Raw genomic sequence first — 68,458 nt, forward strand, 5'->3', positions numbered from 1 at the left:
TCCCTTTCTATTTAAAAAAGAAAATTTAAAAAACAGCTTTTCATGTATTTTTTTATTTTTTTTTTTTGTCAGATTTAGACTTTGTTTATTGCACCAAACACCAAGGCAGATTCTTTGTACGTGTGAGCATACATGGGATTTAAAATAATTCTATTTCTGCTAAATACTCAACATTCTCTGCAGATTCTGGCTTCTCTGCGGTATGTAAAGGCTCTGCAGCCTCTTATCAGACCAGCTTGTGGAGGCAGGTCTACCTCTCTCTTTTTTTTTGGTCATCCACTCTGAAACCACTCCCCAACATAGTGAGGAAACATAAATGTTGAGAGGACATTGCAGGACTGAACGAAGAAGAAGAAAAAAAGCCCAAGAAGGTTTGAAACTTCAAGCTCAGCTTCAAGAGTGATGGAAACAGGTGATGTCGCTTTTTGCGTTGAGCACAGAAATGGATATGGGTAACTAAAATAGATCAAGCAACAAGGGAATAACTTAATTTTGAACTTTTCATTTGGTTTTGAAAAGCAGCATAGCATTCAATGAAATGTGGAAAAACTACACTTTGAACCAGAGAAGCCAAAACTGCACCTCTAATTTAATCCGTGTCCTTTTCTTTACAGTCAAAGAGACGGTTCTGGGGCTGTTCAGCAGGTAGGTTACATGTTGCTTTGTGACTTTACTTGTCTTATTTGCTTTCTCTCGAGCTAAAAGTGCAATTGCTTTCTTTTCTTTTCAGTGATAAAGACACAAAAGGGGGCCTCAAAAGTAACGCAACAGAGGTAACATTACCAGTGACACCGCACACATCAAAATACAGAGAGGGATTTAAGTGCAGTTTTAAAAGATTTGCATGTGTGCTGGAGGACTTTCAACATGTTCAGCTATTAAACAGTAATTTATTCAAACACACATCCCATTGAGATTCAGTCTGAACAGGGACAGAACATTTACAACAGGAATAAGCTGTGCTTCCTGGAGTTTCAGTGTTTTGTGCTGTTTCTGTTTTCCTATTTATGGTCCGAGCCTTAGCCTCAGGCTCAGTAATGTCCCAATCGCAAGCATTTGCATAGTTAGGTGCACTGATCCTTTTAGGACTGAAGGATAGTGCTGTTAGTGTCCATCCTCATATCCTTGATAGTCCAGCTATCTGTATCTCTACCTCTCTCTATCTCTTTATGAAATTAACGTTGCCAGACAGGTGTTGAAAGTGAGTCTAGTATACAGCCACACTGGCAGGTTTCAGTTTACATGAGTACCCAAATGTGGGACATGGGATGCAGGTTTTCAAGTTAAAACAACACAAAAAAAGAACAGCTGATAAAAATCCAAAAAAGGCAGCGCTACATGGGTAGCGTAATCTGCATATACCATATATAACAAAAGAGCAGATGAAATGACAAACACAGGGGAAACTAATGAGGGTGATGGAGATTATTACAAGGCCGTACAAGCAAAGTAAGTGATGTTTAAAAGGCAAACTACCCTCTACCCTCTTATATGCCCTTTCTGTGTGCACAGACAAGTTTAGGGGGGAAAAAAGAGCTGAAAATGTGCTTTTTAGGAGAATATGGAGCCAGATGAGTTAAAAACTGGATTCCCTGTATTGGTTTGTTCAGCAGAAGCAACCAGTCTCCTACTGGATCCTGAAGATCACCGTCGTGAGGGCGAAACTCTCTAAGAGCTATGATTGGGGTAAGAATGGCTTTGACTATCCAATTATTATTATTATTTAAAAAACACATGTTTTTTGCATATATACACACAAAACATCATTGCATCATCATCACCCCCACCCCATTGCAATGGCTGGTCTGGTCAAGGTGGGTGCTACATGTCTAAGTAGCATCCATACCAAAGAATGCCAGGTCCAAAATCTTCCCAGCAGAACATTGTACTATCACAAGATGGTCAATGTTATTTACTTCTCCTGTCAGTGGCTTTAATGCTGTGGTTGATCGGTGTATGCTCAATTTATTGAGCGTTGATGAATGTTCATCTAAAACCTATAAACCTATAATACAAATTATGGTGTTCCTCAAGGCTAAGTTTTAGGTCCTGCACCTTTTAACCTTCATATGCTGCCAATTGGAATTAATCGCAAGGCCACCAATCAACTTTAAATAGACCATATGTGAAGAAAAATGCTAAATAAAACAGAACAAGATGGACCAAGCTACAACTTGAAGAAGCCTGTTTAGTAGCCATTCAGAGCTGGTGGCAAGCACAACTTTTCAATGTTTTCCTGTCCTTGTGTTTCAGGGAGTGACTCTGACTGCTACGTCATCCTTTCCCTTCCCACGGCGGTGGCACGTACGTGGCAAACAAAAACTATCAGCAACACCAACAACCCAACATGGAATGAAACTTTTACTCTCAGGATCCCCAGTCAATTGACAGTGAGTCCATCTCTTGTGGTGTTACTGATGGTTACTATTGGATGAATGAGGTTTGACAGAGTATGGAGAAACATGAAAAAGTAAAAATATAAAAATCCAGAAGCTAAAAAGCAAGTTATGGATGGTAGCAACATTTTCAATAGCCAATGTTCACATTCTTTTATTATTATAGGTTAATTGCACCCAATACTGCCAACTTTCCTTAAACGTTGTGTCTCTTTTTTAATTCAGAATATTCTGGAGATCAGCCTGTACGATGACGACTACTATTACGATGACCTGATTAAAACATTTCACTTTGATGTCAGAAGCCTCCCTTTTGGGAAGAAGGAGGCCGTCGTCTTTACCTTAGATGCCGAGGTAAAAGCAACAGAAAACGACAATATGACAACTGGTGATCAGTCCACTCCTTGACATCCAGCGTCCCACAGATGTACACCGCAGACTAGATGTATTTAAAGACACGCTGAACAAAACAAATCCCTAAATGTCCTTAAAACTTGAAAGATCTCTTCACTCAGAGAACCGAGGTTACAATCTGTAACTTCACAACTCGCGTTTTCTATTTTAACGAGATGGGGAAGACAGGTCCAAGGTATAATATATGAGATATATGTACATTATAAAACATACATGAAGAAAGAAATATAGTCCCAGTACAAGTGGCAAGTGTTGGTGTGTACAGTTGGGCTGTTGAAGCGTAAATCGCACACCCAACTTGTAAATCCAAATAGTATTTTGTCTCAATAAAGCCAAAAAGGTTTTTGTTTTGCCCTCATGACATTGCAGGGTTTTCATGAGAACTGTTCTGTTTATTCTCTAAGACACAACAGCCATATTAGAGTGACGTCTTTTAAAAAATTGTCCAGACTTGTTGCTGCCAGTATTCCAGAAAATGTGCCGCACAGGACTAAATGACTCACATCAGCTACTTGAAAAACTTTGTGGAAGGACCATGACATATTCCTTGAATTTGTGATGTAATGTAACTGCAACTGACACATTTAACTAAGTACCTCACATGTTGTCTCTTGCTCACTTTCTTGCAGACAAAGGATGAACTTGAATTAGAGTTTGAACTACTCCAGAGGTATGTATTTGTCATTTTGTAAAATTTATTTGTCTTCTATCCTGCCAAACATATTTTATTTAGAGAGTGATGTGCTCTGATATCAATGGCTGCATTTAATTTTACCATTTTTTTTTTTTTTTTTCAGTGAAGAGAAGCCTCATGAATATGTCACAAATGGCATCCTCATGGTAAGGTTATAGCAATTACATCTGAATACACTGTCAATACTCATTTAGGAACACTGAGCACATGAACAGTTGCATTAGAAAATCCCTAATCTAAGTATTTTCTGATAATGTGGATGTTTCCACTTAGAAACTGAAGATTAGAGGTGGTGGGGAGCTGTATTATGACTTAATTTTTCATTAGTGGTCAGCTGAGGGGACATAAATCATCATGCGTCTGATCACATATTACATTTTTCAGAAGTTTGATTATTTGTTAACATTTGAACATTAATACAATGCAAAAATTGAAATTGCAGCTGGTATTTCCATAACAGCCTGAACTCAGGCAGACACCTTTAATCCATGCAAATAATAAAATATGAATGTCTAATTCATGTGTAAAAGTTGTTATTTCATACACTCAGCCACTATTCATCCTTTGGAGAGATGACTATAATGTGATTTGGTTTAAATAGGTTGGACATAATGAGTGTCTTTCTTTTTCTCTTGGTGTCCCCCAGGGTGGCCCATTCTCTGCCTTGGATATCAAAGTGGACAAGCCACCAAGCACCAACTGTATGTTGTCTCTGCTAAATGGAAGCAAGTCATACGAATGGAAGTTTTCTCTTGGTCAGTAGATGTAACATGACATTATTTCACCAGGGCTTAGAGGGAACATGCTGAAACTATGCGGCGCTTATCCAGAGAACCAGAGAATCGACTCAGAGGACCAGAAACTGTGCTTCTATATCAACAGAGACTTGGAGACTGAACTTGAACTGGCAGTGAGTTTTAACTGTTTGTACTTTTGTTCTTATTTCAGTCAGAAATAAAGATAAATTGCAGGGATGCCAGGCAGCATATAAGAAGAACGAGGGAAGAAACTGTTACGACTGGCCTAGGGGAAACCAGAACACAACACAAAGTCTAACTTCCCCCCTTTCCCTGCTCCCAAGAAGAACCAGTGCTCAATGAACGTGCAGCCCATAATAATCTTTGTCCCAAGCACACATGAAGCCTAAAAACAACAAGAAGACAACAGCACGGCACCAAACAGGCAGACAACACAAACCATATGACTCCCATTTGTAACCAAACAACCAAAGGAACACATGAAATAAGTTGAGAGATACTTCAAATAATTTGTATTTCATGACCTAGTATCTCTTGTGTTTGTCAGCCCGCTCAGGATGTAGATCCTGTTGCTTCCACCAAGCTCCTTCCAAAACCAGCCAAGTATACAGGCAAGGTGTCCCTCGTTGTTGATGAGGTAAGAACCAAACAGTTGCTTGTTCTCATTTGCAACTAGTTTGCATGTATGGTATGACATTACAATGGTCAGAAGTAAAGTAGAGCATAAACAGTGGAAGAAAACCTAAAGTGAGACTTTATTAGCTCATGTGCCAACAGAGAAATTTCTTAGGAAGGAAATTAATAAAATGCTTGTTTGCTTTTGTTCACAGGACACAGTGGATTTTGGCCTGGAAACACATGAAAGGTGAGATACTTTTTAAATCTTGAGATTTGAGGAACTATGACTTGCTGTTTTTATATTATCACCATTGTTATTTTTATTTGCATTTACGTTTTTGTTTCACAAATCTACAGCATGAAGGAACTTCAGTCTGTTCGCATTGGCTATGACATCCCGACACAAGAAAAAGAGTACCTGAAGAAGAGGAAGGCCGTAGTGGCAGCGGCTTTTGAGAAGCTTTTAGGCCTCAGCTCTCCACTAGAACCCAACAAGGTAGAGCCCTAACCATTCAGTACATTCCCAGTTGAAGGCAGGTTGAAAAAACAATGTGCGTGCTGTGCTCTGTGTCCAGGTGCCAACAGTAGCAGTGGTGGCTTCAGGTGGTGGCTCGAGAGCAATGACGGGCCTGTTTGGAGGCCTGAGGGGCCTGAAGGAACTCGGCGTCCTGGATGCTGTCACGTACATCACTGGAGTGTCCGGATCCACCTGGTCAGACAAATATCTGGGTCCTTACATCTTAATTTAACCAGATTTGTCACTTTTCAAACATGAAATGGACCAATGACTATCCAATGGCCAATGTATTATCTCCCACTGTCAACAGGGCTATGTCTAGTTTGTATCAGGAAGCCAACTGGTCACAGCAGGACATCAACACCTTCATCTCAGCCGTAAGGGAAGAGATCACCAAGAGCCTGCTGAGCCTCCTATCTCCTGACAAACTCAGTTATTACAGCACAGAATCGGCAGAGAAAGGCAAGGAGGGCTACTCCGTGTCCTACATTGATACGTTCGGCCTGTTCTGCGAGCAACTTGTCTTTGGAAAGGTGAGCAGCTGAACACCCGTCTGTAAAAACTTATCAGTTATCCAAGTATTTTAGTCGTTTTGAAGAGTAAAATTAAGGAGCAAGACAATAATCAGAATCATGCGTTTGGAATTGCAGAAACTGACCAGTACCCTGTCAGACCAGCAGATGACAGTGAATGAAGGTCAGAACCCTTTCCCTATATACACTGCTGTCAACATGAAGGACTTAAGGGACTGTGAAACAGAAGCAGGTAAATATTCTGGAGATATTCACCTTGTTTTCCTGTAGATCGAGAGTGTAAAAATAATTACTCGATATTTGATGATTATCAATGTAGTATTGAGTTTAGAAAGGTATTTCATGAAAGGCACTTTCAAAGTTGGATTTGTTAATGAAATCTTTAAGCTTGACTGAATCAGTCACCACTTACCAAGACGTGGTTCAGCGATGATCATACACTGAGTACTGAGCAATTGACCTTTTTCCTCTTTTCAACTGATCCTGTTGACAGAGTGGTGTGAGTTTACCCCCTACGAGGTGGGTTTCCAAAAATATGGGGCTTTTGTCCAAACTGAGGACTTTGGTAGTCAGTTCTTCCTCGGTCGTAAGATCAAGAAACTGCCAGAACTCCGCCTCCCTTTCCTGATGGGTGAGAACGTGACCACGACCCCGGTTAATTTTCCAATGAATCTCAGTCCAGTAGGAAAAAAACAATCTGAGGTAACGATATACTTTTATTTCAACGTTCTCAGGAATATGGAGTAGCGCCTGTTCAGCAAGCATAACCCAGCTGTGGGAGGTTCTTGTAGGACCTTGGAGCTCCTGCTCTGAACAAGATGACAAGACCACAAGTGCAACTCCTTTATTTTGACACTGCGCTGGGACTCTACTCCCACCATGTCAAGTCCAGTGTATACATCGCTCACCACATGCTCTGTTCTCCTCGTAGAACCTGACTCGACATCTCCTCACACAAAGATCATCAACCCGGGGGGCATCTTCAGTGGGTTGACTGAGTACCTAAAGAGTCGTCCAATCCTTTCTGAGGTGTACAACTTCATGCAAGGTTTCTTCCTGTGCTGGAACTACCATGAGAACTGCTACTTCAAGGCTGGCAAAGGTAGGACCCAATAAAGCGTGAGAACAATACAGAGATTTTCTTTTGATTAGAAACAAAAGCGAAGGAATAACTAGATCACAGGTGTCCAAAGTAGTTGAAACAGGGAATGTGGAGTTTGGTATTATTGCATGATAGGCCTCAGTCGTTCTCCACATTACTTCCTGTTAAATTGTTGTTTTGCATTAGTGCTTCCTTTGGATCTTTTTGAATTTGATTTGGGAGGATGTCAAGACAGTGCTTGAGCTTAAGAACCATATGATATCCTCACCCCCTGCACAATGTTCCCTCTCTCTTTTCTGCACAGGCTCTCACCCGGATTCCTTCCCAAACCAGCTGACCCCCGGAGACACCACTCTGCGCCTGGTCGATTCTGGCCACTCCATCAACATCGGCTGTCCACCGGTGCTGCGTCCAGAGAGAGACGTGGACATCATCATATGTCTCAGCTGCTCGTGGGATGAGCACGTCTTTAGAGTAAGCAGCAAGAGATACACTAATGTTTCTAAAGTTGTAAGTTGAGTCCTAAATGTTTCTTTTATGGCAGAGATTACCTTCAGGCAGTTTAAATATTTATTGGTATGATGCCATAATCTGATAAAATACTTTCAAACACTGTGACCTTAAACTCTCAGTTCAAATAAGGCCATGCCTTCAACTAGAGAACCAGATGGAGTAAACCTCGGGAAGATCAAATCTAATTTGTCCGAGGGCGACTAGGGCGTTTACATTTTTGTTGTATAGATGAATGAAAAGCCTACTTTTCCTGGTTGAGTTTTTCAAGCAGTTTCCACTGGATATACTTTTTCCTCATGGCTGTATGTGATTTTGATCCAACAGGTCATAGAGGACACAGCTGCATACTGCAAAGACTGCAACATCCCCTTCCCCAATGCCGACTATAAAAGTCTGCAAAAGGAGCCTCGAAAAGAGGTCTACATTTTGGAGGATAAGGAGAATCCCAAGGCCCCCATAGTGATTCATTTCCCACTCGTCAACGTGACATACAGAGACTACAAAAGTCCTGGTAAGTTTCTGCACATTAGGTGCTGGGACTTTACCCTACATCAGCCAGATGTAACTAGACTGGCATCTGTATTGTATTCTCTCTATCTGCTTGTCATTTCTTGTTAAAAACCAACTGATGTGCAGCCAAATCCTGACACAGTGCACAATTAATACAATGCATTAGTACAAAAACTGGTGACATGGGACAATGTCTTCCTTCTCATAATGTGGTAGAGAACTTATTGGTCTTGGTGCCCTTCATTATGCTCCACATAAGATACCCCTGGAGACATATTGATAACCCTTCTTCAAGTCTAAAATATACTGGATGGACGAGATTGACTGGACATACTTCTATAAAGCTTCCACTTTCAGTGCTTGGTCAAAGAGATGGTCCTCAGTTTCACCACCAGAACAGAATACACATCGCTCTTTGAGAATTGTCTCCTCTACCTCCATTACAAAAGGTTTCTCCTGCATTATTGTTGTAAAACCTGTACCCTAGAAAGCCATTGTTTGGGCGATGTCCCCAACTTCCACAACCATAACAACCCAACCCCATCATGTAAATCTTAGTCAACCCTGACAATGTGGTGTCCTCAAAGACTTCTTCCATCAGCCTCCATCCTCAAGGCAAACCTTCTTGTCATCTTATGCTTTGCCAGAACATGGCAAAACATGACCCTCCACTTTCACATCAATACATTTGTGTTTTTTATGTTTTTCTCATCAGTAAACTGCAAAATTGATGAAACTTTGTCATTAACTTGTGACTTTCTAGGTGTGAAACGAGTGAACAGTGAGGAGATACAAGCTGGGAAGGTGGACGTGCACAGCAAAAAATCTCCATACAGGACCACCAACATGAACTACACAGCAGAGGAGTATGACGCTCTGGTGGACCTCACCACCTACAACATCTTAAACAACAAGGAGAGTCTCCGAGAGGTCCTCCAGAAGGCCCTGCAGAGAAGGGAGTCTAAGATAACAGATTCCTGTTAATGTGGATAACCAACCCATTACATCTGAGCATATTGTGAATATGAGTCTTTTGTACCAAATGTATGTGATTTAAAACAATGCAAAGAAATGACCTGTCCTCACACATTCTGAATCAGTTTATTGATAAATAAAACTCCTGAAAAGCATAGTTTGTTAGCTTCCAAGTTAACAATCCAAAAAAAACTTGCCTAAGTGGGAAGGTAATTCCTAATCTCTGTCCTAACTTTTGTTAGTGCATGATTTCCTGGTATACTGATTACACTGATGCACATGTCAGAGCTACCAAAATAGAGGAATTAGATGAAAGCACGTTGCTAGGACTGATGGAAGACAAATTTCATTAAAAAAAAAAAAAAAAAAAAAAAGACTACCTGATGGAAACTTTGAAAAAAAAAAAAAAAGTTTTCATACCACCGAAGCACTTTAACCCTACAGTGCCATCTAAATGCAAAGCATGTTGCAGTGAGAACAGAAACCGCCGCAGTCCCAGTCCGAGTATGGACAAGGCTGACAAGTCAGCAGCCCAAACTGTTTTTTTGGCCTGGGGGGGATAAGGCATTGACCATTTAAAATTTAAAACTGCTTATTATGTAGGGAGCCAATGGGCCTGTTTCACTTGATGCAAAGGTTCGTTTTTGTGATTAAAATAAATGTAAAATATTACCCCAAATCCGTCTTCCTGTGTGCGGAAATGTGTCAAGCCAGGACAACGAAAGACGTGCCTATTAAGCTACATGTGTGCGCCTGTGTTTAACGGTGCTTTGTGCTCATCTGTTGACATTTCCGAACGCCTTCCAACAGTTCCTTTAATAAAAGCGGGCTTTCCACACAAAAAAGTGCATGTGTCATTAGTATGAGAAACAAACTTAGATTTTAACTGTGTCGGGCTGGGGTCGGGCTCGGACATAAATATCTTAATGCTTGTCGGGCTCGGGTCGGGTTCGGTTACTGCTCTGTCGGACGCGGGCCGGGCTCGGACAGAAAAATGCGGCCCGATCCGCACTCTAGTCCAGACAGACATGGTGTTCACGGAGGGGAGGGAGAGAGACGCGTGAGTGACAGAGAGACGAAGAGAGAGCAGGGAAAGGAAATGCAGCTGAACGAATACGCTGCGTGTTTTAAATAGCGTAAAAAAAAAAAAAGAATAACGAAACGCAATATGTGACGGTCGGTGTTAAATCTTTTTTTTTTTTTTTTTTTTTTTTTGGTCGGTGTTGAATCTGTGGCGCACCGCCACAGATTCGTTTATGTGTGGGAAACACTGGTGAGAAAAGTGCAACTGCCAGAGGACAAATGGCAAAGACAGCACTATATATAGACACACTGACTAATGAGGCGCAGGTGATACTGAGGGCGGAGTACACAAGGAGAGACCAATTACACAATCAGTGGAGGGAAAACACAGGAAGGAAAGACACCAGGGAAGAAGCATTCGAAACAGAAATAAGACTATGGACAACACCAACAACCCAGAGTGGAATGAAACTTTTACTCTCAGGATCCCCAGTCAATTGAAAGTGAGCCCATCTCTTGTGGTATTACTGATGAGTTATGTCTCAGTGAGAACATGGTTCTGTCTCTCAATGCTCACTGTTTGAGTTCTCAGATTCTCTTAAAGTTGTCTCTTAGCGCCTCAGCAAAAAACATGAGAGTAGTGCAGGCTCTCAAATTAGTCTCAATATAACACATGATTTAATATTATACCTCAATCATTATCTCATTTCAGAAAATAAGTAAACAACTCAGACAGATAATTTATGAGATATGTGGTTTATTTACATAATGTTCAACTTACAAAATTTGTTGATTTCTTACACAAGTCATATAGCTCATTACAATTTTGAGTTCCAAAACTTAACCCATTAACACGAACAGCCATAATGTGCTCAAACACACCAGATAAGTGTGTGTTTGTGATAACACGTAATCCAGAGTGTTGAATGTAACTCATCACAACACAGCGCACATGTAACAATGAGAGGTTGTAGGACCTCAGGCGAATGAGTAGCTGGACAGGGTTTGGAAGGAAGGATATATATGATAGAGGCTGGCAGTGACAGACAATGCCAATAATAATGTCAAAGAACATTAATTGTACATGCTCAGATAACTCATATTTCATTCTTCACATGTGCTACCGTAATTAGGATAAGAGAAAGCAATATTGCCATGCTAGGTTTGACCAACTGTGGACTGCATTCTATCTATCAATCTTTCTGTCCATCTATTAATCTACAGGGCCTGTGATTCTCAATCTGAACTAATTGTGTTTAGGATATATCTCTCTCCTCTGCACTTGGGACTGGGTGTGGCTTAAACAGCTCAGACAGCAGAGAAGACGGCTTTTGAACATAAAACACACAACCACACATTTAATAACTAAACATTGCTGATCAGTCTCCACATGAACACTGGTGGCTGCAGGGAGGGATGACTGCAGGGAAGAAAATAAGGTATTAAATATCATATCTGCTGCAAGTTTGCTGCAACATGGCTATGCCAGGCTACTCACCAATTGGGAAGTCCTTCTTGGTCGTTTATTTGGGTCTTCTTCATTACCAGTCCTTCTCCATCATTTTCCAGGTTTTCGTCTGGTCATTTTGACGCTCCAATACTATATAAATACAGACACAAGTTGCTGGAATATACAGTGGAACTTTTTGTAAAAGTAAAACTCTATGTTATGATGAAGCATCAAGTGTTTGTTCAGTAATAGGGGTTTCCATCTAATCAGCTCTTTAGTAAACAGAAATACATTTTCTAGCAAGTGTCAATTCTATATATTTTTTATATTGTTCCACTTCCAGTTTCCTCTGCTCATTTCTTTGTACCATTTTGATTTCCCTCTGGGATAGAAGTTTCTCTTATCTTATCACTTCCAATTTCACTTGTATATTTATCCTGCATGAATTCTCTCTCCTAATTGTATAAAATTGACATCCTGACCTAAAAATTTATTGTCTGTTTACTAAAGGGCAATTATAGTAATGACTGGTGTCAGAAATAACATAGAGCTGTTTTATTAATTTATTATGTTTTATTAACTCACAGTGTTATGTCCTTTTAACCTGAAGTGCAGTTGGGGTATGGTCTATGTGGTAAGTCTTGTCAAATTACTCATGCCAGGTTTTAATGCTCTTGTCTTACAGCTTATGTCCTGAGATGTGCTACTCTACCTGGTTGGGAACAAACTGAGGAGGCCAAGCTCAAGAAAGCCTTTGTCAACAAATGTAGGGCCAGAGCAGGTTCTAAGGAGTAGGCCACTGCTATAGCCTACAGTATGTTGACTGCTTTCTCTCACCCTTTCTTTTTTATTTTTCATTTTCATGGACCAGAGGCGTTAAGACAGTACCTACCAAGTTGACTCTGAGGTTTGGTAGTATGTTATCAGGTCCTTTTCACATAGTTTCATGTGCTTGATCCAAATCCAAGTGTGACTGTTACACGTACCTCAGCAGTGCTGCTCAGTGTGTTCATTGTTTACAATCTGGAAGTGTTCATTTTCTGTATTTAGGTCGGATTGCTTTATAGAATGCACCGCAGTTCACATGGTGCGTATTCCAGTTCCATAAACAAAGCTTTCACACCGTTCTAAACAGATCTCTGGGTGTAAACGCCACGGTTCCAATTCTGTAAATTTATTTCTGTTTTACTTAAAAGAATAGTTCACCAAAAATGAAAATCCAGTCATCATCTACTCACCTCCTTGCTGAGAAGTCAGGTGTAGTTTTTTAACTACGTAATTTTTCCAAACAAAACCGAATAAAAGTATCCCAAAAAAACAATTCTGCATCCCGCTGCTTGGAGGATTCTTAAGCTTTTTTTTTTTTTTTATAATTGTTTTTTTTTTTTTAATTTACTTTTCAGAGATTACATTGGAGTGTACTCTACATTGGAGTCCCAATATACATATCAAACAGAATATTAGTTCTTTGCCATCATAATCTCAATTACAACAATATCACACAGTTACACGATACATAGGCTTCCACACCTATATAGGCTACAGATAACATACATCTACACCCATATCCACATACCCTCCAACTACCCCAATACCCCCCCCCCCCCCCACACACACCTAACAAAGACAGGACATAAACTAAACATCCACATCCACACTCACAAACACAAAACACAGAAGGTTCCCCATCAAAGCCAGCTCATCAGTTTTCTTTACTTGTGCTTTTCATAAAGCTTTATAGATTTCCTGCCATATTTTATTAAACTGCTGCTTTTTATTTCTGTCTTCATGCATTGCTTTTTCTATGTTTAAGTAATATCTCATCAGTCCCCTCCATTCTTGTAAGGTCGGGGCCTGTGTGTCCTTCCAATGTTTTAAAATGAGTTTTTTAAGAACTAAGGAGGAGAACATCACCTGCCATCCCATTGGGTATTTCAGATGATCGGTTTTCTGCAAGAGACATTCTGATGCGGTTAATTTAAGATACATGCTGCAGTTATTTGTTAACCAATTTTGAATTTCCATCCAGATCTTTTGAATCTTCACACATTCCCAGAACGCATGTATAATGGTGTCTTCCTGAGAGCAGCACTTCACACAGAGGGTGGAGGAAGAGGAGTCAAATTTATGTATTTTGGACTTAGTGTAATATATCCTGGTCATCAGCTTATATTGTATAAGGCGGAGATTTTCATTGGTAGTGACAGCATTAGTTAAATGTAAACATTCTTTCCAGCATGCGTTTGTATCTGAATGATGAAGATCCTTATTCCATCTATCATATATTTTCTGCAAGGAATAATTTTTAGTTTGGGCTTTTATCAGTAAGGTATATACTTTACCTATTAAATTCTTTTTTTTCTGCTGCATTTAAGAGTATTTTTTCAATGGGTGACAATTCTGTAGCGTATTTCAAGACAAATTGTTCTGTAATCAGATTTTTTAACTGTAAATATCGGAATATTTCGTTATCAGTTAAATTAAAGTTGTTTTTAAGTTGCTTGAATGGCATAACTTCATTCTGAAAAATGATATCCGAGATGGTCATTACTCCTCCGTTTATCCATGAATTCCAATTTATTTTCGTATTTTGGATTGTGATGGCCGGGTTATTCCAAAGATGAGTTGTCCTAGGGACACTAATATGAACTCCTAAAGTATCTTTTAAATCCCTCCATACTTTCAATGTATTGTTTATGACAAAGCCTGCATATTTAGTTTTTTTCTTAGAGAAGAGAGCTAAAAACCAGTTGCCTGCCACCAATTGGTGGTTCTCTATGTTTATCCAACTTTCATCTGATCCATTAATTATTTGCTTGATGTAGTATGCCTGTGCTGCAAGATAATACAGCTCCATATTTGGGAAGTTTAGCCCACCTTCCTTTCTGTTGTTCTGGAGGAGTTTTCTGCTTAACCTGGGAGCTTTGTGCGACCAAATGAATGAGCTAAGTAACCTGTTGATGGTTCTAAAGAAGGATTCTTAAGCTTTTTTGGGGGGATACTTTTATTCAGTTTTGTCTGTGATTACTGAAGAAATTTTGAGTTTTAGGTTTTGAGGATTAAACTACACCTGGCTTCTTAACCGCAAGGGGGTGAGTAGATGATGACTGAATTTTTATTTTTTTCTATTTAATTTATTTTTGTATCTTATTTACATTTTATATTTGTATTTTATTTTAATTTTTAAAAGTGTAAATGCTGCTACCTGAATGGTGTTACCCAAATAAAGGTGTTAAACTTTTCAATATTGAGTATTGAGTGTTTTTAGTTTTAATTACTAAAGATAATCTTTAAATTACATTCTCAATTTGTTCTCATACAGTTGTATGAAAAAGTTTGGGCACCTCTGAGGAAAACCATTGCATCAGTTTGTCACTTGCTGAGCTTTTGAAGCAGCAACTTTATTTTAACATTTGTTATACCTTATGGAGACAGAAACATCTCAGTAGTGAAATCATTTTCACTGGTCCAACAGAAACATTTTTATGTGTATTTAAACAAAAATAGGCATGTGCATAAATTTGGGTACCCCAAACAAATATGAGATGATACGAATATGAGAAGCTCAAACTGATCTCAAGAGACGAGATTGAACAACAGATGAGCAACGCATTTTTCCTTTGAATGTGTCCCCGAGTGCAGTTGCAAAGACCATGAAGCGTTACCGAAACTGGCTCACATGAGGACCGACCCAAGAAAGGAAGACCAAGAGTCACCTCTGCTGCCGACTGATTCCCTCTTGCACGCTTCGGAACAAGCCGGTTCATGCTTTGGTAGAGATTTTACCTGCTGGAGATGGCATTCTTGTTTATCTATTATGCAAATACAGAGTGACATTGGCAGAAATTTAAGAGTTCCACCGAAAGTTGCAGATCACATTCTTCTGCAAGTACTTGCTGGTTAAGATTTAGCGTTGAGTCTTAACTTGTGTAACTGTGTTGACTGACAACGTTTTTCTGAACTGAGCCCACCTGGTAACATCCTTCACAGAATTTAGTTTTTGAATGCAGTGAGGGATCAAGATCAAAGGTCACGGGTATTTAACGTTGGTTTTCAGGTTTGCCGCTTAGGTGCAGAGATTTCTGATGATATTATGGACCGTAAATGACAACTGACCTGCAGTTGTACGCTCAGAAACGTTGTTCTGAAACTGTCACAAACCTCGCCCCATCCTTTCTTTCAGGGGAGGCTCCTTTTTATACTCAGTCACGAACCTCACCTGCTTCCACTTAACCTGTTCACCTGTGGACTGTTCCAACTTCATTGGAATAGGGGTTTGTGTATTATGCAACAAGCAGGGAAGTCTTTCTCACACGCATTAAGTTATGATTTATGTATTGATATCCACCCTGATGTCAAACCTGCTATTTGAAGACCTAACATCCGTGCAGTTCTTCAAATAGCACTCCATGGACCAGAACCAGGCTGATTCAGGAAGTCATTCTTCATCGTTGTCGTCTATTTGTGACGTAATTACACTGAGCTGCAGTATCCATCACCACAAGGGAAATCTCACTGGCCAGGGTGTTGAAGTTGCTGCAAATGTCCCATTCACACCCACAGGACACCCTCAGAACCCCCATGTCCATTCTCTGATGAGTCACAACTGATTTGGACCAATACTCTTCTCGTCAGCCTGCCCAGTCTTTGTGGAATCCCACGTGGAGGTGTGGAGTTGTAGGGGTAAGAGGATAAGAGAATAAGAGAGAGAACAAAGGCAAAACAGCGCATTTTATATGACCTGATGACCTCAGAGGTCACATGCCACTGTCAGCCAGTGAACTGCTTGGTCAGTTTTTCACACCTGGAGGATTGTGGGAGTTAGAGTTCTGGTGCTTCCCTTTGTTTCCAAGACAAAGGCAGCCATGTGGTTAACTTGATTATGCGTGGTGAGCTTCCATAGCTCACCACCAGGTTCAGATCCCAACAACAGATATTCACCACGACCCCTTTACCCTGGACTCTACTGTAAATGAGTCATATTTCCGAATTGCCACTTACAATACCGCTATGTGTGAACTACATATTTTAGCTGGCTTCGAGTTCTGCCCTATGTTATATCACAAAACCAGACGGTGCAGTTCCCCAGAAAAGGGATGCGATTAGTTATCTGTTAAAATGATGGCGTTTAATGCACGACAAGTACTGACAGGACCTTGTGTCATCACAGGACAGGCAGGTGGGAATAATTGCACCTTATCACTGCGGTCTGCCCTCACCACCACCACCACCACCACACATACACAGAAACAAGTTATTCTGCATCCCCGCAAGTCAATACACATTATATTTACATGACAACACAGACAACTGATGTAATTAAAACACTTTCTTCCCTTTCTATTTAAAACAGCTCCTACTTTAATTCAATCCAGGTTTTCATGTATTTTTTTGTCAGATTTAGACTTTATGTTTATTGCACCAAACACCAAGGCAGATTCCTTGTACGTGTGAGCATACGTGGGATTTAAAACAACTCTATTTCTGCTAAATACTCAACATTTTCTGCAGATTCTGGCTTCTCCGTGGTGTGCAGAGGCTCCGCAGCCTCTTATCAGACGAGCTTGTGGAGGCAGGTCCGCCTCACTCTTTTTTTTTGGTCATACCCTCTGAAACCACTCCCCAACACAGTGTAGAAAATATAAATGTTGAGGACTTTGCAGGACTGAACGAAGAAGAAGAAGAAAAGCCCAAGAAGGTTTGAAACTTCAAGCTCAGCTTCAAGAGTGATGGAAACAGGTGATGTTGCTTTTCTAAAATAGATCAAGTAGCAAGGGAATAACTTAATTTTGTGCTTTTCATTTGGTTTTGAAAAGCAGCATAGCATTCAATGAAATGTGGAAAAACTGCACTTTGAACCAGAGAAGCCAACCTCTAATTAAATCTGTGTCCTCTTCTTTACAGTCAAAGAGACGGTTCTGGGGCTGTTCAGCAGGTAGGTTACATGTTGCTTTGTGACTTTACTCGTCTTATTTGTATTCTCTCGAGCTAAAAGTGCAATCACTTTCTTTTCTTTTCAGCGATGAAAACACAAAAGGTGGCCTCAAAAGTAACGCAACAGAGGTAACATTACCAGTGACACCACACACGTCAAAATACAGAGAGAGATTAAAGTGCAGTTTTAAAAGATTTGCGTGTGTGCTGGAGCACTTCAACATGTTCAGCTATTAAACAGTCATTTATTCAAACACACATCCCATTGAGATTCAGTCTGAACAGGGACAGAACATTTACAACAGGAATAAGCTGTGCTTCCTGGAGTTTCAGTGTTTTGTGCTGTTTCTGTTTTCCTATTTATGGTCCGAGCCTTAGCCTCAGGCTCAGTAAAGCATTTCCATAGTTAGGTGCACTGATCCTTTTAGGACTGAAGGATAGTGCTGTTAGTGTCCATCCTCATATCCTTGATAGTCCAGCTATCTGTATCTCTACCTCTCTCTATCTCTTTATGAAATTAACGTTGCCAGACAGGTGTTGAAAGTGAGTCTAGTATACAGCCACAATGGTTTCAGTTTACATGAGTACCCAAATGTGGGACATGGGATGCAGGTTTTCAAGTAAAAAAAAAAAAAGAAGAAGAAAAAAAAAGAACAGCTGATAAAAATCCAAAAAAGGCAGAGCTTTAGGGGCAAAGTAACCTGCATATACCATATATATATAAAATGGGGCAGATGGAATGACAGACACAGGGGAAACTAATGAGGGTGATGTAGATGATTACAAGCCAAAGTATGTGATGTTTAAAAGGCAAACTTTTGCAGTTTCAAATAATTATGATCCTCTACCTTCTTATATGCCCTTTCTGAGTGCACAGACAAGTTCAGGGGGAAAAAAAAGAGAAATGTGCTTTTTGGGAGAATACGGAGCCAGATGAGTTAAAAACTGGATTCCCTGTTTTGGTTTGTTCAGCAGAAGCAACCGGTCTCCTACTGGATCCTGAAGGTCACCGTTGTGAGGGCGAAACTCTCTAAGAGCTATGACTGGGGTAAGAATGGCTTTCACTTTCAAAACCATTTTTTATTTTATTTTTTTAAACACGTGTTTTGTATATATACACACAAAACTGTTCCGACTGATCAGAGAATGGACATGGGCCTTCTGAGGGGGTCCTGTGGTGGATGTGGTTGACCAGGATGTTAGTGGGGGCCTTTGGGTCCCATTTTTTTCTGTGTGTATACCTGTGTCAGGCTGCATCCTGCTGGGGATGGCTGCTGCCATCAAGCAGTGTCATTGCTATAGGGCGGGGGTGCCTGGTCTGGTCTAGGCGGGTGGTACATGTCTAAGTAACATCCACACCAATGTATGCCAGGTCCAAAAGTTTCCCAGCAGAACACTGAATTGTCACAAGATGGTCAATGTTGTTTACCTCTCCTGTCAGTGGTTTTAATGTTGTGGCTGATCGGTGTATGTTCAATTTATCTTACTAGAATTTATTGTAAGCGTTGATGAATGTTCATCTAAAACCTATAAAACAAATTATGGTGTTCCTCAAGGCTCAGTTTTAGGTCCTTTTAACCTTCATATGCTGCTAATTGGAAGTCATCACAAAGCCACCAATCACCAATTTTAAATACACCATAAGTGAAGAAAAGTGCTAAATAAAAAACATTTACCCATGGTTTGTTACTAGCATGCCCAAAAAGGAGGAACAAAGCAACAGAACAAGATGGACCAAGCTACAACTTGAAGAAGCCTGTTTAGTAGCCATTCAGAGCTGGTGGCATGCAAAGCTTTTCAATGTTTTCCTGTCCTTTTGTTTCAGGGAATGACTCTGACTGCTACGTCATCCTTTCCCTTCCCACGGCGGTGGCGCGTACCTGGCAAACAACAACTATCAGCAACACCAACAACCCAGAGTGGAATGAAACTTTTACTCTCAGGATCGCCAGTCAATTGACAGTGAGTCCATCTCTTGTGGTGTTACTGATGGTTACTATTGGATGAATGAGGCTTGACAGGGTATGGTGAAAAATGAAAAAGTAAAAATATAAAAATCCAGAAGCTAAAAAGCAAATTATGGATGGTAGCAACATTTTCAATAACCAATGTTCACATTTTTTAATGATTATAGGTTTATTGCACCCAATACTGCCAACTTTCCTTAACTTTCCTCTCTTTCTTTTTTAATTCAGAATATTCTGGAGATCAGTCTGTACGATGACGACTACTATTACGATGACCTGATTAAAACATTTCACTTTGATGTCAGAAGCCTCCCTTTTGGGAAGAAGGAGGCCGTCGTCTTTACCTTAGATGCCGAGGTAAAAACAACAGAAAACGACAATATGACAACTGGTGATCAGTCCACTTCTCGTCATCTAGCGTACCACAGATGTACACCGTAGACACAGATGTATTTAAAGACCCACTGAACAAAACACATCCCTAAATGTCCTTAAAACTTGAAAGATCTCTTCACTCAGAGAACCGAGGTTACAATCTGTAACTTCACAAATCGTGTTTTCTAGGTTAACGAGATGGGGAAGACAGGTCCAAGGTATAATATATGAGATATATGTATATTATAAAACATATATGGACAAAGAAATATAGTCCCAGTACAAGTGGCAAGTGTTGGTGTGTACAGTTGGGCTGTTGAAGCGTAAATCCCACACCCAACTTGTGAATCAGAATAGTATTTTGTCGCAATAAAGCGACATTGACATTGCAGGGTTTTCATTAGAACTGTTCTGGTTATTCTCCAAGACACAACAGCCATATTAGAGTGACACCTTTTAAAAAATTGTCCAGACTCGTTGCTGACAGTATTCCAGAAAATGTGCCGCACAGGACTAAATGACTCACATCAGCTACTTGAAAAACTTTGTGGAAGGACCATGACATATTCCTTGAATTTGTGAAGTACCTCACATGTTGTCTTTTGCTCACTTTCTTGCAGACAAAGGATGAACTTGAATTAGAGTTTGAACTACTCCAGAGGTATGTATTTGTCATTTTGTAAAATTTATTTATCTTCTATCCTGCCAAACATATTTTATTTATAGAGATATTATATAGATTATATAGATTTTGACCCTTTTTTTGGTTTGTTTTTTTATTGCAGTGAAGAGGCGCCTCATGAATATGTCACAAATGGCATCCTCATGGTAAGGTTATAGCAATTACATATGAATACACAGCTGTCAATACTCATTTAGGAACACTGAGGACATGAACAGTTGCATTAGAAAATCCCTAATCTATGTATTGTCCGATAATGTGGATGTTTCCACTTAGAAACTGAAAATAAGAGGTGGTGGGGAGCTGTATTATGACTTTGTTTTCCATTAGGTGATCAGCTGAGGGGGCATAAATCATCATGCGTCTGATCACATATTACATTTTTCAGAAGTTTGATTATTTGTTAACATTTGAACATTGAAATTGCAGCTGGTATTTCCATAACAGCCTGAACGCAGGCCGACTCCTTTAATCCATGCAAATAATCAAAAAATAAAATATGAATGTCTGCTAATTCATGCGTAATAGTTGTTATTTCATACACTCAGCCGCTATTCATCCTTTGGAGAGATGATTATGATGTGATTTGGTTTAAATAGGTTGGACATAATGATTGTCTTTCTTTTTGTCTTGGTGTCCCCCAGGGTGGCCCATTCTCTGCCTTGGATATCAAAGTGGACAAGCCACCAAGCAGCAACTGTATGTTGTCTCTGCTAAATGGAAGCAAGTCATACGAATGGAAGTTTTCTCTTGGTCAGTAGATGTAACATGACATTATTTCACCAGGTCTTACAGGGAACACGCTGAAACTATGCGGTGCCTATCCAGAAAACCAGAGAATTGACTCAGAGGACCAGAAACTGTGTTTCTATATCAACAGAGACTTGGCGACTGAACTTGAACTGGCAGTGAGTTTTAACTGTTTGTATGTTTGTTCTTATTTCAGTCAGAAATAAAGATAAATTGCAGGGATGCTGGGCAGTATATAAGAAGAAAGAGGGAAGAAACTGTTACGACCGGCCTCGGGGAAACCAGAACACAGCACAAAGTTTACCCCCCCCCCCCCCCCTTCCGTGCCCCTAAAAAGAACCAGCGCTCAATGAACTCGCAGCCCATAATAATCTTTGTCCCAAGCACACATGAAGCCTAAAAACAACAAGAAGACAACAGCAGCCCCTACAGGCATGGAACAAGCACAGCACCAAACAGGCAGACAACACAAACCATATGACCCCGTCGTAAAAAAAAAAACCAAAGGAACAAATGAAAGAAGTTGAGAGATACCTCAAATAATTTGTATTTCATGACCTAGTATCTCTTGTGTTTGTCAGCCCGCTCAGGATGTAGATCCTGTTGCTTCCACCAAGCTCCTTCCAAAACCAGCCAAGTATACAGGCAAGGTGTCCCTCGTTGTTGATGAGGTAAGAACCGAACAGTTGCTTGTTCTCATTTGCAACTACTTTGCATGTATGGTATGACATTACAATGGTCAGAAGTAAAGTAGAGCATAAACAGTGGAAGAAAACCTAAACTGAGACTTTATTAGCTCATGCGCCAACAGAGAAATTTCTTAGGAAGGAAATTAATAAAATGCTTGTTTGTTTTTGTTCACAGGACACAGTGGATTTAGGCCTGGAAACACATGAAAGGTGAGATACTTCTTACTTCGTGAGATTTGAGGATCTATGACTTGCTGTGCGTATATTATCATCATTATTATTTTTATTTGCATTTACTTTATTGTTTCACAAATCTACAGCATGAAGGAACATCAATCTGTTCGCATTGGCTATGACATCCCGACACAAGAGAAAGAGTACCTGAAGAAAAGAAAGGCCGTAGTGGCAGCGGCTTTTGAGAAGCTTTTCGGCCTCAGCTCTCCACTAGAACCCAACAAGGTAGAGCCCTAACCATTCAGTACATTCCCAGTTGAAGGCAGGTTGAAAAAACAATGTGCATCCTTTGCTGTGCTCTGTGTCCAGGTGCCAACTGTAGCAGTGGTGGCTTCAGGTGGAGGCTCTAGGGCAATGACGGGTACGTTTGGAGGCCTGAGGGGCCTGAAGGAACTCGGCGTCCTGGATGCTGTCACGTACATCACTGGAGTGTCTGGATCCACCTGGTCAGACAAATATCTGGATCCTTACACCTTAATTTACCCAGATTTGTCATTTTTCAAACATGAAAAGGATCAATGATTATCCAATGACCAATCCAATCCAATGTATTATCTTCCACTGTCAACAGGGCTATGTCTAGTTTGTATCAGGAAGCTTACTGGTCACAGCAGGACATCAACACCTTCATCTCAGCAGTAAGGACACAGATCACCAAGAGCATCAAGAGCTTAATATCTCGTGAAAAACGCAGTTACTACCGCACAGAATCGGAAGAAAAAGACAAGGAGGGCTACTTCGTGTCCTACATTGATACGTTCGGCCTGTTCTTCGAGCAACTTGTCTTTGGAAAGGTGAGCAGCTGAACACCCGCCTGTAACAACTTGTCAGTTATCCAAGTATTTTAGTCGTTTTGAAGAGTAAAATTAAGGAGCAAGACAATAATCATAATAATGTGTTTGGAAATGCAGAAACTGACCAGTACCCTGTCAGACCAGCAGAAGACAGTGAATGAAGGTCAAAACCCTCTCCCTATATACACTGCTGTCAACGTAAAGGACTTAAAGGACTGTGAAACAGAAACAGGTAAATATCCTAGAGTGTTCATGTAGGCGTAAATGAACGATATTTGATGATTATCAGTGTAGTATTGAGTTTAGAAAGGTATTTCATGAAGGGCACTTTCAAAGTTGGATTTGTTAACAAAATCTTTAAGCTTGACTGAATCAATCAGTCTCACCACTTACCAAGATGTGGTAGTGTGGATCCAGAATGTTCATAAACCCCACCACGACTGGACCCTGACTGAAAATTGTGATTGAATAATTTACCTTTTTCCTCTTTTCAACTGATCCTGTTGACAGAGTGGTGTGAGTTTACCCCCTACGAGGTGGGTTTCCAAAAATATGGGGCTTTTGTCCAAACTGAGGACTTCGGTAGTCAGTTCTTCCTCGGTCGTAAGATCAAGAAACTGCCAGAACTCCGCCTCCCTTTCCTGATGGGTGAGAACATGACCACTACCCCGGTTAATTTTCCGATGAATCTCAGTCCAGTAGGAAAAAAACAATCTGAGGTAATGATATACTTTTATTTCAACGTTCTCAGGAATATGGAGCAGCGCCTGTTCAGCAAGCATAACCCAGCTGTGGGAGGTTCTTGTAGGACCTTGGAGCGCCAGCTCTGAACAAGATGACAAGACCACAGGTGCAGCTCCTTTATTTTGACACTGCGCTGGGACACTACTCCCACCATGTCAAGTCCAGTGTATACATCGCTCACCACATGCTCTGTTCTCCTCGTAGAACCTGACTCGACATCTCCTCACACAAAGATCATCAACCCGGGGGGCATGTTCAGTGGGTGGACTGAGTACCTAAAGAGTCGTCCAATCCTTGCAGAGGTGTACAACTTCATGCAAGGTTTCTTCCTGTGCTGGAACTACCATGAGAACTGCTACTTCAAGGCTGGCAAAGGTAGGCCCCAATAAAGCGTGAGAACAATACAGAGATTTTCTTTTGATTAGAAACAAAAGCGAAGGAATAACTAGATCACAGGTGTCCAAAGTAGTTGAAACAGGGAATGTGGAGTTTGGTATTATTGCATGATAGGCCTCAGTCGTTCTCCACATTACTTCCTGTTAAATTGTTGTTTTGCATTAGTGCTTCCTTTGGATCTTTTTGAATTTGATTTGGGAGGATGTCAAGACAGTGCTTGAGCTTAAGAACCATATGATATCCTCACCCCCTGCACAATGTTCCCTCTCTCTTTTCTGCACAGGCTCTCACCCGGATGCCTTCCCAAACCAGCTGACCCCCGGAGACACCACTCTGCGCCTGGTCGATTCTGGCCACGCCATCAACATCGGCTGTCCACCGGTGCTGCGTCCAGAGAGAGACGTGGACGTCATCATATGTCTCAGCTGCTCGTGGGATGAGCACATCTTTAGAGTAAGCAGCAAGAGATACACTAATGTTTCTAAAGTTGTAAGTTGAGTCCTAAATGTTTCTTTAATGGCAGAGATTACCTTTAGGCAGTTTAAATATTTATTGGTATGATGCCATAATCTGATAAAATACTTTCAAACACTGTGACCTTAAACTCTCAGTTCAAATAAGGCCATGCCTTCAACTAGAGAACCAGATGGAGTAAACCTCGGGAAGATCAAATCTAATTTGTCCGAGGGCGACTAGGGCGTTTACATTTTTGTTGCATAGATGAATGAAAAACCTGCTTTTCCTGGTTGAGTTTTTCAAACAGTTTCATCTGGACGTACTTTTTCCTCATGGCTGTATGTGATTTTAATCCAACAGGTCATAGAGGACACAGCTGCATACTGCAAAGACTGCAACATCCCCTTCCCCAATGCCGACTATAAAAGTCTGGAAAAGGAGCCTCGAAAAGAGGTCTACATTTTGGAGGATAAGGAGAATCCCAAGGCCCCCATAGTGATTCATTTCCCACTCGTCAACGTGACATACAGAGACTACAAAAGTCCTGGTAAGTTTCTGCACATTAGGTGCTGGGACTTTACCCTACATCAGCCAGATGTAACTAGACTGGCATCTGTTCTTGTATTCTCTGTATCTGCTTGTCAGTTCTTGTTAAAAACCATGTGCAGCCAAATTGCGACACAGTGCACAATTAATACACTGCGGTAAAATTTTTTGGTCCAGATCAAATGAACCAAGCTGCAGTTTTGAACACACCCTTAATAACCCTAGCCCCTTTTAGTTCAAGTTCTACAACCTTCTTCTCTTTCGGGGTGATCCTGACTCATTCTCAAATCTGATGTAATATGTAATCCTTCCATATTATGATTTTGGGTTGGGGTAATCCGTGAATATCATAACCAAAAACTGGTGACATGGGACAATGACTTACTTCTGACAATGTGGTAGAGAACTTATTGGTCTTGGTGCCCTTCATTATGCTCCACATAAGATACCCCTGGAGACATATTGATAACCCTTCTTCAAGTCTAAAAAATACTGGATGAACTCGACTGACTGGACATACTTCTATAAAGCTTACACTTTCAATGCCAGGTCAAAGAGATGGTCCTCAGTTTCACCACCAGAACAGAATACACATCGCTCTTTGAGAATTGCGTTCAAATCGTCCCCTCTACATCCATGACATAAGGTTTCTCCTGCATTATTTTTGTAAAACCGATACCCTAGGATGCCGGTCCTTGGGCGATGTCCCCAACTTCCACATAACCATAACAACCCAACAACACCCAAAATCTTAAAAATTCATGCAAATCTTAGTCACCCCTGACATCGTGGTGTCCTCAAAGTCATCTGCCTCCATACTCAAAGCAAACCTTCTTGTCATTTTAAGCTTTGCCAAAATGTGGGTTTCCACATGACCCTCCACTTTCACATCAGTACATTTGTGTTATGTGTGTATGCTTTTCTCATCCGTAAACTGCACAATCGATGAAACTTTGTCATTAACTTGTGACTTTCCAGGTGTGAAACGAGTGACCAGTGAGGAGATTCAAGCTGGGAAGGTGGACGTGCGCAGCAAAAAATCTCCATACAGGACCACCAACATGACCTACACAGCAGAGGAGTATGACGCTCTGGTGGACCTCACCACCTACAACATCTTAAACAACAAGGAGAGTCTCCGAGAGGTCCTCCGGAAGGCCCTGCAGAGAAAGGAGTCTAAGATAACAGATTCCTGTTCATGTGGATAACCAACCCATTACATCTGAACATATTGTGAATATGAGTCTTTTGTCGCAAATGTATGTGATTTAAAGCAATGCAAAGAAATGATCTGTCCTCAGATGCAGTGCTAAAACAATCACATTCTGAATCAGTTTTACTGATAAATAAAACTCCTGAAAAGCATAGTTTGTTAGCTTCCAAGTTAACAATCCAAAAAAACTTGCCTAAGTGTGAAGATAATTCCTAATCTCTGTCCTAACTTTTGTCAGTGCATGATTTCCTGGTATACCGATTACACTGATGCACACTGAGGAATTAGATGAAAGCACGTTGCTCGGACTGATGGAAGACAAATTTCATTGAAACAAACAAACAAACAAAAAAAGTCTACCTGATGGAAGCTTTGAAAAAAAAAGCTTGCATACCACCGAGGCACTTTAACCCTACAGTGCCATCTAAATGCAAAGCATGATGCAGTGAGAACAGAAACCGCCGCCGCCCCGGTCCGAGTATGGACAAGACGGACAAGTCGGCAGCCCAAACTGTTGTTTTTTTTTTTGTTTTTTTTTTAACCATTTAAAGTCCACACTGTTCCGGAAAAAAAAAATAAAAAATGCTTAATGTACTTAAAACCCCTGGGTCTGTTCAGTTTTGGCCAGGGATAATTTCTTTCTTTTTCTGCTGTTGCAATTAAATGCATTTTTTCCTGACATTAAAAAAGCTTGAGTTTACAATTTAACATGTCTGTGTCTATTATTTGATTCAGTCTTCCACTAAAATCCATTTAAATTGAAAAACATTGCTTTTTAGGGCAAATACTGTTATGCCATTAAAACGCAATTGTGAGAGAAGTGCAACTGCCAGAGGACAAAGGGGAAAGGCAGGAGTATATATAGAAACACTGACTAATGAGGCACAGGTGATACTGAGGGCGGAGTACACAAGGAGAGACCAATTACACAATCAGTGGAGGGAAAACACAGGAAGGAAAGACACCAGAAAGAAGCATTCGAAACAGAAATAAGAAATGCAAGGAAAACCCAAATGCTATCAAAGAAATTACTGTCTCTCAAAGGTCTACACAGAAGCACTTTCCAAATATGTCTCTACAGGTTTCAGACAAACTGAAGACAGCGTTGGCTTTGACTCATGTTCGAGAGCCCAGAACAGAAGTCAGCCCGCGGTGGTGAATTCAGACCCCTTATTACCAATCAATTGTGGTTTGAATGCCAGGGCATACTCTGCATTGCTCTGCCAGAGTTGCTTTCCATGGAATTGCAGAAGCTCTTTATTTTCCTTGGAACTAACTACACACTCTTGATATGTGGTCCATTGCATGCACATTCTATGTGGCCCTGCTTATAGTTTTTTCTGGGTGCTTACATGCTATTAAGGGCCATAAGAAACAATAAAAATATGTAGTTAAAATATAACCATGTGAACGACAATTAACTAACAGCAGTGAACAACTTAGGAGGATACACAAGGCGCTCCAAAGGGTCGTCACCACAGCCCAGAGGATCATCGGCTGCCTCGTCCCCTCTTTACAGGAACTGTACAACTCCTGCTGCCTGGGGAAGGCCCAGGTGATACTTAAGGACACAACCCGCCCGTGGACACTCACTTTTTGACCTGCTGCCATCTGGTGGACAGTTCAGAACACTGAAGGCCAGTACCAACAGACTGAGGAATGGCTTCTATGCAAGAGCCACAATCGCAGTGAACAACTCAACAAAAAAGAAATAATAATATGAGTTCACACAGTAATTCTCACAACTAATGTGCAATACATCTGTGCAATATTTTCCCATGTGCAAACGTGTAATATGTGCAAATATATGTAAATAATTTTGTCACAACAATGTGCAATACTTTCATGTGACGTGCAATAACAGTTGACTTATTATATGTGAATGGGATTGTTATGTCATGTTAGTGTTTTATATTTTGTACATTTTATTTTATTTTTTTTACATTTCCTTTACTTTATTATTTATTCCAGTACTTCTACAGCACTTAAAGGGGAACCTTAGGTCACGTTAATTTATTTGTACTTGCACAATGACAATAAATACATTATATTCTGTTCTATTCTGAAATGCGTCTCTTTCACTCTCCATATATTTATATTTGCCACAATTGCATGTCTTTATCGCCTCCTCTTTCTGTCTGTATCTCTGTGCAGACATCTATGGATCTGGGTCTGCACGGCTCTGACCTCCAGTGACCTTACCACCATGCCAAGTGCGGCAATAGTTTTCTTTGATTAATCTGGTTTTGTGGAGAGGCCAGCTTGTTCAAGAAGGTTGCTCCACCTCCTGTTAAAACTTGGTCAATCTCAATTTCCTAGCCATTTGCTGTTATATTTTTACTAAAGGAGGAGTTTGGACACTCATATGATTGAGAAACACTGCATACACATCTGTTTATTCAACTGAGATGTTGCTTCCAGTACAACTATAAGGAACCTGGAGGGTAAATTTGACCATGATACTGTCAACATTAGGGGCATCCTGTGTCAAAGTGATCAGCTTTAAACATGTCTACGTTGCCATCCAGTCAAACCTGACATGTCTTTGCACCAGTGTGCTCACATGTGGGTTGATGTGCTTTTTCCTGGACTTTGATCTGGTTTCAGGGTTAATGCCCAGGAAGTATTTGTAAACAATAAGCAAAGACAACAACTTTCAGTTTTACATAAATTCATTATTGCATTACTTATCCAAGGCACATGCTGTAGAGCCCCTTTCCCTGTAAGTAAATCCAACACCAAAGAAAGAAATTAGTACTGAAAGCAAAGTAAGACTGATTACAGACAAGCAAATCAGTTGCGTAGAGATGGAGACAGACGTACAAACATTGAACAACAAACCTGTGACCCAAGAAAGCATGCATGTTATGTTGTTTAAGTCATCCACTTGACACCCAAGTTAAGAAAGACACAATAATACACTAAGATTTATGCTACCAAATCAATTTACCAAAAAAGAGCGCATGTTAGCTGCTCACAGGTTGTGTCCTCTTTGCCATGCTGTCAAAAAGGAGGAAGTTGAAGAGTGTTAGCCTGCTGAATTTGATCTCAACTGAGAGAATGCTCAATCATAGCACTCACTCCCACTGTATTTACATTTCTGTTCCAAGAGAATCACATGAAGGATTACTCCAGTTTGGAAATATCAGACATTAACTGAAAACAATAAGAATGTAGCATTGATAAAATGAAAAAATGGAGGCAGGCAAAAATGTCAAACATCAACAAATGCTAAGACGAAAAGAGAGCAAGGTGGGTTATCAAGCAAGAGGGTCAAGCAAGCAATACAATGGTAAGTATCACAATACCTTTGGATAAACTCCATAGTGTGTGAGCTGTCATCAGGATACTGCAGAGTGAAGTTGTAGTAACTTGCGAAAACCGCGGCTATTCCATTGATGAAGCTGTAATGTGGTCCCATCACCACCTCTCCTTCAATGGACAGCATCCAAGCACTGGGCTTCATCATGTCACCTGAAATTAACAGATACCATATTGCTCTATTTTTTTGGAAGTGTGATTATTTGTTAACATTTGAACATTAGTACAAAGCAAAAATTGAAATTGCAGCTGGTATTTCCATAACAGCCTGCACGGAGACCGACTCCTTTAATCCATGGAAATTAAAAAAAATAAATATATATATATGAATGTCTGCTAATTCATGCATAAAAGTTGTTATTTCATACACTTGGCCACTATAAATCCTTTGGAGAGATGATTATAATAGAGAGATGGAGAGACGCTTTGGTTTAAATAGGTTGGACATAACGAGTGTCTTTCTTTTTCTCTTGGTGTCGCCCAGGGTGGCCCATTCTCTGCCTTGGATATCAATTCGCGACTAATTCACCGCATTTTCTCGGCCGAATAACTCTATCCCTCCCATCGACATGTGTGGACATGTACAACCTTACACACCTAACAGCACGTCATAACAAGCGGTCTAATATTTTAAATGATGTTCACCTTACCTTTTTGCTGTCCTCTTCCTGTGGGTGTGCAGGTGCAGGATGTGTTGTGTTATCACAAAGGATGGTTTGAATACAGTATTTTACTGTGCAAAAATACAGTAAAATATTGTGAAATTCAGGCAAAAACATGTTCACAGTAATTTACTTTGCAAGCATCAGTTTCACAGTACTATACTAAACGACAGTATTATATTACAGTATAATATTGTAAATACAGTAATTTATGGTGAAATAGTTAAATGTTGTGAAATCTTGGTAATATGTTACAGTGTATGTCTGGACTGGATGCTTACTTACTCATTATTATTGAAAAAAATTAGCAGAAGAGATCATGTTTCTCCAGTTCGAGCTTCTCCCTGTAAAATCCAATAAATAGAATTTAACCCCTAGGTCTCTTTCTCAGACCTCTGCTCAAAAACGACAGGCACAAAATAAATGTCAGCAACACCAGTGTATATTTTCTTTTTAAAAATAACATTAATAGAACAGAATGGAACAGCTTTATTGTCATTGGACGTGATTTTATAGATGCAGTGCAGTTTTAAGGAGAGGAAAGCTTTTATCTCACGGTTCACAAAAGGACTCTTGTTTCGTTTTTTATAACCGTTCCTCTTTTGAATCTTATTTATGAGCATCAGAACCAGCCTGTTCATCCTTTGGCAATGACATTATTGTTTGCGAATACAGAGTGAAATTTACTGGAATAAAAGCTGATTAAAGCTGCAGACCACATTCTTTCGCAAGCAGTGGCTACCCAGCCAACATGTACACGTGGGCCCCATGTGGGTTACAAATGGGCAGCATGGGTACAGAGTGGCCATGGGCTTGAACTGGGCAAATTGTCTGGGCCCCACATGGTTTCAATAACATGGGTCCTATATAGGAAGCCCATGTGGGCTGACCATATGGGTCCCATATGGGGATATGAGTCGGCAAACTGGGCATGGGGTGGAACGGGGTATCATTTCTTGGGTCCCATGTGGTTCCTTCAACTTGGGTCCCACATGGGCTTCCCATGTGGGCTGACCATATGGGTCCCATAGCATAAACAATTTCGAATACAAAAATGCAAGCTGAATTAGCTCAGCAGGCCCATGGCGGCTCTTTGCTAACTCAGCTAACTCTTTGGCTACAATTACTGAGTGTGGTGGGTGAATTTGATCAGCCCACTGTGGCCACCGTGTGTACCATTGAAGCCTCAACTAATGTGCATCAGTTATTGCTTTTAGTGCATTTTGGCATTTTAATGTGAAAACATGTTTATCATTTTATTTTATGATTATTTGTACACACCTCACTCTGGCTTCCTCCCACCATCCAAAGACATGCTCATTAGGTTAATTGGTGATTCTAAATTGGGTAGGTGGGTAGGTGTGCATGTGAGTGTGAATGGTTGTCTGTCTCTCTGTGTTAGCCCTGCGATGGACTGGCAACCTGTCCAGGGTGTACCCCACCTCTCGCCCGGTGACAGCTGGGATAGGCTCCAGCAGACCCCTGCGACCCTTAACAGGAATAAGCAGTTACAGAAGATGAATGAATGAATGAATGTACACACCTCACAAAGCTATTATATATTATGATTTGAGGGAGTATTATAATAAATGTTTTATGAAGTTCAAGTACTTCATAAATATTTTCTTGTCCTGAAGTTGGCCATTGTTTAATTCTAAATGGTGTTTGAAGAGAATGTGTTTTTTAATGTTCATAGCTCATACTGTCAACCAAATTTGTTTTACAGAGGCTGTTAAGAAGAAGAAGTCACTGACCGCACAGGTGAACCAACAGTAAGCAGAGAGGGCACTGTCGAAATGGTTCACTGGGGCAAGAGACAGAGGAGGACGAAGGGCATCCAGCCAGTGCCAAATTAAACAGTAGAAAGCAGTGGTGAAATATGAGTTCATTTGTTTTCATTACAGTTACCCTGTTAAAAGATTACTTAGTTACAAGTAAAACTACTAAAACAAAGTAAAGAACTTCAACTTTAACAAAGACTATCTTGTAATATTGCATTGTATTTTCATTACCTATAAATCTGTTGATGATTTTGTTGGAAAATATTTAACTGAAAACCAGAAAATATTCATAAATAAAAAGTTGGAATCAGAGAATGTGGCCATTTTTAAATTAGATAGAGCCTGACTCAAATTGGTTGGTGATTAATGATTTATTTTTTGATTAATTGTTGCAGCTCTAGGTTGGATGTTTATTCAAATTGTACTCAGTACTCAATTAGGATGTTGTAAGGCAATATTTGTATGTGTACATCTGTAAGAGGTTTGTGAAAGTGGGACACATGTATCATTTTATTTGAAAATTATTCAAATCCTTTCATTATGGTCAGTGGGGTAGCATAGACCAGGGATCTTAAGGCTGGGACCAAGATGGGTCTTGTCTATTTAACCCAGTTGGGGCCCATTTAACACCTAGTGTAATCCTGCCTTAAACCCACACGGGTATGCATGTGACCAACATAGACCCCGCATTGCAACCCATGTTTCAGCTCATGTTGTCCCCATGTAGGACCCACATAGGACTAAAAGCTGGGACAAAAATGGGTCTTGCATGTTTTGCCCAGTTGGAGCCCACCTAACACCTAGTGTAATCCTGCCTTAAACCCACATGGTCAGTTAGCATGGGGCCCACATAGAACCTGCGGACAATCCCATATGGGTGTGATCTGGGAATTCCATATGGGGCCCATTATTAATTAATATGATTATTAATCATATTCTTCTCTCTGGTATGTAGAGGCTCTGCAGCCTCTTATCTAACCAGTTGCTTGAGGCAGGTCTACCCATCTCTTTTTTTTTTTTTTTTTGCTCAACCCCTTTGAAACCACTCCCCAACACTGTGTATAAATATAAATGCTGAGAGGATCTGAAGGACTGAAAGAAGAAGAAGAAAAGCCCAAGAAGGTTTGAAACTTCAGCTTCAAGAATGATGGAAACAGGTAATTTTAACTGCTGATTGCTTGCTCTGGTACATTATACTGTAAATGTAATCATCCATTTATATTGCTTTGTGTCTTGAGCATAGAAAATGTAATTTGTCTGGACATTTTTTAAAGGGTAACTAAAATAGATCAAGTAGCAAGGGAATAACCTAATTTCGTGCTTTTCATTTGGTTTTAAAAATCAGCATAGCATTCAATGAAATGTGGAAAAACTGAACTTTGAACCAGAGAAGCCAAAACTGCACCTCTAATTAAATTCGTGCCTTTTTCTTTACAGTCAAAGACACGAAACTGGAGGTGCTCGGCAGGTAGGTTACTCGTTGCTTTGTGACTTTACTTGTCTTATTTGCAGTCTCTTGAGCTAAAAGTGCAATTGTTTTCTTTTCTTTTCAGCAATGAAAACACAAAAGGGGGCCTCAAAATTAATGCAACAGAGGTAACATTACCAGTGACACCGCACACATCAAAATACAGAGAGGGATTTAAGTGCAGTTTGAAAAGATTTGCATGTGTGCTGGTGGAGCACTTTCAACATTGACAGCTATTAAACAATCATTTATTCAAACACACATCCCATTGAGATTCAGTCTGAACAGGGACAGACAATTTACAACAGGAATAAGCTATGCGACGCAAGCATTTCCATAGTATGGTGCACCGATCCTTTTAGGGCCGAAGGATTGTGCTGTTAGTGTCCATCCTTGTACAGAGTCCAGCTATCTGTATCTCTACCTCTCTCTATCTCTTTATGAAACTGACTTTTCCTGACAGGTTTTGAAAGTGAGTCTAGTATACAGACACACTGGTAGGTTTCAGTTTACATGAGTTCTCAAATGTGGGACATGGGATGCAGTTTTTTTTTTTTTTAAACTTTGTCAAAAATCAAAAAAGGCAGAGTTGCATATACCATATATAAATAAGGGCAGATGGAAGGACAAACACCAAACACAGGGGAAACTAATGAGGGTGGCAGAGACGATTACAAGGCCATTCAAGCAACGTAGGTGATGTTTAAAAGGAAAACTTTTGCAGTTTAAAATAATTATGATCCTCTACCTTCTTATATGCCCATTCTGTGTGCACAGACAAGTTTAGGGGGGAGAAAAAAAAAGAAAAATGTGCTTTTTGGGAGAATATGGAGCCAGATGAGTTAAAAACTGGATTCCCTGTTTTGGTTTATTCAGCAGAAGCAGCCGGTCTCCTACTGGATCCTGAACGTCACCGTTGTGAGGGCGAAACTCTCTAAGAGCTATGACTGGGGTAAGAATGGCTTTGACTTTCCAAACTATTTAAAAAAAAACATTTGTGTTTTATGTATATATATATATATATATATATATATATACAGACAAAACAGTTCTGACTGATCAGAGAACGGACATGGGCCTTCTGAGGGTGTCCTGTGGTGGATGTGGTTGAACGGGATGTTGTTAGTTTGTGGGCCTGTGTGTGTGTGTGTGTGGGGGGGGGGCATTCACCTGGCATTCACCAATGAATGCCAGGTCCAAAAGTTTCCCAACAGAACACTGTATTGTCACAAGATGGTCTATGTTGTTTACTTCTCCTGTCAATGGTTTTAATGATGTGGTTGATCAGTGTGTGTTCATTGTTTATCTTACTAGAATTTATTGTAAGCGTTCATGAATGGAATGTTGATCTAAAACCTTTAAAACAAATTATGGTGTCCCTCAAGGCTCGGTTTTAGGTCCTGCACCTTTCAACCTTCATATTATGCCATTTGGAAAAGTCATCACAAGGCCAGCAATCAATTTGAAACAAAACAGACCATAAGTGAAGAAAGTGCTGAATAAAAACAACTTACTTATGGTTTGTTACTAGCACACCCAAAAAGGAGGAACAAAGCAACAGAACAAGATGGACCAAGCTAAAACTTGAAGAAGCCTGTTTAGCAGCCATTCAGAGCTGGTGGCAAGCAAAGCTTTTCAGTGTTTTCCTGTCCTTGTGTTTCAGGGAGTGCCTCTGACTGCTACGTCATTCTTTCCCTTCCCACGGCGGTGGCGCGTACCTGGCGAACAAAAACTATCGACAACACCAACAACCCAGAGTGGAATGAAACTTTTACTCTCAGGATCCCCAGTCAATTGACAGTGAGCCCATCTCTTGTGGTGTTATTGATGGTTACTATTGGATGAATGAGGCTTGACAGGGTATGGAGAAACACGAGAAAGTAAAAATAGAAAAATCCAGAAACTTAAAAGCAAGTTATGGATGGTAGCAACATTTTCAATAGCCAATGTTCACATTCTTTAATGATTATAGGTTCATTGCACCTAATACTGCCAACTTTCCTTAAACGTTGTGTCTCTTTCTTTTTTAACTCAGAATATTCTGGAGATCAGCCTGTATGATGCCGACTACTATTACGATGATATGATTAAAACATTTCACTTTGATGTCAGAAGCCTCCCTTTTGGGAAGAAGGAGGCCATCGTCTTTACCTTAGACCCCGAGGTAAAAGCAACAGAAAACGACAATATGACAACTGGTGATCAGTCCACTTCTTGACATCCAGCGTACCACAGATGTACACTGTAGACACAGATGTATTTAAAGACCCACTGAACAAAACACATCCCTAAATGTCCTCAAAACTTGAAAGTTTTAAGGGGAGATTTAACGAGATGGGGAAGACAGGTCCAAGGTATAATATATGAGATGTATGTACATTAAAAAACATATATGAACAAAGAAATATAGTCCCAGTACAAGTGGCAAGTGTTGGTGTGTACAGTTGGGCTGTTGAAGCGGTTACAGAAGATGAATGAATGAATGTAATGAAGCAACAAAGTCAACTTGGTGTCTCTTGCTCACTTTCTTGCAGACAAAGGATAAACTTGAATTGGAGTTTGAGCTACTTCAGAGGTACGTATTTGGCATTTTGTAAAGTTTATTTGTCTTCTGTCCTGTCAAACATATAGAGTGATGTGCTCTGATATCAGTGGCTGCATCTGATTTTGACCCTTTTTTTCTTCTTTATTTTTTTTTGCAGTGAAGAGACGCCTCATGAATATGACACAAATGGCATCCTCATGGTAAGGTTTTAGAAATTACATCTAAATGGACAGCTGTCAGTACTCATTTAGGAACATTTAGGACATGAACAGTCACATTAGAAAATCCCCAATCTATATATTTTCCGATAATGTTGATGGTTCCACTTAGAAACGTAGGATGTGGTGGGGAACTGTATTATGACTTCATGACTTTCCATTAATGATCAGCTGAGGGGGCATAAATCATCATGCGCCTGATCACATATTACATTTTTTTTGGAAGTGTGATTGTTAACATTTGAATATTAGTACAAAGCAAAAATTGAAATTGCAGCTGGTATTTCCATAACAGCCTGCACGGAGGCCGACTCCTTTAATCCATGGAAATTAAAAAAAAATAAAAATAAAAATATATGAATGTCTGCTAATTCATGCATAAAAGTTGTTATTTCATACACTTGGCCACTATAAATACTTTGGAGAGATGATTATAATAGAGAGATGGAGAGATGCTTTGGTTTAAATAGGTTGGACATAATGAGTGTCTTTCTTTTTCTCTTGGTGTCCCACAGGGTGGCCCATTCTCTGCCTTGAATATCAAAGTGGACAAGCCACCAAGCAGCAACTGTATGTTGTCATTGCTAAATGGAGGCAAATCATACGAATGGAAGTTTTCTCTTGGTCAGTAGATGTAACATGACAATATTTCACCAGGGCTTAGAGGGAACATGCTGAAACTATGCGGTGCCTATCCAGAAAACCAGAGAATTGATTCAGAGGACCAGAAACTGTGCTTCTATATCAACAGAGACTTGGAGACTGAACTTGAACTGGCAGTGAGTTTTAACTGTTTGTACTTTTGTTCTTATTTCAGTCAAAAATAAAGATAAATTGCAGGGATGCCAGGCAGTATATAAGAAGAAAGAGGGAAGAAACTGTTACGAGCGGCCTAGGGGAAACCAGAACACAACATGAAGTATAACCCCCCCCCCCCCCCCCCCCCGCCCCCTCTCCCAAGAAGAACCAGTGCTCAAAGAGCTCATAATAATCTTTGTCCCAAGCATACCGGACACCGAGAAACAACAAGAAAACAGCGACCCCTGCAGGCACAGAAGGAGCACAGCACCAAACAGGCAGACCACACAAGCCATATGACTCCCAGTCGTAACAAAACAACCAAAGGAACAAATGAAAGAAGTTGAGAGAAATTAGAATAATGAAGTCTTTGACATGTTTACCATCAGAAACGTTGTCAGTGTAGCTATAACTCATCAAATAATTTGCATTTCATGACCTCGTATCTCTTGTGTTTGTCAGCGCTCTCACAATGAAGATCCTGTTGCTTCCACCAAGCTCCTGCCAAAACCAGCCAAGTATACAGACAAGGTGTCCCTCGTTGTTGATAAGGTAAGAACCAAACAGTTGCTTGTTGTCATTGGCAACTAGTTTGCATGTAGGATAATTAATGACATTACAGTGATCAGAAGTAGAGTAGAGAATTAACAGTGGAAGAAAACCTGGATTGAGACTTTATTAGCTCATGCGCCAAAAGGGAAATGTCTTATTTAAGTACATTTATGCCATGTTTGAGTCAGGTATTAAATTCTATTGGCAGGAAATGAAGAGAATGCTTGTTTGTTTTTGTTCACAGGACACAGTGGATTTTGGCCTGGAAACACATGAAAGGTGAGACACTTCTTACATCGTAATATTTGAGGAACTATGACTTGCTGTGTGTATATTATCACCATCGTTATTTTTATTTGTATTTACTTCATTGTTTCACTAATTTACAGCACAACGGATTTTCAATCTGTTCGCATTGGCTTCGACATCCCAGCACAAGAGAAAGAGTACCTGAAGAAGAGGAAGACCGTAGTGGCAGCGGCGTTTGAGAAGCTTTTCGGCCTCAGCTCTCCACTAGAACCCAACAAGGTAGAGCCCTAACCATTCAATACATTCCCAGTTGAAGGCAGGTTGCAAAAACAATGTGCGTCCCTTGCTGTGCTCTGTGTCCAGGTGCCAACTGTAGCAGTGGTGGCTTCAGGTGGTGGCTCTAGGGCAATGACGGGTACGTTTGGAGGCCTGAGGGGCCTGAAGGAACTCGGCGTCCTGGATGCTGTCACGTACATCACTGGAGTGTCTGGATCCACCTGGTCAGACAAATATCTGGGTCCTTACACCTGTAGATTTGTCACTTTTCAAACATGAAAAGGAGCCATGATTTGAGTATGAGTATTATCTTCCACTGTCAACAGGGCTATGTCTAGTTTGTATCAGGAAGCTTACTGGTCACAGCAGGACATCAACACCTTCATCTCAGCAGTGAGGGAACAGATCACCAAGAGCATCAAGAGCTTAATATCTCGTGAAAAACGCAGTTATTACAGCACAGAGTCGGAAGAAAAAGGCAAGGAGGGCTACTCCGTGTCCTACATTGATACGTTCGGCCTGTTCTGCGAGCAACTTGTCTTTGGAAAGGTGAGCAGCTGAACACCCGCCTGTAACAACTTATCAGTTATCCAAGTATTTTAGTCGTTCTGAAGAGTAAAATTAAGGAGCAAGACAATAATCATAATCATGCGTTTGGAATTGCAGAAACTGACCAGTACCCTGTCAGACCAGCAGAAGACAGTGAATGAAGGTCAGAACCCTTTCCCTATATACACTGCTGTCAACATGAAGGACTTAAGGAACTGTGAAACAGCAGTAGGTAAATATTCTGGAGATATTCACCTTGTTTTCCAGTAGTCCAAGAGAGAGTAAAAATAATTACTCGATATTTGATGATTATCAGTGTAGTATTGAGTTTAGAAAGGTATTTCATGAAGGGCACTTTCAAAGTTGGATTTGTTAATAAAATCTTTAAGCATGACTGAATCAGTCACCACTTACCTAGACGTGGTTCAGTGATGATCATACACTGAGTACTGAGTAATTGACCTTTTTCCTCTTTTCAACTGATCCTGTTGACAGAGTGGTGTGAGTTTACCCCCTACGAGGTGGGTTTCCAAAAATATGGGGCTTTTGTCCAAACTGAGGACTTTGGTAGTCAGTTCTTCCTTGGTCGTAAGATCAAGAAACTGCCAGAACTCCGCCTCCCTTTCCTGATGGGTGAGAACATGACCACTACCCGTTTAATTTTCCGATGAATCTCAGTCCAGTAGGAAAAAAACAATCTGAGGTAACGATATACTTTTATTTCAACGTTCTCAGGAATATGGAGCAGCGCCTGTTCAGCAAGCATAACCCAGCTGTGGGAGGTTCTTGTAGGACCTTGGAGCTCCAGGCCTGAACAAGATGACAAGACCACAGGTGCAGCTCCTTTATTTTGACACTGCACTGGGACACTACTCCCACAATGTCAAGTTCAGTGTATACATCGTTCACATGCTCTATTCTTCTCATCGAAGCTGACTCGACATCTCCTCACACAAAGATCATCAACCCGGGGGGCACCTTCAGTGGGTGGACTGAGTACCTAAAGAGTCGTCCAATCCTTGCAGAGGTGTACAACTTCATGCAAGGTTTCTTCCTGTGCTGGAACTACCATGAGAACTGCTACTTCAGGGCTGGCAAAGGTAGGCCCCAATAAAGCGTGAGAACAACACAGAGATTTTCTTTTGATTAGAAACAAAAGCAAAGGAATAACTAGACCGCAGGTGTCCAAAGTAGTTGGAACAAGGTTGATGAGTTTGGTATTATTGCATGATAGGCCTCAGTCGTTCTCCACATTACTTCCTGTTAAATTGTTGTTTTGCATTAGTGCTTCCTTTAGATCTTTTTGAATTTGATTTGGGAGGATGTCAAGACAGTGCTTGAGCTTAAGAACCATATGATATCCTCACCCCCTGCACAATGTTCCCTCTCTCTTTTCTGCACAGGCTCTCACCCGGATGCCTTCCCAAACCAGCTCACCCCCAGAGACACCACTCTGCGCCTGGTCGATTCTGGCCACTCCATAAACATTGGCTGTCCACCGGTACTGCGTCCAGAGAGAGACGTGGACGTCATCATATGTCTCAGCTGCTCGTGGGATGAGCACATCTTTAGAGTAAGCAGCAAGAGATACACTAATGTTTCTAAAGTTTTAAGTTGAGTCCTAAATGTTTCTTTAATGGCAGAGATTACCTTCAGGCAGTTTAAACATTTATTGGTATGATGCCATAATCTGATAAAATACTTTCAAACACTGTGACCTTAAACTCTCAGTTCAAATAAGGCCATGCCTTCAACGAGAGAACCAGATGGAGTAAACCTCGGGAAGATCAAATCTAAATTGTCCGAGGGCGACTAGGGCGTTTACATTTTTGTTGTATAGATGAATGAAAAGCCTACTTTTCCTGGTTGAGTTTTTCAAGCAGTTTCCACTGGATATACTTTTTCCTCATGGCTGTATATGATTTTGATCCAACAGGTCATAGAGGACACAGCTGCATACTGCAAAGACTGCAACATCCCCTTCCCCAATGCCGACTATAAAAGTCTGCAAAAGGAACCTCGAAAAGAGGTCTACATTTTGGAGGATAAGGAGAATCCCAAGGCCCCCATAGTGATTCATTTCCCACTCGTCAACGTGACATACAGAGACTACAAAAGTCCTGGTAAGTTTCTGCACATTAGGTGCTGGGACTTTACCCTACATCAGCCAGATGTAACTAGACTGGCATCTGTATTGTATTCTCTCTATCTGCTTGTCATTTCTTGTTAAAAACCAACTGATGTGCAGCCAAATCCTGACACAGTGCACAATTAATACAATGCGTTAGTACAAAAACTGGTAACATGGGACAATGTCTTCCTTCTCATAATGTGGTAGAGAACTTATTGGTCTTGGTGCCCTTCATTATGCTCCACATAAGATACCCCTGGAGACATATTGATAACCCTTCTTCAAGTCTAAAATATACTGGATGGACGAGATTGACTGGACATACTTCTATAAAGCTTCCACTTTCAGTGCTTGGTCAAAGAGATGGTCCTCAGTTTCACCACCAGAACAGAATACACATCGCTCTTTGAGAATTGTCCCCTCTACCTCCATTACAAAAGGTTTCTCCTGCATTATTGTTGTAAAACCTGTACCCTAGAATGCCAGTCTTTGGGCGATGTCCCCAACTTCCACAACCATAACAACCCAACCCCATCATGTAAATCTTAGTCAACCCTGACAATGTGGTGTCCTCAAAGACTTCTTCCATCAGCCTCCATCCTCAAGGCAAACCTTCTTGTCATCTTATGCTTTGCCAGAACATGGCAAAACATGACCCTCCACTTTCACATCAATACATTTGTGTTTTTTATGTTTTTCTCATCAGTAAACTGCAAAATTGATGAAACTTTGTCATTAACTTGTGACTTTCTAGGTGTGAAACGAGTGACCAGTGAGGAAATACAAGCTGGGAAGGTGGACGTGCACAGCAAAAAATCTCCATACAGGACCACCAACATGAACTACACAGCAGAGGAGTATGACGCTCTGGTGGACCTCACCACCTACAACATCTTAAACAACAAGGAGAGTCTCCGAGAGGTCCTCCAGAAGGCCCTGCAGAGAAGGGAGTCTAAGATAACAGATTCCTGTTAATGTGGATAACCAACCCATTACATCTGAGCATATTGTGAATATGAGTCTTTTGTACCAAATTTTTGTGATTTAAAACAATGCAAAGAAATGATCTGTCCTCACACATTCTGAATCAGTTTATTGATAAATAAAACTCCTGAAAAGCATAGTTTGTTATCTTCCAAGTTAACAATCCAAAAAAACTTGCCTAAGTGGGAAGGTAATTCCTGACCTCTGTCCTAACTTTTGTTAGTGCATGATTTCCTGGTATACTGATTACACTGATGCACATGTCAGAGCTACCAAAATAAAGGAATTAGATGAAAGCACGTTGCTCGGACTGATGGAAGACAAATTTCATAAAAAAAAAAAAAAAAAAGACTACCTCATGGAAACTTTGAAAAAAAAAAAAAGTTTGCATACCACCGAAGCACTTTAACCCTACAGTGCCATCTAAATGCAAAGCATGTTGCAGTGAGAACAGAAACCGCCGCAGTCCCAGTCCGAGTATGGACAAGGCGGACAAGTTAGCAGCCCAAACTGTTATTTTGTTTGTTTTTTTGTTTTTTTTAAAAAAACATTTAAAGTCCATACTGTTCTGAAAAAAAGCACTTAAAGTACTTAAAATGACACTTTTACTTTAGGGCTGTTCAGTTTTGGCCAGGGATGATTTCTTTCTTTTTCTGCTGTTGCAATTAAATGCATTTTTCCAGACATTAAAAAAGCTTGAGTTTACAATTTAACATGTCTGTGTCTATTTGATTCAGTCGTCCACTAAAATCCTTTTAAACTGAAAAATTTTGCCTTTTAGAGCAAATACTGTTATGCATTTAAAATGTGACTGTGAGAGAAGTGCAACTGCCAGAGGACAAATGGGAAAGACAGCACTATATATAGACACACTCGGCGTGTTCGACTTCATGCAGATCTGTGCAGATCTGACTTGACGTGATGCATGCTGGGTTGAACAAGTTCATTTTAACCAATCATATTCGAGGTCTATGAGCATGAACAACCCAGCATGCATCACGTCAAGTCAGATCTGCACAGATCTGCATGAAGTCGAATGAGCCTATTGACTAATGAGGCACAGGTGATACTGAGGGCGGAGTACACAAGGAGAGACCAATTACATAATCAGTGGAGGGAAAACACAGGAAGGAAAGACACCAGGGAAGAAACATTGAAAACACGAATAAGGAAATGCAAGGAAAACCCAAATGCTATCACTACCATGATGACCAGCTTGTATTTACAGTTAATATGTTGGTGAAAACAAAGCTGTGGATCCAAAGTGGCCATAGACAACCCCACCACTAATGAACCATGACATGCTTTTCACCTTTTTCCTCATTTCAACTGATCCCGTCAACAGAGTGGTGTGAGTTTACCCCCTAAGAGGTGGGCCACTGAAAACTCAGGCATATTGCACTTACTCCCTTGCAAGTGCTCTTCCCATCTCCCTGTCTTGTTATTTTTATTAAATTGTGTTTCCTAGTGCACAAATAATCAACCTTTATCATTTTCAGGCGTGAGATTACTGTCTCTCAAAGGTCTACACAGAAGCACTTTCCAAATATGTCTCTACAGGTCTCAATGAAACTGAAGACAGGGTTAACAATTAACTAACAGCAGTGAACAACTTAGGAGGACACACAAGGCGCTCCAGAGGGTCGTCACAACAGCCCAGAGGATCATCGGCTGCCTCGTCCCCTCTTTACAGGAACTGTACAACTCCCGCTGCCTGGGGAAGGCCCAGGTGATACTTAAGGACACAACCCGCCCGTGGACACTCACTTTTTGACCTGCTGCCATCTGGTGGACAGTTCAGAACACTGAAGGCCAGTACCAACAGACTGAGGAATGGCTTCTATGCAAGAGCCACAATCGCAGTGAACAACTCAACAAGAAAAAGAAATAATGAATCTCACAGTTGTGAGAATTCACACAGCAATTCTCACAACTAAAATTATTACATCTGTGCAATAATTTCCCATGTGCAAATGTGTAACGTGCAAATATGTGCAATAATTTTGTCACAACAATGTGCAATAATTTTATGACGTGCAATAACAGTTGACTTATTATAATGTGTGAATGGGATTGTTATGTCATGCTAGTGTTTTATATTTTGTACAAGCTCGATTTCCACGCGTGGGCCATTAGCCATTATATTTTTTACTAAAGGAGGAGTTTGGACACTCCTGTCTAAGGCCATATTATTAAGAAACACTGCATACACATCTGTTTATTCAATTGAGATGTTGTTTCCAGTACTACTGTAAGGAACCTGGAGGGTAAATTTGACCAGGATGTGTCGTTGACATCATACTGTCAACATTAGGGACATCCTGTGTCAAAGTGATGCTGAAAAACTAGTTTATGCAACAGGTATGTCTAGACTGGACCACTACAACTCATTATTATTGAAAATAATTAGCAGAAGAGATCATGTTTCTCCAGTTTGAGCTTCTCCCTGTAAAATCCAATAAATAGAATTTAACCGCGAGGTCTCTTTCTCAGACCTCTGCTCAAAAACGACAGGCACAAAATAAATGTCAGCAACACCAGTGTATATATTTTTTATTAAAAATAACAATAATAGAACAGAATGGAATGGCTTTATTGTCACTGTACGTGATTTTTTGGATGCAGTGCACTTTTAAGGAGAGCAATGCTGTTATCTCACAGTTCTCAAAGGGACTCTGTTGCCCGTAAAGTTGAAATCATTTTGGCTGTCCAGACACATTCCTCTTTTGATTCTTATTTATACGCGTCGCGACCACCCGCTTCATGCTTTGGTTTCGGTGCGCGGCAAAGATTTCATCTGTCAGAGATGACATTCTTGTTTCCCTTTGCTGCCAATTCCAAAGTGAAATTTGCAGAAATGAAAGCTGATTAAAGTTGCAGACCACATTCTTTTGCAAGTAGTGGCTGGTTGCACTAATCGCAAATCATGTCTTGAAACAACATATATGCACAACAGCATATGGGAATTTTTTACTTTCCGTGAGAGTGCTCACTTGGCATTTTGATAGTGGTACTGGCAGATGTTTGTCACGTTCAGCTGTGGTGTTTTGCATCTAGAAGACAGAACCACAACAGTATACAGAACCTGTACACTGTAAAAATATTATTAATAATGCTCAGGGGTATAATGATGCACGCTGATGAGACAGAAATCCAGAGGCCACCGTGTACCTGGTGATGCTCTGCCAGGCCTCTACTGCAACTGTCTTCAGTTCCTGCTTGTTCTTGGGGCATTTTCCCTTCAGTTTTGTCTTCAACAAGTGAATGCATGCTCAATCGGATTCAGGTCAGGTGACTGACTTGGCCATTGCATAACATTCCACTTCTTTGCCTTAAAAAACTCTTTGGTTGCTTTCGCAGTATGCTTTGGGTCATTGTCCATCTGCACTGTGAAGTTCCGTCCAATGAGTTCTCAAGCATTTGGCTGAATATGAGCAGATAATATTGCTCGAAACACTTCAGAATTCATCAATAAATACAAGAGAACCAGTTCCATTGGCAGCCATACATGCCCACGCCATGACACTGCCACCACCATGCTTCACTGATGAGGTGGTATTCTTTGGCTCATGAGCAGTTCCTTTCCTTCTCCATACTCTTCTCTTCCCATCACTCTGGTACAAGTTGATCTTTGTCTCATCTGTCCATAGGATGTTGTTCCAGAACTGTGAAGGCTTTTTTAGATGTTGTGTGTCAAACTCTAATCTGGCCTTCCTGTTTGGTGAACCCTCTGTATTCACTCTGGCGAAGTCTTCTCTTGATTGTTGACTTTGACACACATACACCTACCTCCTGGAGAGTGTTCTTGATCTGGCCAACTGTTGTGAAGGGTGTTTTCTTCACCAGGGAAAGAATTCTTCGGTCATCCACCACAGTTGTTTTCCGTGGTCTTCCGGGGCCTTTTGGTGTTGCTGAGCTCACCGGTGCGTTCTTTCGTTTTAAGAATGTTCCAAACAGTTGATTTGGCCACCCTAATGTTTTTTTCAGCCCAGTGATGGCTTGCTTCACTGATAGTGACAGCTCTTTGGATCTCATATTGAGAGTTGACAGCAACAGATTCCAAATGCAAATAGCACACTTGAAATGAACTCTAGACCTTTTATCTGTTCATTGTAAATTTTTATAGATGCAGTGCACTTTTAAGGACAGCAAGGCCCTTATCTCACTGTTCTCTAAAGGACTCTGTTGCCTGTAAAGTTGCAATCATTTTGGTTTTCCAGACACGTTCCTCTTTTTATTCTTATTTATATGCATCAGAACCACCTGGTTCACGCTGTGGTTGCGGTGCGCAGCTAAAATTTCATCTAATGGAGATGACATTTATGTTTGCCTTTCTTGCCAATACAAAGTGAAACTGGCAGGAATAAAACCTGATTACAATTGCAGACCACATTCTTTTGCAAGTAGTGGCTGGTTGCAGTAATCGCAAATCATGTCTTGAGCCAACATATGTGCACAACAGCATGTGGGCAATTTTTGTTTACCGTGAGAGTGCTCACATTGCATTTTGATAGTGGTAGGCAGATGTTTGTCACGTTCAGCTGTGGTGTTTTGCATCTAGAAGACAGAACCATTACACTTATTAATTATAAATAACAATAGAACAGAATGGAACATCTTTATTGTCACTGTACGTGACTTTATAACAACAACAGACAGGAGCTGAGACTTTGAATGAGAGATGATCACAGATTATCGCTATGTGAATGTTCTGCTTTGTGTATTTGTGTAGGTATGTACTGTATATGTAAACAGACCTGTTCGTGTGCATCAGTAACTCACCTTGTTCTCTGATAACATCCATGGAGGCGCCTGCTGAGTTGTCTCGGATGAGTATGACCTTAAAGAGCTCCTCGTGCCGTTGATTGCGATGTAATACACCGCTTTGCAAGTATTTTTTAATCGTCTCGCAGTTGCTGACGGCTTTAACCGCAATAGGGCGGTGGTAAGGCACTTTATGCTTTATATGACAGGTCGTTGGATCAGCACGTCATATTCCAATCAGAATTAGTTTTACCTCGTTTTTTGTACAATCTGATGTAAAGCATACGGAACAGTGGCCCGAACACTGATGCTTCCATAAGTGAGCATAACCTGTGTGACAATAACTGCAAACGTGCGGCATACCCAGAAATGTTTTCAGGCTGATAATACTGAAGTAGTGGTTTTGATGAGGGAAGAGATAGACGGTTTTAGGGTGCATTCCTTCACACGTCTGAAATTTAGAGAGGGCTCGCTCACCTTCCACTCTGAAGAAGACGACTATTTTACAATCTGAAACCTGTTCAAATTTAATAATGTCATTAAACGTCACAGGAGTGTCGTGTGATAACCCCGCCCAATTCTGTAACACTCCAGCTTGTATGATAGCCTCGGTTTTGGTTAATTCCCGATTTCGTGGGACGGGTGACTGGTATGAGGTTCTCTTAAACGCTGGAGGGCTCCGTAAAGGAACCGGGCAAAGACCATCGGTGTTACATGACTCCTTTGAAAGTAGATTTGGATTAATGTTGTAACACATTTTATATTAGACTGGACTTAGTGTATTCAGCTAATGATAGCTAGCCTATATAGAACTGCACGTTTGCTGATTTTAAGTTTAATACAGAGTTGCATTATGTTCTTTCTCTACTGGTGTTGAAAAGGTGTTTGATATTGGAATAATAAATCATTTTTTTCAACATTTGTTTCAGTGGCAAGCAAACTGTGACACCCAAGAGTGGCACTGGATTTTTTGAACAGTCTTCAAGAGTAAAGAGTGAGATTCAGCTAGTGTTATCCTAGTTCTTCTTCTGCAAAATGCAGCCTTCAAACACACATTGCAGATTTCATTTATATAACATTAATTGTTGTCTCTGATATGCAGATGACGGACCTCTTGTTTGCAAATATTGCTTTGCTAGTTTAGTTAACTGGATTGTAATAACAAGAAAATAAATTACTAAGCTCCAAGGTTACGGAACATTAATTCTAGTTCAAGTTTAACATGTCCCAGTTTGTCCTGGGAAGACTGTATGTATGGGGGTGAGTGTGTGTGTGTGATCGAGTCAGTCACAACTTGGTCAAAATACTGATACACTCACCTTTCACCTCTTAAATTATTATTGGAGCTTCACACGGGTTTTACACGGGGCTCCCATATCTTCACCTTTGACCTCCATCGAATTATCATCCATTTATGCTAATTACAGTAATTTCTGGTATCGCCTATCCCACATCTCTTAGACATACTCCCCCCCCCCAACCCAACCTAGTTCATTCAGATCATAATGAGTCATATTTCCGAATTACCACTTATATTACCACTATGTGTGAAATTCTACAGGACCTCGAGCTCTTGGCATCACAACAAAACATGAAGAACAGCTCAAGGTGTTGACCTGGCCTCCAAATTCACCAGATCCCAAACTGATCAAGTAACTAAGGGATGATCCACAGAGGCCCCTCCACTCAACCCATAGGACCCAAAGGCCCAAGGATCATGTAGTTGCTAGTGTCTGATATCAGTTTGCGACTGGCTTCCATTGCAACATCTAGAGCAAGTTCACACTAGCCCTAAGAGAGAGAGGCAGGCAGGAACGATTGTACCCTCTCACCACAGTCTGCCTCTGGACTCATCACCATCACACACACAAAAACAGGCTTTTTTGCATCCCCACAAGTCAATACAAGCTATATGTGCGTATGTCACACAGACAATTGGTGTCGGAAGCAATGAAATGTCAAGCAGTTGACTGTGGTGGTTTGTGATATATAAACATGTAGTTGTTGTGGCGCCCTGCTACAACTCGAATTTCAGGCATGATTGTACGCAAGCATATTATAATGACGGTTAAAGTCATATGAAATGTTTCTGTGTCACGTGTAGCGCCCCCGTAGATGTAATGTCACATCAACTTGATGGGCGTCTACACAATATGTTATAGATTGTGTATGCCAAATTAAAATGGAAGGCGGAAATTGGCGTGACCCAGTCCATTACAACCAGGGCTATGTAAAGAATCAGAGGGGAAAAGAATTTTGTTTCTAGGGCACACGGTTCTTGAGATATGAGGCAAACCGTAAATTGGCGTATCATAGCGCCACCTCAAGACAAGTTGTAGGCATGTGTATTGACACCTTGGCAAAGTGAAATGCTAGGACGCCTACCAAGTTACCAGGTTTGATGCCTTTCTGATGCAGATATTTTCAGCGAAGCAGAAAATTAAGGCAAAGAAGAAGAAGAAAAATCAGAAGAAAAACAATAGGGATCCTGCAAAGTCGTTGAATGGACCCCTAATTAAATCCAGGTTTTCAGGTATTTTTTTGAAATACATTTTTGTTTTTTTATGTATGAGCGTACGTGGAAATGAATATGATTCTAATTCTACTAAATACTCAACATTATTTGCAGATTCTGGCTCCCCTGTGGTATCTAGAGGCTCTGCAGCCTCTTATCTGACCAGCTTCCCGAGGCAGGTCTACCCGTCTTTTTTTTTTTGCTCACCCCCTTTGAAACCACTCCCCAACACTGTGTAGAAAATATAAATGCTGAGAGGACTTTGAAGGACTGAAAGAAGAAGAAGAAAAGCCCAAGAAGGTTTGAAACTTCAGCTTCAAGAATGATGGAAACAGGTGATTTTAACTGCTGATTGCTTGCTCTGGTTCATTATACTGTAAATGTAATCATCCATTCATATTGCTTCTTGTCTTGAGCACAGAAAATGTGGTTTAAGGGTAACAAAAATAGATCAAGTAGCAAGGGAATAACTTAATTTTGTGCTTTTCATTTGGTTTTGAAAAGCAGCATAGCATTCAGTGAAATGCGGAAAAACTGCACTTTGAACCAGAGAAGCCAAAACTACATCTCTAATGAAATCCATGCCTTCTTCTTCACAGTCAAAGACACGAAACTGGAGGTGCTCAGCAGGTAGGTTACATGTTGCTTTGTGACTTTACTTGTCTTATTTGCAATCTCTTGACCTAAAAGTGCAATCGTTTTCTTTTCCTTTCAGCAATGAAAACAAAGCGGGCCTCAAAATGAATGCAACAGAGGTAACATTACCAGTGACATTGCACACATCAAAATACAGAGAGGGATTTCAGTGTAATTTTAAAAGATTGCATGAAGATGCATGTGTGCTGGAGCACTTTCAACATTGACAGCTACAGACAATTTACAACTCAAGAATTTCCATAGTAAGGTGCAGTGATCCTTTTAGGGCCGAAGGATAGTGCTGTTAGTGTCCATCCTCGTACAGAGTCCAGCTATCTGTATCTCTTTTATCAGAACCGCTGATAACAATCAAAAAAGGCAGAGTTGCATATACCATATATAAATATGGTCAGATGGAATGACAAACACCAAACACAGGGGAAACTAATGAGGGTGGCATAGACGATTACAAGGCCAAACAAGCAAAGTAGGTGATGTTAAAAAGGAAAACTTTTGCAGTTTAATTAAAAACTGGATTCCATGTTTGGGTTTGTTCAGCAGAAGCAACCGGTCTCCTACTGGATCCTGAAGGTCACCGTCGTGAGGGCGAAACTCTCTAAGAGCTATGACTGGGGTAAGAATGGCTTTGACTTTCCAAACAATTTAAAAAAAAAAAAAAAACACGTGTTTTATGTACAGACAAAACAGTTCTGACTGATCAAAGAATGGACATGAGCCTTCTGAAGTTGTCCCGTGGTGGATGTGGTTGAATGGGATGTTAGTTTGTGTGCCTGTCAGGCTGCATCTTAGCTGCTGCCATCAAAGAGTGTCATTGCTATGGGGTCGGGGTGGCGGGGTTGCATGTCTAAGTAACATCCACACCAATGTATGCCAGGTCCAAAAGTTTCCCAACAGAACACTGAATTGTCACAAGATGGTCAATTTTGTTTACTTCTCCTGTCAGTGGTTTTAATGTTGTGGCTGATCGGTGTATGTTCATTGTTCATCTTACTAGAATTTATTGTAAGCGTTGATTAATGTTCATCTAAAACCTATAAAACAAATTATGGTGTTCCTCAAGGCTCAGCTTTGGGTCCTGCACCTTTCAACCTTCATATGCTGCCAAATGGAAAAGTCATCACAAGGCCACCAGTCAATTTTAAATACACCATAAGTGAAGAAAGTGCGAAATAAAAACTATTTACCCATGGTTTGTTACGAGCAGGCTGAAAAAGGAGGAACAAAGCAATAGAACAAGATGGACCAAGCTACAACTTGAAGAAGCCTGTTTCGTAGCCATTCAGAGCTGGTGACAAGCAAAGCTTTTCAATGTTTTCCTGTCCTTGTGTTTCAGGGAGTGCCTCTGACTGCTACGTCATTCTTTCCCTTCCCACGGCGGTGGCGCGTACCTGGCGAACAAAAACTATCGACAACACCAACAACCCAGAGTGGAATGAAACTTTTACTCTCAGGATCCCCAGTCAATTGACAGTGAGCCCATCTCTTGTGGTGTTACTGATGGTTACTATTGGATGAATGAGGCTTGACAGAGTATGGAGAAACACGAGAAAGTAAAAATATAAAAATCCAGAAGCTAAAAAGCAAGTTATGGATGGTAGCAACATTTTCAATAGCCAATGTTCACATTCTTTAATGATTATAGGTTCATTGCACCCAATACTGCCAACTTTCCTTAAACGTTGTGTCTCTTTCTTTTTTAATTCAGAATATTCTGGAGATCAGCTTGTACGATCAGGACTACTATCACGATGACCTGATTACAACAATTTACGTTGATGTCAGAATCCTCCCTTTTGGGAAGGAGACCCGAGTCTTTAACTTAGATGCCGAGGTAAAAGCAACAGAAAACAAAAAGACAACTGGTGATCAGTCCACTCCTCGACATCCAGCGTCCCACAGATGTACACCGTAGACTAGATGTATTTAAAGACCCACTGAACAAAACACATCCCTAAATGTCCTTAAAACTTGAAAGATCTCGTCACTCAGAGAACCGAGGTTACAATCTGTAACTTCACAACTTGCGTTTTCTAGGTAAACGAGATGGGGAAGACAGGTCCAAGGTATAATATATGAGATATATGTATATTATAAAACATATATGAACAAAGAAATAGTCCCAGTACAAGTGGCAAGTGTTGGTGTGTACAGTTGGGCTGTTGAAGCGGTTACAGAAGATGAACGAGGATAATTGTAACGAGGCAACAAAGTTAACTCTGAGTTTCTCTTGATCACTTTCTTGCAGGGAAAGGATACACTTGAATTCGAGTTTGAGCTACTCCAGAGGTACGTATTTGGCGTTTTGTAAAATGTATTTATCTTCTATCCTGTCAAATATATTTTATTTATAGAGTGATGTGCTCTGATAGCAATGGCTGCATCTGATTTTGACCCTTTTTTTTTGTTTTGTTTTGCAGTGAAGAGGCGCCTCATGAATATGTCACAAATGGCATCCTCATGGTAAGGTTTTAGCAATTAAATTTGAATGCACAGCTGTCAATACTCATTTAGGAACATTTAGGACATGAACAGTCACATTAGCAAATCCCTAATCTATATATTTTCCGATAATGTTGATGGTTCCACTTAGAAACTGAAGTTTGGAGGTGGCTGGGAGCTGTATTATGACTTTGTTTTCCATTAGTGATCAGCTGAGGGGGCATAAATCATCAAGAAGTGTGAATATTTGTTAACATTTGAACATTAGTGTAAAGCAAAAATTGAAATTGCAGCTGGTATTTCCATAACAGCCTGAACGCAGGCCAACTCCTTTAAAAGCTGTTATTTCATACAGTCAGCCACTATTAGTCCTTTGGAGAGATGATTATAATGGAGAGATGGAGAGATGATTTGGTTTAAATAGGTTGGACATAATGAGTGTCTTTCTTTTTCTCTTGGTGTCCCACAGGGTGGCCCATTCTCTGCCTTGAATATCAAAGTGGACAAACCACCAAGCAGCAACTGTATGTTGTCACTGCTAAACAAAAGCAAGTCATACTAATGGAAGTTTTCTCTTGGTCAGTAGATGTAACATGACATTATTTCACCAGGGCTTACGGGGAACATGCTGAAACTATGTGGCGCCTATCCAGAAAACCAGAGAATCGACTCAGAGGACCAGAAACTGTGTTTCTATATCAACAGAGACTTGGAGACTGAACTTGAACTGGCAGTGAGTATTAACTGTTTGAAAGAGGGAAGAAACTGTTACGAGCGGCCTCGGGCAAACCAGAACACAACACAAAGTATAATCCCCACCCCTTCCCTGCTCCCAAGAGGAACCAGAGCTCAAAGAGCCCATAATACTCTTTGTCCCAAGCACACAGCCGAGAAAAAAGAAGAAGAAAACAGCGACACCTGCAGGCATGGATGGAGCACAGCACCAAACAGGCAGACAACACAAACTGTATGACTCCCATTCGAAACAAAACAAAGGAACACATGAAAGAAGTTGAGAGAAATTAGAATAATGAAGTCTTTGCCATGTCTACCATCAGAAACGTTGTCAGTGTAACTATAACTCATCAAATAATTTGCATTTCATGACCTCGTATCTCTTGTGTTTGACAGCGCTCTCACAATCAAGGTACTGTTGTTTCCACCAAGTTCCTGCCAAAACCAGCCAAGTGTACAGGCAAGGTGTCCATCGTTGTTGATAAGGTAAGAACCAAACAGTTGCTTGTTGTCATTGGCAACTAGTTTGCATGTAGGGTAATTAATGACATTACAGTGATCAGAACGAGAGTAGAGAATTAACAGTGGAAGAAAACCTGGATTGAGACTTTATTAGCTCATGCACCAAAAGGGAAATGTCTTATTTAAGTACGTTTGTGCCATGTTTGAGTCAGGTATTAAATTCTATTGGTAGGGAAGAGAATGAAGAGAATGCTTGTTTGTTTTTGTTCACAGGACACAGTGGATTTTGGCCTGGAAACACAGGAAAGGTGAGACACTTCTTACATCGTAATATTTGAGGATCTATGAGTTGCTGTGTGTATATTATCACCGTTATTATTTTTATTTGTGTTTACTTTATTGTTTCACAAATCTACAGCACAAAGGATTTTCAATCTGTTCGCATTGGCTATGACATCCCGGCACAAGAGAAAGAGTACCTGAAGAAGAGGAAGGCCGTAGTGGCAGCGGCTTTTGAGAAGCTTTTAGGCCTCAGCTCTCCACTAGAACCCAACAAGGTAGAGCTCTAACCATTCAATACATTCCCAGTTGAAGGCAGGTTGAAAAAAAAATGTGCGTCCTTTGCTGTGCTCTGTGTCCAGGTGCCAACAGTAGCAGTGGTGGCTTCAGGTGGTGGCTCTAGAGCAATGACGGGTACGTTTGGAGGCCTGAGGGGCCTGAAGGAACTCGGCGTCCTGGATGCTGTCACGTACATCACTGGAGTGTCTGGATCCACCTGGTCAGACAAATATCTGGGTCCTTACACCTGTAGATTTGTCACTTTTCAAACATGAAAAGGAGCCATGATTTGAGTATGAGTATTATCTTCCACTGTCAACAGGGCTATGTCTAGTTTGTATCAGGAAGCTAACTGGTCACAGCAGGACATCAACTCCGTCATCTCAGCAGTGAGGGAACAGATCACCAAGAGCATCAAGAGCTTAATATCTCGTGAAAAACGCAGTTATTACAGCACAGAATCGGAAGAAAAAAACAAGGAGGGCTACTCCGTGTCCTACATTGATACGTTCGGCCTGTTCTTTGAGCAACTTGTCTTTGGAAAGGTGAGTAGCTGAACACCCGTCTGTAACAACTTATCAGTTATCCAAGTAATGTAGTCGTTTTGAAGAGTAAAATTAAGGAGCAAGACAATAATCATAATCATGCGTTTGGAATTGCAGAAACTGACCAGTACCCTGTCAGACCAGCAGAAGACAGTGAATGAAGGTCAAAACCCTTTCCCTATATACACTGCTGTCAACATGAAGGACTTAAGGAACTGTGAAACAGAAGCAGGTAAATATTCTGGAGATATTCACCTTGTTTTCCAGTAGTCCAAGAGAGTAAAAATAATTACTCGATATTTGATTATTATCAATGTAGTATTGAGTTTAGAAAGGTATTTCATGAAGGGCATTTTCAAAGTTGGATTTGTTAATGAAATCTTTAAGCTTGACTGAATCATTCACCACTTACCTGGACATGGTTCAGTGATGATCATACACTGAGTACTGAGTAATTGACCTTTTTCCTCTTTTCAACTGATCCTGTTGACAGAGTGGTGTGAGTTTACCCCCTACGAGGTGGGTTTCCAAAAATATGGGGCTTTTGTCCAAACTGAAGACTTTGGTAGTCAGTTCTTCCTTGGTCGTAAGATCAAGAAACTGCCAGAACTCCGCCTCCCTTTCCTGATGGGTGAGAACGTGACCACTTCCCCGGTTAATTTTCAGATTAATCTCAGTCCAGTAGGACAAAAACAATCTGAGGTAATGATATCCTTTTATTTCAACGTTCTCAGGAATATGGAGCAGCGCCTGTTCAGCAAGCATAACCCAGCTGTGGGAGGTTCTTGTAGGACCTTGGAGCTCCAGCTCTGAACAAGATGACAAGACCACAGGTGCAGCTCCTTTATTTTGACACTGCGCTGGGACACTACTCCCACAATGTCAAGTTCAGTGTATACATCGCTCACATGCTCTGTTCTCCTCGTAGAACCTGAGCCGACATCTCCTCACATAAAGATCATCAACCCGGGGGGCATGTTCAGTGGGTGGACTGAGTACCTAAAGAGTCGTCCAATCCATTCTGAGGTGTACAACTTCATGCGAGGTTTCTTCCTGTGCTGGAACTACCATGAGAACTGCTACTTCAGGGCTCTCAAAGGTAGGCTCCAATAAAGCATGAGAACAATGCAAAAATTTTCTTTTGATTAGAAACAAAAGCAAAGGATTAACTAGATCGCAGGTGTCCAAAGTAGTTGAAACAGGGAATGTTGAGTTTGGTATTATTGCATGATAGGCCTCAGTCGTTCTCCACATTACTCCCTCTTAAATTGTTGTTTTGCATTAGTGCTTCCTTTTTGAATTTGATTTGGGAGGATGACAAGACAATGCTTGAGCTTAAGAACCATATGATATCCTCACCCCCTGCCCATTGTTCCCTCTCTCTTTTCTGCTCAGGCTCTCACCCGGATGCCTTCCCAAACCAGCTGACCCCGAGTGACACCACTCTGCGCCTGGTCGATTCTGGCCACTCCATCAACATCGGCTGTCCACCAGTGCTGCGTCCAGAGAGAGACGTGGACGTCATCATATGTCTCAGCTGCTCGTGGGAAGAGGACATCTTTAGAGTAAGCAGCAAGAGATACACTAATGTTTCTAAAGTTTTAAGTTGAGTCCTAAATGAAAAATCGTTTTACAAGTGTTCACATTTTTGTTGCATAGATGAATGAAAAGCCTACTTTTCCTGGTTGAGTTTTTCAAACAGTTTCCACGAGACGTAGTTATTCCTCATGCCTGTATATGATTTTAATCCAACAGGTCATAGAGGACACAGCTGCATACTGCAAAGACCGCAAGATCCCCTTCCCCAATGCTGACTATAAAAGTCTGGAAAAGGAACCTCGAAAAGAGGTCTACATTTTGGAGGATAAGGAGAATCCCAAGGCCCCCATAGTGATTCATTTCCCACTCGTCAACATGACATACAGAGACTACAAAAGTCCTGGTAAGTTTCTGCACATTAGGTGCTGGGACTTTACCCTACATCAGCCAGATGTAACTAAACTGGCATCTGTATTGTATTCTCTCTATCTGCTTGTCATTTCTTGTTAAAAACCAACTGATGTGCGGCCAAATCCTGACGCAGTGCACAATTAATACAATGTGATAACATTTTCTGGTCCAGATCAAATGAACCAAGCTGCAGTTTTGAACACACCCCTAATAACCCTCACTCTAACCCTTCTTTTCACTTTTAGTTCAAGTTCTACAACCTTCTTCTTTTTTTGGGTGATCCTGACTCATTCTCAGATCTGATGGAATATGTAATCCTTCCATATTCTGATTTTGGCTTGGAGTAATCCGTGAATATCATAACCAAAAACTGGTGACATGGGACAGTGACTTACTTCTGACAATGTGGTAGAGAACTTATTGGTCTTGGTGCCCTTAATTATGCTCTACATAAGATACCCCTGGAGACATATTGATAACCCTTCTTCAAGTCCAAAAAGTACTGGATGGACTAGATTGACTGGACAAACTTCTACAAAGCTTCCACTTTCAATGCTAGGTCAAAGAGATGGTCCTCAGTTTCACCACCAGAACAGAATACACATCGCTCTTTGAGAATTGTCCCCTCTACATTCATTACATTAGGTTTCTCCTGCATTATTTTTGTAAAACCTGTACCCTCGAAAGCCATTGTTTGGGCGATGTCCCCAACTTCCACAGCCATAACAGCCCAACGTCTTAAAAAGTCCTAAAAATTGACGCAAATTTTAGTCAGCCCTGATAACGTGGTGTCCTCAAAGTCTTCTTCCATCAGCCTCCATCCTCAAGGCAAACCTTCTTGTCATCTTATGCTTTGCCAGAACATGGCAAAACATGACCCTCCACTTTCACATCAATACATTTGTGTTTTTTATGTTTTTCTCATCAGTAAACTGCACAATCAATGAAACTTTGTCATTAACTTGTGACCTTCTAGGTGTGAAACGAGTGACCAAGGAGGAAATACAAGCTGGGAAGGTGGACGTGCACAGCAAAAAATCTCCATACAGGACCACCAACGTGAACTACACAGCAGAGGATTATGACGCTCTGGTGGACCTCACCACCTACAACATCTTAAACAACAAGGAGAGTCTCCGAGAGGTCCTCCAGAAGGCCCTGCAGAGAAAGGAGTCTAAGATAACAGATTCCTGTTAATGTGGATAACCAACCCATTACATTGGAACATAAAGTGAATATGAGTCTTTTGTCGCAAATGTATGTGATTTAAAGCAATGCAAAGAAATGATCTGTCCTCAGATGCAGTCCTAAAACAATCACATTCAAAAAAAAATAATAAAGCACCTGTAAAGCTGTCACATGTCAGAGCTACCAAAATGATGGAAGCCAAATTCCATTTAAAAAAGAAAAACCTAACTGATGGAAGCTTGCAAATTGTGCAAAAAAAGGAAAAAACTGTTTGCATACCACCGAAGCACTTTAACCCTACGGTGCGATCTAAATGCAAAGCATTGGCAGTGAACACAGACATCGGTCCAAATATGGACAAGACTTGTCAGCAGCCCAAACTGTGTTTTTTTTCTTTTTTTTTTCTTTTTAACCATTTAAAGTCCATACTGTTCTGAAAAAAGCACTTAAAGTACTTAAAATGACACTTTTCCTTTGGGTCTGTTCAATTTTAGCCTGGGGTAATTTCTTTCTTTTTCTGCTGTTGCAATTAAATGCATTTTTCCAGACATTAAAAAAGCTTGAGTTTACAGTTTAACATGTCTGTGTCTATTATTTGATATAGTCATCCACTAAAATCCTTTTAAATTGAAAAATGTTGCTTTTTAGGGCAAATACTGTTATGCCATTAAAACGCAATTGTGAGAGAAGTGCAACTGCCAGAGGACAAAGGGGAAAGGCAGGACTATATATAGACACACTGACTAATGAGGCGCAGGTGATACTGAGGGCGGAGTACACAAGGAGAGACCAATTACACAATCAGTGGAGGGAAAACACAGGAAGGAAAGACACCAGGGAAGAAATATTCAAAACAGAAATAGGAAACGCAAGGAAAACCCAAATGGTATCAACACCATGATAACCAGCTTGCATTCACAGTTAATATGTTGGTGAAAACAAAGCTGTGGATCCAAAGTGGCCATAGACAGCCCACCCCTAATGAACCATGACATGTTTTTCACCTTTTTCCTCATTTCAACTGATCCCGTCAACAGAGTGGTGTGAGTTTACCCCCTAACGAGGTGGGCCTCCAAAAATTCAGGCATATTGCACTTACTACCTTGCAAGTGCTCTTCTTGTTTTCCCTCCTCCCTTCCCATCTCCCTGTGTTTTCTAGTGCACAAATAATCAACTTTTATCATTTTCAGGTGTGAAACGAGAGACCAAGGAGGAAATAGAAGCTGGGAAGGTGGACGTGAGCAGCAGCAAATCTCCATACACCATGAAAAACATGATCTACTCCAAAGAGGGTTTTGACGCTCTGGTGGACCTCGCCACTTATAACATCTTGAACAACAAGGAGAGCATCCACAAAGTCCTCCAGAAGGCTCTGCAGAGGAAGGAGTCCAAGATAAAGCAATAGGAATGACATTTCCCCAACTCACTAAGTGGCCTAAGTTATTATGTGGTCTCTCTTGAACATATCAAGTTACCCCCAAGTGACTTTGAAAAATCCACTTGTAAAGGCTGAAAATCCTTATCGGATGGCACCCAGGCCCTGTGCTGACAATTGCATTTGCACAAATGCTAGTGCATTTTCATCTGCATCTGCATCTGCATCTGCGTGTGGTTCTCAAGCTGCACTGCAGCAGACAGGAAGGCACTCCAAAGGGTCGTCACCACAGCCCAGAGGATCATCGGCTGCCTCGTCCCCTCTTTACAGGAACTGTACAACTCCTGCTGCCTGGGGAAGGCCCAGGCGATACTTAAGGACACAACCCGCCCGTGGACACTCACTTTTTGACCTGCTGCCATCTGGTGGACAGTTCAGAACACTGAAGGCCAGTACCAACAGACTGAGGAATCGCTTCTATGCAAGAGCCACAATCGCAGTGAACAACTCAGCAATAAAGAAATAATAATGTGAGTTCACACAGTAATTCTCACAACTAATGTGCAATACATCTGTGCAATAATTTCCCATGTGCAAACGTGTAATATGTGCAAACGTGTAAATAATTTTCTCACAACAATGTGCAATAATTTCATTTGACATGCAATAACAGTTGACTTATTATTATTATATGTGAATGGGATTGTTATGTTGCTAGTGTTTTATATTTTGTACATTTTTTACTTTTCCTTTACTTTATTATTTATTCCAGTACTTCTACAGCACTTAAAGGGGAACCTTAGGTCACCTTAATTTATTTGTACTTGCACAATGACAATAAATACATTATATTCTGTTCTATTCTAAAATGTGTCTCTTTCACTCTCCATATATTTATATGTTCCACTATTACATGTCCTTATCGCCTCCTCTTTCTGTCTGTATCTCTGTGCAGACATCTATGGATCTGGGTCTGCACGGCTCTGACCTCCAGTGACCTTACCACCATGCCAAGTGCGGCAATAGTTTTCTTTGATTAATCTGGTTTTGTGGAGAGGCCAGCTTGTTCAAGAGGGTTGCTCCACCTCCTGTTAAAACTTGGTCAGTCTCAATTTCCTAGCCATTTGCCATTATATTTTTACTAAAGGAGGAGTTTGGACACTCATATGATTGAGAAACACTGCATGCACATCTGTTTATTCAACTGAGATGTTGCTTCCAGTACAACTATAAGGAACCTGGAGGGTAAATTTGACCACAATACTGTCAACATTAGGGACATCCTGTGTCAAAGTGATGCTGAAAAACTAGTTTATGCAACAGGTGTGTCGAGACTGGATGACTATTACTCATTATTATTGAAAATAATTAGCAGAAGAGATCATGTTTCTCCAGTTTGAGCTTCTCCCTGTAAAATCCAATAAATAGAATTTAACCCCGAGGTCTCTTTCTCAGACATCTGCTCAAAAACGACAGTCACAAAATAAATGTCAGCAACACCAGTGTATATTTTCTTACTAAAAATAACAATAATAGAACAGAATGGAACGGCTTTATTGTCATTGGACGTGATTTTATAGATGCAGTGCAGTTTTAAGGAGAGGAAGGCTTTTATCTCTCGGTTCACAAAAGGACTCGTTTCGTTTTTCATAACCATTCCTCTTTTGATTCTTATTTATGAGTGTTAGAACCAGCCTGTTCATGCTTTGGCAAAGATTTCATCAGCAGATTACATTATTGTTTGCGAATACAGAGTGAAATTAACTGGGATAAAAGCTTATTCAAGCAGACCACATTCTTTCGCAAGCAGTGGCAAGTTGCAGTAAAGAAAGATTTTGTCTTGAGGGAGCATTTATGCCCAAAAAGTGCTGACTGTGGAAAGTGCTGACTTTGTATTACACTGTATCCAAAAAAAGGGTTCAAAAAAGACATTTTACACAGTAGCTTCTTCAGTTCTAGGGGACTGGTGGGAAGTTTGAGGTTTAAATAGATACTTTCTTTCGATTAGATAGTTTATTTATTAATCCCAAACTGGGAAATTTCACAAATAGGAAAGTCCTACTCAAACTTGCTTGTTGTGTGAACAACCGGAAACCGGTTCAGGTAACTTCCAATAACGGTTTGGGTACTTACCTCTTGTTGAGAGAGGGGACTCTTTTGGCCCCGACCTTTTACTTATTCGATTCGATTCGATTCAACCTTATTGTCATTACACATGTACATGTACAGAGCAACGAAATGCAGTTTAGCATCTAACCAGAAGTGCAATAGGCAGTAAGTGCACGTGGCATAAATATTATGGTAAATAAGTATGGTACAGCATATGGACAATATTTACAGATCAGAACCTATGTACAGGTGAGACCATATATACAGGTGAATGAGCAAGATATACATAACGATTGAGTGAGGTACTATGAACATATTATACAGATGGATTTGTTCGTTAAATCTGAGTAGACTATAAACAGGAACTAGCATAACATAATTTACAATAGAGGAGATGGCAGATGATAAATTAGGCGATACAAGCAACTTACAGTGCAAAAATAAATAATAGCAGTGGCTATCTAAGTTACTAGACTAGTGCATATTCGATACATAGTACTGTGCAAACAGATTGTATAAAGTGAGCATGTGCAGAGTAGTCCAATAGTGCAGTGGTGCAGTGGTGATGGTGTAAAAGTCTTTGGTCAGTGATTGAATGATGAGTTAAGGGGTGTGAATTGGTGTGTGGGGGTCAGCAGGGGTCAGCGGGGGTTCGAGTTCAGTAAGGTCACAGCTCTGGGGAAAAAGCTATTCCTCAGTCTGCTGGTCCTTGTCTGGAGGCTTCTGAAACGCCTGCCTGAGGGCAGGAGGGAAAAAAGTCCATGTGCCGGGTGGGAGGAGTCCTTCAGAATGCTGCGGGCACGACGCAGACAGTGCTTCTTCTGGACGTCCTCAATGGCAGGGAGTGGAGTTCCTGTGATGCGCTGGGCAGTTTTCACTACGCGCTGCAGGTGTTTGCGCTCCGCAGCAGAGCAGTTTCCATACCAGACTGTGACACAGTTGGTTAGGATGCTCTCAATCACGCAGTGGTAGAAGTTCACCAGGATGGCTGAAGACAGATGGTTCTTCTTCAATGTCCTCAGGAAGAAGAGGCGCTGGTGAGCTTTCTTGACCAGGCTGGAGGTGTTGGTGGTCCAGGACAGGTCCTCTGAGATGTGGGTCCCCAGGAACTTGAAGCTGGAGACACGTTCGACGGCCATTCCGTTCATGTGAATGGGGTCATGCGTGCTTCTTCTGTCCTTCCTGAAGTCCACAATGAGCTCCTTGGTCTTGCTGGTGTTAAGGAGCAGGTTATTGTCGGCGCACCATGTGGCCAGGTGCTGTACCTCTTCTCTGTAGGCTGTCTCGTCGTTGTTAGTGATGAGACCAATCACGGTGGTGTCGTCTGCGAACTTGATGATGGAGTTGGATCCATGCACAGGTCTGCAGTCGTGGGTGAAGAGGGAGTACAGAAAGGGGCTCAGCACACATCCTTGTGGCACACCGGTGTTGAGTGTGACAGTGGTGGAGCAGATGTGGCCTGACCTCACATGTTGTGGTCTGTTGGTCAGAAAGTCCATGATCCAGTTGCAGAGGGCAGTGTTGGTGCCCAGGGCTCCAAGTTTGGTGATTAACTTGGAGGGGATGACAGTGTTGAATGCTGAGCTGAAGTCAACAAACAGCAATCGTGCATAGGTGTGGTTATTGTCCAGGTGTGAGAGCACAGAGTGCAGAGCTGTGGAGACTGCATCATCTATGTTCCTGTTGCTACGGTAGGCGAACTGGTGTGGGTCCAGTGCGGGAGGGAGGGAGTCCTTCAGGTGTGCCAGGACCAGTCACTCGAAGCACTTCATAATGATGGGTGTGAGTGCTACAGGCCGGTAGTCGTTGAGGCACGTCGGCTTGGAGTGTTTTGGCACTGGCATGATGGATGTCGCTTTGAGACATGTTGGCACAGCTGCTTGGGCGAGGGACAGGTTGAAAATGTCCGTGAAGATCCCGGTGAGCTGCTCCGCACATGCTCTGAGCACACGTCCTGGGATGCCGTCTGGTCCAGGAGGCTTGCGTGCGTTGATTCTGCTCAGTGCCGTGTGGACATCAGTGGAGGATGAATGGTGAATTATGAATGGTGCTCTAACGACCCTTGTCCATCAGAGGCTCCAGTGTCAAGGTGTGAATGGGGTTGAAACCTCTTGGGCACAGAAGTTAAAACTGTATTGTAAATAGATGGCAGATTAAATCTCAGTCCACCTCCTGGACTGACTGGTGGACTGAGATTTTCTCTGCCTTTCAAACCATCAGTCTTCTCTTTCAAACCATTGGTCTTCTCTGGCTAAGATCTGTAACCACTTGGTTCATGCTTTGGTTTCGGTGGGCGGAAAAGATTTTATCTGCTGGAGATGACATTTATGTTGACCTTTCCTTCAAATAGACATTATTCTTTTGCAAGTAGTGGCAAATCATGTCTTGCGGCAACATATTTGCACAGCAACATGTGGGATTTTATTATTTAGAGTGAGAGTGCTCACTTGGCATTTTGATAGTGGTACTGGCAGATGTTTGTCACGTTCAGTTGTGGTGTTTTGCATCTAGAAGACAGAACCATAACGGTATACAGAACCTGTACACTGTAAAAATATTATTAATAATGTTCAGGGGTATAATGATGCATGCTGATAAGACAGAATTCCAGAGGCCATTGGTAGTCAACTGAGATTTTCCTGGCATGTATCTACGGTTCAAACCATTCATTAGCATTCAACCTGGGCAACGTCTCCACATGCGTCCTCAAGCAAAACTTGAGATCCAAGTTTTAACTTGTGCTGTTAACAGACAATTGGCTTTCTGAACTGAGTCCACCTGGTAGCATCCTTTACAGAATTACGTTTTTTTAATGCAGTGAGTGATCTAAGGTAAATGACAACTGACTCGTGATTGTACACTCAGAAACGTTGTTCTGAAACTGTTGGCTCAAGCAGTTGCCCTGTCCTTTCTTTTAGGGGAGGCTCCTTTCATGCTCAATCACGACCCTCACCTATTTCCACTTGACCTGTGGACTGTTCCAACTTCACTGGAATAGGGGTTTGTGTATTATGCAACAAGCAGTGAAGACTTTCACCCTGAAATCACATGCATTAAGTTATTATTTATGTAATGATATCCACCCTGATGTTAATTATTCTAGAAACCTGCTATTTGAAGACCAAACATACGTACGGTCAACTAGCACTCCATGGACCAGTACCAGGCTGTATTTGCTTCTGCGCTGTGACCGATTCAGGAAGACATTCTTCATCATTGTTTTCTTTGTGTGATCAGTGTAATTGTGATGTAATTACACTGATCTGCAGCCTGAGCTGCAATATCCATCACCACAAGGGAAATCTCACTGGCCAGGATGTTGAAGTTCCCAGTTGATGTCCCATTCACATCCACAGGACACCCTCAGAAGGCCCATGTCCATTCTTTGATAAGTCAGAACTGATTTGGAGGTAGAAGGGAGACCTACACAATATTAGGAAGGTGGTCATAATATAACAGTACACGCAAAGCAGATATTCACCACGACCCCTTTACCCTAGACTCTACTGTAAATGAGTCATATTTCTGAATTACCACTTATATTATCACTATGTGTGAACTACTACAGGACCTCAAGCTCTTGATATCACAATAAAACATGAGGAACAGCTCAAGGTTTTGACCTGGCCTCCAAATTCACTAGATCCTAAACTGATCAAGTATCTAAGGAAGGGGTCTACTTATGTATATGTGTATTTAAAGACATTTAAATTTGTGGAAAAAATTGTGGGGGGGGGGGGGGGGGGGATAAAAAAAAAAAAGTCTAATCAACCAAAACTTTCGCAACCGCCCTGCAATACCCCCACGGACCCCCTATGGGTCGCGGACCCCCTGTTGAAGACCTCTGATCTAAGGGATGATGCACAGTGGACCCTCCACTCAACTCATAGGACCCAAAGGCCTAAGGTTCATGTAGTTCTTATTAAAAATAACATTAATAGAACAGAATGGAACGGCTTTATTGTCACTCTACGTGATTTTATAGATGCAGTGCACTTTTAAGGAGAGCAAGGCTGTTATCTCATTGTTCTCTAAAGGACTCTGTTGCACGTAAAGTTGCAATCATTTTGGCTGTCCAGACACGTTCCTCTTTTTATTCTTATTTATATGCATCGGAACCACCTGGTTCATGCCGTGGTTTTGATGCGCGGCTCAGATTTCATCTAATGGAGATGACATTTATGTTTGCCTTTCCTGCCAATACAAAGTGAAACTGGCAGGAATAAAACCTGATTACAGTTGCAGACCACATTCTTTTGCAAGTAGTGGCTGGTTGCACTAATAGCAAATCATGTCTTGAGCCAACATATGTGCATAACAACATGTGGGCGATATTTATTTACAGTGAGAGTGCTCACATTGCATTTTGAAAGTGGTATTGGCAGATGTTTGTCACGTTCAGCTGTGGTGTTTTGCATCTAGAAGACAGAACCATAACAGTATACAGAACCATTACACTGTAAAAATATTATTAATAATGTTCAGAAGGCCCATGTCCATTCTTTGATGAGTCAGAACTGATATGGAGGTACAAGGGAGGCCTATACAATATTAGGAAGGTGGTCATAATATAACAGGCCATGCAGAGCAGATATTCACCGTAGAGTCCGGGGTAAAGGGGCCATGTCTGATTCACCATGACCCCTTTACCCCGGACTCTACTGTAAATGAGTCACATTTCCAAATTACCACTATGTGTGAACTACTACAGGGCCTTGAGCTCACAACATCACAACAAAACATGAAGAACAGCTCAAGGACCTGGCCTCCAAATTCACTAGATCCAAACCAAACCGATCAAGTATCTAAGGGATGATGAACAGAAGCCCCCCACTCAACCCATAGGACCCAAAGGCCTAAGGTTCATGTTGTTCTTATTAAAAATAACAATAGAACAGAATGGAACGGCTTTATTGTCACTGTGTGTGATTTTATAGATGTAACAGTGCACTTTTAAGAGAGCAAGGCTCTACTCTCATGGTTCTCAAAAGGACTCTGTTTCCAGACACATTCATTCATTCATTCATTCATTCATCTTATGTAACCGCTTATTCCTGTTAAGGGTCGCGGGGTCTGCTGGAGGCGGGGTACTCCCTGGACAGGTCGCCAGCCTTTCACAGGGCTAACACAGAGAGACAGACAACCATTCACACTCACATGCACACCTACAGCCAATTTAGAATTACCAATTAAGCGAATGAGCATGTCTTTGGACGGTGGGAGGAAGTACCCGGAGAGAACCCACGCAGACACAGAGACAACCTGCAAACTCCACACAGAAAGGACCCAGTTGGCCTATGGATTCGAACCCAGGACCTTCTTGCTGCGAGGTATCAGTGCTTACTACCTCATCATTGTGCCGCCCCCAGACAAATTTGTGTGTGGGCGGCAAAGATTATATCCACTGGACATTTATGCTTCCCTTTTCTGCAAACAGACAACATTCTTTTGCAAGTAGTGGCTGGTTACACTGATCACAAATCAAGTCTTGAGTCAACATATGTGCATAGCAAAACGTGGGAATTTTTTTCATGTACAGTGAGGGTGCTCACTTGGCATTTTGACAGTGGTACTGGCAGATGTTTGACATGTTCAACTGTGGTGTTTTGCATCTAGATTTTAGCTGCTGGAGATGACATTTATGTTGACCTTTCCTTCAAATAGACATTATTCTTTTGCAAGTTGTGGCAAATCATGTCTTGAGGCAACATATTTGCACAGCCACGTGGGATTTTTTTATTTATTATTTTTTTTATGAGAGTGCTCACTTGGCATTTTGATAGTGGTACTGGCAGTTTGTCACGTTCAACTGTGGTGTTTTGCATCTAGAAGACAGAACCGTAACGGTATACAGAACCTGTACACTGTAAAAATATTATTAATAATGTTCAGGGGTATAATGATGCACGCTGATGAGACAGAATTCCAGAGGCCACCGTGTAGTCAACTGAGATTTTCCTGGCATGTATCTAAGGTTCAGACCTATCATTAGCATTCAACCTGGGCAACGTCTCCACATGCGTCCTCAAGCAACACTTGAGATCCGATCTCGGCTTTGCATGGTGGAGTTTTAACTTGTGCTTGTAGATGCAGCAACAAACTGTTAACTGACAACTGGTTTTCTGAACTGAGCCCACCTGGTAGCATCCTGTACAGGATTATGTTTTTTAATACAGTGAGGGATCAAAGGTCACGACTGTAAATGACAATTGACTCGTGATTGTACACTCAGAAATGTTGTTCTGAAACTGTTGGCTTATGGAGTTGTTCACAAACCTTGCCCCATCCTTTCTTTCAATCATGCCTCGTCCCAGTGCCTAAAACACCACACCCCTGCAGCCCCAGTGACCACAGACCGGTGGCCCTGACCTCCCACAAAATGAAGCCCTTCGACTGGTTCTGGGACAGCTGTGAGACACTCAACTGGACCCTTTCCAGTTTGCCGACCAACCACGATTTGGAGTCGAGGATGCCATCATAAACCGGCAAGCACTGTGAGGGTCACATTCTTTGACTTTTCCAGTGCTTTTAACACCATCAGGCCGACTCTTCTGGGTGACAAGCTCAAAGCTATGTGGGTTGATGCCCCCCTGGTGTCCTGGATCGTTGACTACCTCACTGGAAGACCACAGTATGTGCAGCTGCAACACGGTTTGTCTGACAGGGCTGTCAGCAGCAGCACTGGGGCTCCACAGGGGACAGTCCTCTTCCCCTTCCTCTTCACCATCTACACCATGGACTTCAACTGCCAGACAGAGTCCTGCCACCTTCAGAAGGTTTCTGATGACTCTGCGGTAGTAGGATGTATCAGTGATGGTGAGGAGGTACAGGACTGTGGTGGGAAACTTTGTCACATGGTGTGAGGACAACTTCCTGCAGCTGAATGTGACAAAGAAAAAGAAACTGGTTGTAGACATGAGGAGAAAAAAGGCTCCGGTGACCTCTGTTACCATCCGGGAGGCCGAGGTGGACATTGTGGAGGACTACAGATATCTGGGAGTGCACATCGGCATAAACTGGACTGGTCAAAGAACACTGAGGCACTCTACAAGAAGGGCCAGAGTCGACTGTACTTTTTGAGGAGACTGAGGTCCTTCAACATGCGTCGGACAATGTTGAGGATGTTCTGTGAGTCTGTGGTGGTCAGTGCACTCCTGTACGCCATTGCATGCTGGGGCAGCAGGCTTTGAGTGGCAGACGCTAATAGACTCAACAAACTGATCCGCAAGGCCAGCGATGTTGTTGGGGTGGGGCTCGACTCTTTGAACACAGTGTCAGAGAGGAGGATGTTGGCAAGAGTGGAGACCATCCTGGACAACTCATCTCACCCAACTCCACAACACA

The 68,458-nt window shown here is 41.2% G+C and overlaps 4 protein-coding genes across 4 annotated transcripts; all 4 read left to right on the forward strand.

Annotated features, from left to right (window-relative positions):
- Nucleotides 1–451: 451 nt before the first annotated feature.
- LOC311509406 (cytosolic phospholipase A2 beta-like) lies at nucleotides 452–9,306 on the forward strand. The gene is made up of 21 exons (XM_084574612.1): nucleotides 452–645; nucleotides 731–773; nucleotides 1,611–1,686; nucleotides 2,254–2,390; nucleotides 2,622–2,750; nucleotides 3,440–3,480; nucleotides 3,608–3,650; nucleotides 4,151–4,205; nucleotides 4,302–4,414; nucleotides 4,810–4,899; nucleotides 5,093–5,127; nucleotides 5,238–5,376; nucleotides 5,456–5,592; nucleotides 5,708–5,930; nucleotides 6,048–6,162; nucleotides 6,424–6,561; nucleotides 6,665–6,763; nucleotides 6,862–7,032; nucleotides 7,337–7,506; nucleotides 7,870–8,056; nucleotides 8,819–9,306. The coding sequence occupies exons 1-21, from the start codon at nucleotides 539–541 to the stop codon at nucleotides 9,037–9,039; spliced, it is 2,469 nt and encodes an 822-aa protein (XP_084430738.1). The 5' UTR covers nucleotides 452–538; the 3' UTR covers nucleotides 9,040–9,306.
- A 7,757-nt stretch (nucleotides 9,307–17,063) lies between these two features.
- Nucleotides 17,064–26,969, forward strand: LOC311509089 (cytosolic phospholipase A2 beta-like). The gene is made up of 22 exons (XM_084574140.1): nucleotides 17,064–17,242; nucleotides 17,408–17,438; nucleotides 17,524–17,566; nucleotides 18,410–18,485; nucleotides 19,263–19,399; nucleotides 19,633–19,761; nucleotides 20,400–20,440; nucleotides 20,565–20,607; nucleotides 21,106–21,160; nucleotides 21,248–21,369; nucleotides 21,793–21,882; nucleotides 22,076–22,110; nucleotides 22,221–22,359; nucleotides 22,444–22,580; nucleotides 22,706–22,928; nucleotides 23,046–23,160; nucleotides 23,439–23,576; nucleotides 23,680–23,778; nucleotides 23,877–24,047; nucleotides 24,352–24,521; nucleotides 24,885–25,071; nucleotides 26,049–26,969. Exons 1-22 carry the CDS (start codon nucleotides 17,233–17,235, stop codon nucleotides 26,276–26,278), a joined length of 2,421 nt encoding a protein of 806 aa, XP_084430266.1. The 5' UTR covers nucleotides 17,064–17,232; the 3' UTR covers nucleotides 26,279–26,969.
- Nucleotides 26,970–33,154: 6,185 nt separating this feature from the next.
- On the forward strand, nucleotides 33,155–42,931 carry LOC311509182 (cytosolic phospholipase A2 beta-like). Its single transcript, XM_084574262.1, has 22 exons — nucleotides 33,155–33,204; nucleotides 33,485–33,515; nucleotides 33,601–33,643; nucleotides 34,392–34,467; nucleotides 35,179–35,315; nucleotides 35,551–35,679; nucleotides 36,050–36,090; nucleotides 36,218–36,260; nucleotides 36,794–36,848; nucleotides 36,936–37,057; nucleotides 37,539–37,628; nucleotides 37,873–37,907; nucleotides 38,018–38,156; nucleotides 38,241–38,377; nucleotides 38,480–38,702; nucleotides 38,820–38,934; nucleotides 39,198–39,335; nucleotides 39,438–39,536; nucleotides 39,635–39,802; nucleotides 40,106–40,275; nucleotides 40,639–40,825; nucleotides 41,588–42,931. The coding sequence occupies exons 1-22, from the start codon at nucleotides 33,192–33,194 to the stop codon at nucleotides 41,806–41,808; spliced, it is 2,412 nt and encodes an 803-aa protein (XP_084430388.1). The 5' UTR covers nucleotides 33,155–33,191; the 3' UTR covers nucleotides 41,809–42,931.
- Nucleotides 42,932–49,619: 6,688 nt separating this feature from the next.
- LOC311509540 (cytosolic phospholipase A2 beta-like) lies at nucleotides 49,620–57,666 on the forward strand (the record flags this gene model as incomplete). The annotated part of the gene is made up of 21 exons (XM_084574778.1): nucleotides 49,620–49,726; nucleotides 49,812–49,851; nucleotides 50,291–50,366; nucleotides 51,087–51,223; nucleotides 51,459–51,584; nucleotides 51,999–52,039; nucleotides 52,171–52,213; nucleotides 52,662–52,716; nucleotides 52,804–52,925; nucleotides 53,324–53,413; nucleotides 53,663–53,697; nucleotides 53,808–53,946; nucleotides 54,031–54,167; nucleotides 54,270–54,492; nucleotides 54,610–54,724; nucleotides 54,986–55,123; nucleotides 55,227–55,325; nucleotides 55,421–55,591; nucleotides 55,888–56,057; nucleotides 56,248–56,434; nucleotides 57,419–57,666. The coding sequence occupies 21 exons, from the start codon at nucleotides 49,620–49,622 to the stop codon at nucleotides 57,637–57,639; spliced, it is 2,472 nt and encodes an 823-aa protein (XP_084430904.1). The 3' UTR covers nucleotides 57,640–57,666.
- Between the last annotated feature and the right edge of the window lie 10,792 nt (nucleotides 57,667–68,458).

This window comes from Chelon labrosus, assembly GCF_963514085.1.
Source record: "Chelon labrosus genome assembly, chromosome: 24".
Classification (NCBI taxonomy): Eukaryota; Metazoa; Chordata; class Actinopteri; order Mugiliformes; family Mugilidae; genus Chelon; species Chelon labrosus.

Coding starts and splice junctions, on each gene's coding strand:
- LOC311509406 (XM_084574612.1), top strand. CDS start 539: ATGTGGAAAAACTACACTTTGAACCAGAGAAGCCAAAACTGCACCTCT. Junction 2,391..2,621: donor GGATCCCCAGTCAATTGACA/GTGAGTCCATCT, acceptor TTTTTAATTCAG/AATATTCTGGAGATCAGCCT. Junction 5,931..6,047: donor AGCAACTTGTCTTTGGAAAG/GTGAGCAGCTGA, acceptor TTGGAATTGCAG/AAACTGACCAGTACCCTGTC.
- LOC311509089 (XM_084574140.1), top strand. Junction 22,929..23,045: donor AGCAACTTGTCTTTGGAAAG/GTGAGCAGCTGA, acceptor TTGGAAATGCAG/AAACTGACCAGTACCCTGTC. Junction 25,072..26,048: donor CAGAGACTACAAAAGTCCTG/GTAAGTTTCTGC, acceptor GTGACTTTCCAG/GTGTGAAACGAGTGACCAGT.
- LOC311509182 (XM_084574262.1), top strand. Junction 37,629..37,872: donor TGTCCCTCGTTGTTGATAAG/GTAAGAACCAAA, acceptor TTTTGTTCACAG/GACACAGTGGATTTTGGCCT. Junction 40,826..41,587: donor CAGAGACTACAAAAGTCCTG/GTAAGTTTCTGC, acceptor GTGACTTTCTAG/GTGTGAAACGAGTGACCAGT.